General features: G+C 35.3%; 1 protein-coding gene across 1 annotated transcript; it reads right to left on the reverse strand.

Annotated features, from left to right (window-relative positions):
* Positions 1-15371: 15371 nt before the first annotated feature.
* Positions 15372-58050, reverse strand: LOC145694236 (uncharacterized). Its single transcript, XM_081770341.1, has 3 exons — positions 58009-58050; positions 25114-25299; positions 15372-15975 (listed from the first exon to the last, which is right to left on the reverse strand). Exons 1-3 carry the CDS (start codon positions 58024-58026, stop codon positions 15604-15606), a joined length of 576 nt encoding a protein of 191 aa, XP_081626467.1. The 5' UTR covers positions 58027-58050; the 3' UTR covers positions 15372-15603.
* Between the last annotated feature and the right edge of the window lie 14039 nt (positions 58051-72089).

The raw sequence follows: 72089 nt of genomic DNA on the forward strand, positions 1-72089 counted from the left end.
TTCATGTATTGCGTGGAATACGATATTAATAACATTTGGTTGACTTTATCAATAGTTCATCTTAAATTTTCAACCAATTCTGAAACAAGATGAGATTGGCACACGTTCTCTATCTTTACTTATTTCCCAACTCACCTTCATCTTTATCATTACATAGATTTTCTATTTATCCTTTGCATTACTCTTCCCTATGGCTGCATCTGGATAACTGAAAACACGTTAAAACTGTATTTCTCTGTTTACATCTATCCAACATTAAAAATTTTCAATTGTATTTAGTTCGAATTATCCAAAACATAGGTTCAAAAGTTCGATTTATCCATGATTTTTTTAGTGTTCTTTTCAATACAGTTTTCAAGGGGAATGGACTTCTGTTCGAATTATCCAATATTTCGAATTATCCAAGTTCGAATTAACGAGGCTCCACTGTATAAGTAGAAGTGTAATGTAATGAAATAACAGGCAGAATACACAACGACGTACTGTATTTGTAACATAGTACTTTACACATATTAGGACTACAAACTACTAGGTCATACGAGCCAACAATAAAGGTACCGAAAGAAGATGTTCAAAGTGCTGTCCTCCCATGTCCATGCAACGTGCAAATCGCGAGTTTCGGATGCATTCCATCACTCCTGGTGTGGTGCGTAACGGTTCACACACATCTTCAATGCAGTTTTGGAACTCAGGAAGTTCTTTTATCTAACCGTAAGTGTGGAGTTCCTTTCCCTCTACATTAAATGCTGTCTATTTCCACTCCTGTGCACTTCCGGTGAATGGTTATATAAACTTTTTTTCTTGTTTTGGTGCCACAAATCTGTGATTTCGTTTTTTACCATTACCCTGTATATTGAGAAAAAATTAAAAGTTGCCCCTTCTCCCGTTAAAAGTAGGATTTCCGAAGACGCTGTGGTGGCATTAAGTCTCATACATATATCTAATCTTAAGGGATTTTAAGATAATCATCTTATTATAGCTAATAATTGTAATCCCATTCTTTTTCCTTCCCATAAATTGGATATATAAAGTGCTGATACACGTTCTTAATTATTTTAAACTAAAACTCTACATAGCAAATTTCCAAAACTCCATTCTTGGTGGTACCTTACGTCACAAATCCTATATATTGTCAAAATGTTAGCTTTCTAGTTTACGTGGGTTGCCCTGTCAGTTTCGAGCTGGCCAGTAAATACGGCATTTTTCCAGTAAGGTAATGGCCATCTCTTATTCAAATAGTTAGAGTTGAGGACACACATGCGACTAACATTTGCATACTGAACATGACAAAAAAAGTTAGAACTTAACGGAACTTCAGAAGTATTGGTGCTACTCATAATTACTGTATTTCATATCGGGATTGCGGTGGCTCAGTGGTAGAACGTTCACCTCTAGTGGGTGCGGTCCCTGATTCAATCTCAGATTGCACAAACTGAGCTTTGTGGTGGACAAATATCGTGTGTGTGAACTTTCTCGGAGTTTCCCTACTTTTTTCATTCCATCGTTTTATTCGTTTTCTTTGCTGTCTCCTTTAGCCTACATGGCATAACTGTGAGACGTAAAATTGTAAAATTTTATTTCAATTTACATTTCATGCTTTCTGTAATTAGTAAGGATCTGTTATGTGTTAACCTCCCAGAGACAGAATATTATCGCTTAAACTACTTCAGATAATTAAATCCCTTTCCTAATCCGGAGGTCACCGTCCGTCTCTGACATCGGGCAATAAATTTGCTAAATTTCATTCGTGTAGTCATGGCTAAGGAGTTAAGTTGTAATTGTCATTGCACAGAATACTAATACAAATTTTAACTTATTTTTATTTAATTTCAATAAGGTCCACTTCAGAGACGTAGAACATGAGATGAAATATTAAAGGTTCACGTCCCATGGTTAGACTAAAGGAGACGGTGATTATGAATAATGAATGAAATGGTGGAATGAAGAAAGTGGGAGGAAACGGGAGAACCCCGAGAAAACCCACACACGCAGTGTTTGTCCACCACAAAACTCACTTGGCGCCAGCTGGAATGGAACCAAGGACACCAGGCACAAGAGGTGAACGCTCTACCACTGAGTCCCCGCGGCCCCTACTGAGATGTAGAGTACAAAGTTTCAAGTGGGGCAGCTTGGCCATTGCACGACCTCCTATAGCTCAAATTCAACTACTTTTCTCTTAATTATTAAAATATAGAGCTGTTAAACATTTTTTTACGAAAATGTTAAAATTCTCATGGCATTATGCAATTATAAGATTAATGCAACTTTTGAAACTGATTCATTGACAGAGGAAACCCTGGTTATATTGCCTGTGGGAGCTCATGTGATTCAGATCCCACGTTAAGCTGTAGGTCCACATGTCATATAGACTTGCCGCTGAAAGGGATGTTAAACTCAAATCAAAAATTCTAGAACTCATTAATGGAAAAGTATATACCTGAAGAACAATATCAGCCACAACTCATGCGATCTCTTATTTCACCAATTCTTACATTCAGAAATCTTAATGTTTGAATCCAGTCTCATAATAAAACCATGTAAAGTGAATCAATAATATGAAAGGCCAGGCCACCTCCATACTTCAGCTTCGTTTGTCTGTAAAATATGTATGTTTAATCACAGACACTTCTTGGGTATAGGGATGTCGGACAAATAAGAACCATCGTTAAAAATTTAATGACACGTTCATTAGTAATAAGAAGTGGCAATCAATTAAGAAGAAGAACCTTCAATTTAGAAAGTTCTAGGACAGGAACAATTTTCATTATTAACAACAGCAGAGGAAGTGTTCTTTAGATGACGACAAGCATTGCTTTCCATGAAAATTGGCACAGAAAATCACCTGAAAATGGATATTTACACGCGAAAATCCCTGTCTCAATATGAATTCTCTTGTAATTAGTTTGCGGAGCCACCTTAATTCCTGTTTCACTGATATTCGCAGATTGCTTAGGTATGCTAACTTTATAGCTTAATGCTTTCGGTGGAACAGGAAGGAATCGTTTCTATTATTAGTATTTTTGCACTCTAAGTGTGAATAAGAGACAGTCAAAAAAAAAAAAAAAAAAAAAAAAAAGACCCAAAATGAAGACGGCATTTCAGTAGGAGGTAGAATAATTACGTATATTCGGTTTGCAGATAATATGACGCTTATTACAGAATCTGAAGGGAAAATCAGTAAGATGTTAGGAAACTTGAGGAGTTGCTGTGAAGAATACGGGATGAAAATAAATGTTAAAGAGACATAACCCACGGTCGGTGTCAAATATAGAAATAGGAGGGGAAAATGGAACTTGTGACTAGTTTCCGATACCTCCGTAGTATTATTAGTCATGGTATGAAGTGCGAAACTCCTCTTCCTTTAGGAGGAAGAAAATACTATTTTGTAAGACCTTGAATTAAGAGTTGAAAGGAAGACTTATAAAATGCTTATAGAGTATTGTGCTGTGTAGGTAAAAAACATGGACATTATGCAAAAGTGATGTAAAAGGACTTGTAGTTTTAGAAATGTGGGTATGAAGAAGAATGAAAAGAATTAGGTAGGTCGAGAACAAAACGAATGAGAGGGTGTTAGAATTGGTGAGAGAAAAAAGAACAATTTTAGATATTGTTAAGAGGAGAAAGAGAAAATAGTTGAGACATTGACAAGAAAGAACTGTATCATGAGGAACGTGGTAGAGGCTATGGTGGCAGGAAAGAGAGGGAGAAGGCGAAGGAGGCTACAGTTAATGGACGATATCAAAACAGAGAAACAATACGTGAAGACGGAGTTAGAGGAAGACCGCGGAGCATGAAAGGTTCCCAGATGCTGCAAGTGAGCTGCCAATAATAGCTGAATACCTATGTTTTTGTTGTTGTTGATGATGATGATGATGTCATATGAATATTGCATCTTCTGTCTATATCATACGATAATAGTTCTACACATCCTTCCAATTTGGAATGGTCTTCCCGTTTGTCTAGTTGCTAACTTGCCCCCCTTTCATACGTGACACCCTTAGTTCGATTCTTGGTGGGAGAATCCTGAAATGTGAACGGTTTCCGATGGTTCGGATCCCACCTTAAACTGTAGGTCCCCGTTTCTTCAATTAATAGCCTCGGTGCTGAAAAGACTCAAAACTACAACCAGTCAATTGTAGAGATAAAAAATCTGTTCGAAATAACATTTGTTCATGGAACAATAATTTTCTTAGAATGGACAACTTCGGAATGTGTAACATACTATTATATTTGGTCATGTAACATATTTTTAACGAGTCCTCGTTTTGCATGCATTCCACATGCATACGTACTACGTGGAAAGAGGAATAAAGATGGAATGAATGATGGTGATAAAGTGCAGCATTCAACCTATGTGGTTTGAGAACAAGGACACCTATTCTACGCAAGGAAGATCAACGCAAAAAGTTCACACCCTCTTAATGAGACAGAGACAGTTATATTAAGGTCATGATATAGTACACTTTACCTTTTTTTTAAGCTCTCTAGCAAGGTAGACAAGTTTTCAATTGGAACATCCACTGCTCATCCTAACAAGTTAGTTTATTTATATAGACATAGAAAGAAAACATATACTGTATGAAACACTTGAGTTTTACCATTAAGTACTTTTGTTGACATCCTTGACTTAGTTTTTAATGAAGTATTCTAAAGGTAAATTTTTGCAGATGCAAGTTTCTAATTGTATGTAAAATTAATCATTATGCCAGGGTAATCGTAACCTAGCTGGCCCCGTGAATAACAATCTGTAACTTTGGTAATAAAAATTGTTATTTTTTTCTTTCTTTCTTTCTTTAACGTCTCTTTGTTAACGCATTTCGTTAAAGGACACGAATAATAATCCGAAGCTTTCAATCGGAACTTCTACTGTTTCGTTCTTCTTTCTGAGTATAATCAGTGCCTTGCCGTGGAAAATCAGCGTCCAAGGCGAGAGTATACGACGAGGCCCCCGTACATATGAGTGAGGTCGGCAGACAAGCCGCGAAGCGCCATTATGGTTGGCGCAAAGTGTAAGAAAATTTTTAAAAAGAAGCGGTGCTTTTCCTTGATTTTGATTACATTTTATTACTTCTTTCCTGCCATTTTGTACATGTGCACATGCACATCCTCCCGAATTTTGCGCCCCTTACTCCGTCGCCCGAGACTGTCGCCCCGCTCGCCTTCCCCACTGCACGACACTGAATATAATGTCAAAAGTATAAAAAGCAAGATAGAATTCGTACAACAAATATAAGTCACAAATTCTGATATCTTACATAAAATATTTAGTAATAACAATTCTACTAATAGTAATTATTAATAATGAAATTATTTTTACATTGTGAAATTGTAGTGACTTTCAAATTATAGGAATCAAATATTCTAATCGTTCTTTATGCAGCAAACCGTCATCATCATGAAGGAGTGGAGCGAAGATGGCAGCTACATTTATCATTCATTTCATCACCCTTCATTTTTGAAATTCTTTACTTGCCCTCTCCATTACCAATATAGCTGCAGGACTTGCAAGTTTCTGGTGAGTGTCTTAGAAGATGATGATCATTGGGCTTCTTCCTCTGTTTGAAGTGGACATGCACCATCCCGTCGTAGTTTGCTCGAGACAGGTGTTTTCCTTGTTTTTAGTGGTAGAGCGTTCACCTCTGGTGCTTGCAGCCCCGGGTTCGATCCCAGCCCCCGCCAAGTAAACTTTGTGGTGGACAAACACCGTATGCATGAGTTTTCTCAGGGTTCTCCCGTTTCCTCCCACTTTCTTCATTCCACCATTTCATTCATTAATCATCATCACCGTCTCCTTTAGCATAATCGGCATAACCGTGGGACGTAAAACTCAAAGATTTCATTTCATTTTTTCCACCATAGTGCTGTATCCAGGGTCGGATCCAGGATTTTCTGAGGGGGTACACCAATAAGTAACAGTACATTATTATTATTATTATTATTATTATTATTATTATTATTATTATTATTATTATTATTATTATTATTATTATTATTATTATTATTATTATTATTAAAATACCATGGTATTTTTTTCTGTGATTACTGATCTCCTTCCTCACAAAGATGAAAGCTCGATCACTGGTTTTCTCCTATGTTAATTCAATATGCTTATTTTTTATTCTAATTTTAAAATAGAAAACAATTGCAATGAAATATAGGACTCAATTTTTTAAAAATATGCTTTCTTTTTCCAAAACATTATCTAACCTTTCACTAATAACTAAGATCACTAAATAACGCACGAACAAACAAATGTCTTGTACTCTTAACTTTACTGTTTTAACCAAAACCGTTGCATATTATTGCAATCACACAGCTTGCGAAGCACAATGATCATCTTCAACCGGTCAAAACACAGCTGTTGAACAAAGTGTTGTTCTTCATTCACGTGCGAATGAGTGTTCTACGAACGTTCACTTGACGCGTACCGTACAAGTGCTTCCAGTTCTCGGTGTTAGTATGACTCTCAATTGAAGCGTAACATAGCAGCTAACCGTGGAAATGTGTACGAGCCCAAATACTGTCTGCTACTCAGTAATGGATGTAGAATAATATATTACAATTACAGTAATTTTTTCCATGGTAGGAATTCATAGTAATGTGAAATACAAAAATATACATTTTTTCCTATGTCTTGCAATTTGGTTGCTATTGAATTAATAATTTTGTTTCGATTTCCTAGCGGTACACCAGCGGCCCATTCGCGGGACACCAGTGTGCCGCGGCACACCGGTTGGGAAACGCTGACTTAAACTATTGATTTTGCAAAACTTCCTTTTGTTTTTAAGCTTAAACGGAAACACGACATTAGAAAAATTCTGAAAGTGTTCCTATTTTGACTGCTATCTTCTCACTTTAGGTAGTGTATATTTGCAATGAAGAAGGAGTGCACGTGCACCTTTTCACCCCTCCTAAATCTGACCTTGGCTGTAACAACCACATAAAATTTTCAATTTAATAAATATGTACGAGGGTAATTCAAAAAAAACTCCGTTTGCGTACGTGCAAAAAAATGGCCGGGAAGAATGACATCAATGCTGTGGCGCTATGTGCAGTAGTTCCGTAGACTGAGCGGTGGAAGGGTAGGGTTATGTTGCAGTTTACTCATTCCGCCATAAGAATTGAAAATTAATGCTCCGATACAAAAATCCACCAAAAGTGAACTTCGTGCGGTAATACGATTTCTGAGTTAAAAAATAATTTCAGCACTTGTGATTCATTGCGAACTGTGTGGTGTTTACGGACCAAACGTGATGAGTAAATGTATCGTATGTGAATGGCGTTGCATATTTAAAAATGGACGAACTGGCGTGCACGTACTCGAAAACCCTGTGAAGCAGTACTACTGGGATGTTTTTGATCATCCTCCTTATATCCCAGATTTGGTGCCGATGACAACCACCTTTTCAAGCATATGAAAGAGTGGCTTGGACCGCATCCCTTCGATAATGATAATACTCTTCACAATGCTGTTAGAGGGGTGGTTTCGTTCCCAGATGGGAGATTTTTTTTCTGAAGAAATTTCAAACTTTGTAATACGTTATGACATATGCCTCAATTTGAATGGTAAATATGTTGAAAAGTAATACTATATTGTGCATTTTTAGTGTATAATAAAAGTTCTGTATCCGTGAGTGTATCTCATTGATAAACAAACGGCAGCCTTTTTCTAATTTCCCGTTTTGTAAATTGAAAATCCGACGATATTTCCGTAAAAGAAAAAAAAAAGCACTCAATGAATACGTAAACAGGGGCGGATCTAGGATGGACTTCTGGGGGGACGGTGGGTTGTAATACTGCTACTTAGAGCTACTTTTAAGAGCTCCAAACTCTGGGATGGGTTTTATATATATATATATATATATATATATATATATATATATATATATATATATATATATATATATATATATATAAATAAGAAAGCATCCTCTTCTGGGGGGAAGGGCGATTGCCCCCTGGATCCGCCACTGTACGTAAATCATCTTTATGTTCATCTGTGTCGAACTTTTCCCGAAAGAAGTCCTAAACATCACAACATGAGTAGGTGTCTCTACGCGTAAGGATGTAGCGAAAAATATGAGTGTTGGAACTCCAGTATGTCGCAACCTTGTTATTAAAAGATATCAATAAAAGTACTAGTAGTGTGTCTAAGTGTAGTAGCAAGATTAAGAATTTATTCCATTTTGTAATTAAGAAATTAATGAAGTACGCTGACGTATAGGTTTAAGATATTCAAAAAGTAAGGAATTATACATTATAAGTGGGACCAACGAAAAGGAAATCGATAATCTATTTAAATTATTCAGAGTATAGATATTCAAGTCCAAGTACCAAAATTGTGAGAAAAAGGGACATACAGTTTGTACGCTACACTTAAATACATGAAAAAGTGAACACAGATTTTTATGTTATAATCGTTATTTACATTATCTGGACTTTAATCTTTTAAGTACTGAAAGGATTTTCAGGTAGAGATTTTGCGTGTGAAATTTCCAAAATGACCCAAAGTGAACTTTAAATCCTTTGTGCACTGAGCGCTCCATACATTGTTAACATTTCGACGTCATCTTAATGACCCTACCTCTCTGAGGAAACCAAAACCTCCAGGAGTAAACAAACCACATTATTCAGTTTAACTGAAATCGGACATTATAACTGAATCGGATGGTGGAGGAAGAACTGTTGGATAATAAATGGATTTAAGTGGTTCACGAGAAAGAGTTTTAGCTTAAGCTTTCCATCTTTCCATCCATGACTTTATACAGTGGAATATTAGCGGCTTCCATAGTCATCTTTAAGAATTGAATTAACTCAGGAGCATTTGTCTTTTTACAGGAAACTCATTTGCAACCAACAAAGTTATCTATTTTATCACGTTATATGTTTTACAGGTGTGATAAGCACACTGATTATTGCACTGCTGGTGGTTTAACCATCGCTAAATTCCGCGAGTTTTGTTCTCGGTAAACTCCCAATTACAAGCAGATACAGTGCGAATTTTCTTCCCTCGACCGATCATTACCTTTTCGTTATAATTCCTTGTGCTGAAATCTTTTTTGGCAGCCGATCCAACACAGATTTACGATCAACTAGATCCACCAGTGTTGATTTTTAGAGGTCTGAATGCATGCCATTGTCTATGGTGATCCATCTGATTTGGTAATCATGACTACCAGGAAAAGGAACTCCTAGATGGGAGAAGGATGCTGATCTTAATTAACATCAATCTTACACATATCTCTACTAGATCCATCTCTACCCGTGCACTAGTGCACATATCTGTACTCGTGCATTGACCACTCCCTTTGTAGTGTTTCCTCCGCTGCTTCCTTTGCATAGAGGGTACTTCCAGATCTCTATGATAGGGTTCATTTTCTAGTGATCACATAGACTTTATTTGTAACTGACTAATGTCATCTTCAAGACTATAAGTTGAAACGTGCTGGTTGGTCAATCTCACAGAGATAGACAAAACATTAGGCCGTCACCTTTCTTAGTTCTCTGACTCTACACACTATTAATCACTTTCTCACTCGAATCAAGAAGAAACATTTAAAATTTTGAACACAAATACTGAACGTTATAATGTTACTTTCACGGCACTCACATTCAACTCTACCTTAAATGAGTCTGTCCCACAGATTGATCTATATTTTAAGATATATTGTATAATGTGTCGATCTCTTCATAGCTTGTAATATTGTAACTGTTCAATTGCGCCTTTTCGGAGAAGATGTTTCCACCTTAACGGTGTGATGCTCTTGTCCTTTCAATCTTGAAGCAAGGGAAAGGTACAAGAGCCGCGAGCTACTTACTCATTGTTCTAATGAACTGATTCTGCAAGGATTTTGAACCCATTCTGAACAAATATCTTCTTTGGTGTTTAGAATCAAACTCTCTGTTGAGGAAGTTTAAATGTGACATTTCTTCTTTCTAATTCACTAGGAACAGTTTTACTAACGTCGAAATGTAAATTCAGGAAGCCTTCTTCTATTGTCAGCGCCTTGTTACTATATTTTTTGATTTGAAAAAGGCGTGATACAGCTTGGAGTTACGGAAATTTAAAACAGTTGTTTCTTCTGGGATCTACGTGGCTACACGAAGAAATCGTTTCAAAAATTCCTGAGTGAACGTTACTTCAAGCTACTAATGTCAATATTCTTTTTCCACAAGACAGTGTTTAGAGCGTTTACATTGTATGCTGTCACTGTAAACAATATTCTGACACAGATCCAGGTATTTGTCTTTGTTCTGCCATATGTAGATTATCTTGTTATTTATTGTCGTTTCAGATAGCCTGGTGGTGTTACTCGACATTTTGAATTTATTTTAAATCGACTTATTTACTGCTTGATCCAGACATAATTTCGATATTGCTGCCAAAGAATCAGTGCTTACACTTCTGCTGCCAACGAATTTGCCTTGTTGATTGACACTTGTACCTCCGTGAGATTCCTTTCTCATTTGTTGACATAGTCCGAATTTGTTTAACTTTGCTCGCAGCTTAAGATGGGCACGACATATTCGTAGTCATGACTACTCGTTTCTCTTTTCTCTGAATTTGTTTCGAGTGCTTTCGTACTGCTCTTGGTGTGCTAATCGTATTGGTCTGTTACGTTTATATTGTAGTCTAATCAGGGGCGGATCCAAGACTGACTTCTGGGGGTAGGGCGATGGGTTGTCATACTGCTACTTTTAAGTCTCCAAACTTTGGGATGGGTTTTATTCATATATATAAAATAAGAAAGTTTCCTCTTCTGGATCCGCCCCCTGAGTCTAATTCGGTCCAAGTTGGGCTTTATCTGCTCGTTCTTCTTCACTGAAATAAATTTACACTATTTATTATCTGGGCATGCAGCTATTTACTGGTGTTTTCCGTCTAGTCTTGATGTTAGCCTTTATGCAGAAGCAAACACCGTTACCCTGTCGTCTTGAGAGATCTCTCAGGAATTGTACGTCCCAAATTTGTTGTACTTCTGATCACTCACGACCCATATCCAGCGCGTCCAGAAATTCCCGGAAGAGTTTAGAACATTCCTATTGCAGTATCCTGAGTTAAATGTTTTATACGTATGATGATGCCGAGAAATGTCAGCGACATATATTTTGTTATGCTTGGGCACTCAGGAAGGTTTGATGCCTCTTCCAGAAAAAAAGGATTTTTTTGTTGGATAAAGAAGAAACTAAGTTATCTAAAAACAGAGAATTGGTGTGATTCCTTTCTCAGTGGTTCAAAATACATTGCTCTTTTACATAATTAGACAAAAAGCGAGAAAACAATGTATCATTGCAGATAAGTACAAAAAATATATAAAAGAAATTTTTATATAAGCTATATAAACAGATAAGCTATTGTATTTAGACACTAAAAGTACGTACAGAAATTGTAATGAGAAGCGACACACCAAGTGTTCAGCACTTTGCTGATATTCGTGTCTTTATTGTTGTAAAACTCTTGATCAATTGACTCAGATCTCACTTGGATGATGCTTCCGATTCTATAGATAATATAGCAAGCAGGTCGGTCTGTTCTCATTCGTTGACGATCTGAGATTGACGTTTTGTTATTATTTTCAGATTGCAAAAGCTTTCCTCAGTACTCGTGACGCTCACAGGTATAGTCAAAAATATGCAGGTAACGGTGTTTAACACCTGGTGAATACCGTTCACTGTAGGCCCTGGTTGCCATCTTTGGTTTTCCTTATAGCGTATTCCAGAACGAAGTTAAATAATAATGGCGACAACGCATCTCCTTGTTTCAGGCCATTTTCGACGTGAAAGCTCGACAATTTCAAGATGGTTTTTAGAAATTATACATTTTAGCATGTCACAAGAACCTTTCTTGCTTAACTTGAGAACTAATTTCTTCAAACACAGGAGCTCTTCTACAATTTCCGTAGATATTTCACTACTGTAGTATTTACAAAATTGAATCCCGCCTCCCAATGACCTTCCTGAAATTCTGCGAAACATCATGATTGTCTATCGCATATTTGTCTATCGCATGATTGTCATGGAGGGAAGAACCTATCCTTTCTGGGTATTCAGGCCTGACAACATAAATATCGCCACCATGTTCGGCATACAGCCGACATCGATCACACAATCCTGTTGCTAAAGCTGATGGCATCGCATTGAAATATCTTGCAGTAGAACACTCTACTAAACACGTTCTGTAGGGTGTAGGCTAATAATAACAGTTTGCGAGTCAGTGCGGGTAAGAACATGAAGCAGCAAAAGCTGAAGTGTATGATCGAGGACAAAATTATCTCCTGTTATTTCAGCAATGAATACTGAACAAAGCAATGAACATTAAATTCCGAACTGTCCTAATCCATGACAAAGACATCTGAAAGAAATTTTGCTGTATCTCTGTCTCTATTATAGATTACTGATAGAGAATTTAGTGCTAATGATGCCAGATTATCATTATATATACAGCGTGAGGCAGCTAAAAGTACCACCTGAAATAGTGAAGAAATTAGAAACACTAGCGATGTAAGGTTTGCGAGAAACAATAATAGCAGTAGGGGCTCGTAAAACGGAGGTATGGGGTGGTTCGAAAAAGAGCGACAAATGGGGCATCTGGAGCAAAGTTATATTTTGTTACATAGAACGATATACGTTAACATGCATAATATAAAAGAGCACACGCAGGGAAACACAACGCCATTGGTCCCATGTGTGTACTGCATATAGAAACGCAGAGATAGCCATGTAAATAGGTGTAAACAAAATAACAAGTGGCCCACTTGACCGTCAGTACCGCTACGTTCTGTGCAACGATCTTTGCGTGGGCGCATCGATGCCTGTATTGCAGCTGACGGCCACCATTTTGAACATACACTTTGACAGGTTTTCGCTTATTACACAGTGGTTCTGCCACATACTGTTTTGGCCATTGTCATTATGCTGTAATATTGTCACCTAAATGGTGCTGACGATGTGTCTATTTTTTCTTCCTTGTTATCACGCCCTTTCTTCATATTGTCTAATTTGCTCTGACAGCTCATATATACATGCCGTGGTACTGACGGTCAAGTGGGCCACTTGTTATTTTGTATACACCTATTTACATGGTCATCTCTTCGTTCCTATGTGGAGTACACAAATGGGACCAACGGGGCGTTGTGTTTCTCTGCGTGTGCTCTTTTATATTATGCATGTTAATGTATATTGTTCCATTTAATAGAATATAACTTTGCTCCAGATACCCCATTTGTCGCTCTTTTTGGAACCACCCTATATCTCCATTTTACGAGCCTCTACTGCTATAATTGTTTCTCGCAAATCTTACATCGCTAGTGTTTCTAATCCCTTCGTTATTTCAGCTGGTACTTTTAGCTGCCTCACGCTGTATATATATATATATATATATATATATATATTATATATATATATATATATATATATATATATATATATATATATATATATATATATAGTGTATTCAAAAATCCGATATCCGAACTCATCTTCCATTTTTTTTTAATCTATACACTACTAGATACAAAGAATGTTAGAGGAAACATGCTAGAGGAAAATGTTTAGAAAAAAAGTAACTCTAAGTGTTTCCTAAAATTAAATACTACTTCCATCCTTTTTTCTAGAACAAAATTGCATCCGCCATTTACCTGAGATGGTAAGTACTTCAAAGAGGATCTTCCGTCTTAACCGGTAGCTACTACCTAGATGTCAAAGGTATCTGTCTTTTTATAAGTGTTCGAAATTCTTGGCATACTTGCTTTTATTCGGTTCTGGTATTCATCAAAGTTCCTGTGTCAATCAATTTATTTACGAACGTTAGTTGTGTTCTGCACATGAATGGGATTGCTACCTGCACTGTGTGTGAGTGGCGATAGATTAAAATGATAGACATTAATTTCTGCTCTTTTTGGTTTTTACTTGGATGACATAGCTTGGACCAAGGAAATATCCACAGAAATATTTCTGAGATACAAAAAGTTTTAATGGTACAAATGAATCACTTCTACTACATGTAATTACATTAATTCAACTCATTTGTAATAACCAAAATTATTTTAACTAATTTTCAAGTATCTCATCCTGGTTTCATATAATTGCTTGACTTTTCGCATATTACTTACCAGAATTGAAAGAGTTCTAACGTATTGCTTGCGTCAATCTTCCGGAAATCAGCGTTGTAGTAATATATCATACGATGTATTTCTTATCGTCGTTTTTGAGTTTAAAGCAGAAAACCGAGTGGATAAACGAGACATAAATATGATTCTGTAAACAGCAAAACATAATTCTGCTGCCATTTTGCTGCTGTATATACGTAATTTTTATAGTATAATGTACTGATAATTATTTATAGAATGTGATGTAGTTATACCATTAAACTACTCGTACAAACAGAATTGTGATGGTGATAGAATCCAGATGGTTCATTAAAAAGAGATGTTATTCAATGAATTTGTAATATTGATTGATTAAATATCGACTAAAAACAAGAAATTCGTATTATTATGCAGTTCAAAATCTTATGTTATCTCGAATTCTGTCGAGTAATTTGAAACTTAAAATATATAAAACGATAGTCATGATTATTGTGCTGCTTGGCTGCGAAAATGGTCGCTTACTCTGAGGTAGACTGAAAGTATTTGAGAACAAAATGTGCTGAGACGAATATTCGGACCGAAGTGGAACGGGAATGGGGAATGGCAGAATCTTCATAACGAGGAACTGTATAATTTATACGATTTACCAAACATTGTTAGTCTCATCAAATCTAGGAGGCTCAGGGAGGCAGATCGTGCAGCCAGAATGGAAAAAATATAGAATCCGTTTCAAAGTTTTAACTGAAAATTCAATTGGAAAATGACCATTAGGGAGACTTAGACGCAGATGTGAGGATAATATTAAGATGGTTTCGCAAAAATAGGAATAAAAAGTAGAAACTGGATCCAGTTAGCTAAGGATAGAAGTCAGTGGAGAGCTTTTGTGAACGCAAAATTGAACCTTCGGGTCCCATAAACCATAGAGTTAGTTATTTAGATTAAGTTTCCTGTATATCCTGATGCAGCACAGAAGTTATATAGAGCATGGCCTAATCTTTATGAACGATCTGATTCAGTGCATTTACAAGGTTTCTTTCTTTATTTTTTTATAAGGTGCAGAGAACAATACGGAATATCTCACTTGTTACCCTACGCATTATCGCATCTCTAAGAGATTTTTGTGGGGAGATAACGCCAAATCTGCAATGGATTATAGATTTTTACCGAGATTAGATATTAGGGAATGTTTGTTTGTATGCAAAATTATGGAACATTCTTTATTAAAAGAATAAAAAATAAACTAAGACAACGGGTATTAATTTAAACATTTAAACCTATTTTCAGATATATTTATTTGATCTTATTTTATTAGTATTAAAACTTATGCTATAAATGCATTACATATAGTTTATATTTTAAAATAAATATAACTTATAAATATTAAATATTACATAGTATTTTGTGGGAACATATAATCACAGATAAATTAGTCATACCCGTTATATCTATAGACAACATTTCACCACTCCCTTGAAGCTAACGAAGTGTCGAAAAATTATCATTTTTCTCTATATAACTATTTTTTTCCATATCCTGGTGGGCCATAAGAAGTAGACAAACCTCCACCACCAGAACCTCCATGTCCTCCGCCGCCTGAACCTCCAAATCCTCCATGTCCACCTCCAAAACCACCTCCTGAACCTCCAAAACCTCCATGTCCACCACCTCCTCCTCCACCGCCAGCTGGGAATCTTGCTTCTCCTTCATAGTGGACATTGGCGTTGTAGCCACTATAGTCAGCCGTGTAGCTCACGATTTGTGTTCTTCCATCAGGAAGTAGGACACGGTATTCTCCTTTCACAGTGTTTCCGTCGCTGCTCTCTTTTTGCTTGTAATCATTGCCAGAATAAGCATCTCTCACAGCGTATTGGAAACTGTAAGGCCGTGGCTGAAAGACAATTTTTGCTTTTTTAATACTAAGTTTTTTCTATAGTTAGATGTAATGTTTGTTCTATAAATTCATTGTAATTACGTAAAACAACAGTCATCTCCTTGAATATTAGTTTGATACATATTTTACTCACAATAGGACAATTATGATGTAAATGATAACTATTTGCGTGAATAAACATATAAAAATTAAAATGTGGAATGATTAAAAGAATGTCAATTATGTTAAAGTATTTGTAATTATTATTTCTTATTTTTTAGTTAGGGGTACTAATTAACGATTCACTATTAGAAATGGCAAAATGTTACTACGAATCGGATTTACAAAAGAAACCCTGAATTCATTGTAGGATTGTCATAAATACAGCATACCAGCTTCTTCATTTTTATTTATTTATTTATTATTTTGTCGAGACATGTGAAATTGTTCAACGACATTCTATTGTTTTTCACATATAAGAACTGATCTGTTTTGATTTTGATTTTAGCGTTCCTTTCAGCGGGAGGTTATATGAGATGTTGACCTACATCTTAACGTGGAATTCGAACCATATGAGTTCCCTCTGGGAATCGAACCTTAGTCTCCTACAGCGAAAGCTCGTACGCCAACCGCTTGCCCACGAGAGAGCCCGCATACATATAAGAATTATTCATCTTCATGTTACCAAAGAAAGTTTTGCTCATTTAGTCAATTAAAACTTATATTAATGGTGAATGGAAAAGCTCTCTTTCTGGTTACTGTACAATGTGTTGAAGCACATAAAATAATAATAGTTGCTTTCAAAATCAATCGAGGTTATATTTTAGGTACCAATAGTTCAACTTAATTTGTATCTAATGTGGCAAACTTCAGGTAAATCGATTTGTTTTATTACTAGACTTTGACATCAAAATTACTGAATGCATATAGTACCCCTACTTCACTAGTGCTATCTCAATTTGATACCCAATTATTACAAAATATTATGTTTATATACAAATATCATATTAGTTTTGGTGAGGAATACGGAGCTGCTATTGCCGCTAAATATCACTAAATTGCACTACAATTTATATTCACAAGTAAGTCCTCCCTCTCCGGATTTAAACTTGTAAATACTTCATTATGCAAATTCAATTATTTAATCTAGAAAATTGCACCAACAGTAGAAGAAGCTAGTACTAATATTTAAAAACAATAGGTATAATTTCATACCATAACTGAGTAAATCGGTAGAACTTTTAGCACAATAGTGTACAAAACTAGAATATAAAACAGTGTTTAATGATGTCCAAACTTGACTAACAATATTTCTGTATTATAGAGGATATGGGAATTAATTGAGCTTCCAATCATACATATACCATAAAAAACCCTGAACCTCTGAAACTTTGAAACTTATGTTTTTAGTGTTCTTTAAATCTGATTGTCAGTTTGTTTCATTTTTAAGTACCAAACTGAAGTTTGCAACTGTTAGTATGTTATTATCGTTAACTAACTTTTTAAGTTTACTTACACCCTCCCAGAATACCCGATAAAACTTGTATTCAATATTTTAAAATTGTCCTTCAACGCTTTCCTGTTAGATTAATTCAAATCTATTTTCCTCATACATATTGTATTGTTCTCATAATATATTTGCAACCTTGAGAAAATTTATAAAAGTGCTATTGTTCAACAAGAATCTTGTAGTCCTTAAGTGATTTTTTATTGCATCTCTGTACTTTTAATGCCGTGATAATTTACTCTTCTATTTAATGGGTTGTACGATAAGAATAAATTGCTAGCAAGTTGTGTAAATAGCTAAACATGAGTTTGTTCTCTGTTACATTTGTCACACATTAAAAAACTATTCTTTTCAATTCTGAATGTCAGATAAAATATTCCAAAATATCTTTAAAGTAGGTATTCAAAGAATTATTTATAAATTATACGCAGAATGACATTGCAGATTTTGCTTGTGTATTTATAATACGAGGCAAGTTTATCTTGACACGTTAAGTGCATTTTCAACTTAGCGACATACCAAAGTTGTTTCTTATTAAAGCAAAAGTCACTAGATTTAAAGAAATAACTTCTCGGTCTCAGATAAATCTTTTTTTCACATTAAGTTCCATTAATTCCAGGAATACAATACGTTTAACACGGGAAATGGATTTAACATAAGTAAATTTCCCTGAAACATTGTGCAGCTGCTAGCAGAAATAATAAAATATATTTTCTATGAATATCCGGATATTTTGTTTTAAGTTTAGCGCTTATTTTCAGCACCGTGGCTGTATGAAACGTGAACTTCCAATTTTATGTGGGATCCAACCTATCGAAATGCATTCATTGCTCTTTCTCCACCGGGAATGGGGAGGAGGAGGAACGATTGAATGTTCTTTTGTTAATAGTTTTGGAACAATAGAATATAATTACTAGATAAAATATAATAGTCTACGGGACTAGATAGAATATAATTGCATTTGTGGTAAAGTACAGCTTTCTCTGTAAGTAATGTAAAACTGTTCTTAAAAAGATACTCATACGTTCGATGTGGAATTATTAACAAAATATGTTATAAAGATGGGATCTAGTATTGCTGTAGATTGTTAGGATCAATTTCTACTTATATAATTTTTCACGATTTCAATTCTATGCGACGCATAGATCCAACTGTTGTGAAAACTTAACAGTATTTAATAATGTTGCTATATTTAAAAATGAGTTACATTTCATTATGCAATAAATGATCTGAAAGTTCCCTGTCAATTATTACGCTTAATTCATTAAATTTCTTTTCTGTTACTGTTCAGTGTAAATATAAAAATACATTAAAGTCTTTTTAAATATACAGCCATATTCTAAAATCTCCAATTCGTATATCTTTAAGAAATTTTATATGGTATACTTAGTCATAACTGCAGCAAAAATATAAAACAGAAATGTGGATAAAACAAACTATCTACCTACATATTTGTGTAATACAAGAGCGACTCCCCCTCCAAGAAACGATGTTACGGATTTGGTGCAAACGGTTGACATACAGAAAATAATTAGGTAATATCATCCAACCGGGAATCTTAGCTGTCCGACAAATAACCAACATAATTGCATTTCATCTTCTTTTAACATTATTAGGTAATACAGGACCTTCCCTATCATTATCTATACTTTCATTACTAATAATCTGCCAAATTACGCTATTGATGCTAGAATCTGCTGTTGCAGTAATTCAATTCCACATATTTGCAGTTCTAGTTACCCTATATTCAAGAGAAGTCACTTATGTCAGCACCACAAAATCACCCTTACCACCTAGTTGACCAAAGTCCTTGGCCTCTTACTGGAACATAAGATGCTTTAATTACAGCCACAAGCCTCACTAAATGATTTCATCAATATGATCCGTCCCTGTTTTCTTCGTATACTAATTATATTACTAACCATAATTCAATGATGATGAGATGCAACCCGACAGGGTACTTATCAAGGACTTCCCACCATTCAAATAACATTAGGCCTTCGATGAGGCAAAATTCTATTTATTATTTCCGAAGTATTCTTCTTTATTTCATTTTTCTGAGCTTTCTTTCATTTTTTATATGGCAACAGGCTTTCATGAACTTCACGTCATCATTGACTCCACATTTTTAGTTACTTGTCTATTACGTCATCTTCTATCACATTTCTCTCCGACGCACCATTTCGGGTTCGAAGCTGCCGCCTGATGCTGACACTTTGTAGACGTAGTACAACTATTCCTTTACATTTCTATTTATTGATGAGGAGGTTAGCTTATTTAATATATAAAGTATATTTGAATTCCAATTAGAAAGATCATTCAAATGAAACAGGCAATTAATACGATTCTAGCAACCGCTCTATTAACTATTATTATTTGTTTTGTCGTCATAGACATTTCATTTCTACTATCAATGATCGAGAAAAAAAGTTCATTTTTCATCCATGGTTTTAATCCTAAGTCATCCACCCGAATTTCCTTCTCCCTAAGAGCATTTCTCATTACAGTCATCTTCCTCATTTTTGATGTTAAAATTGCCCTTCTTCTGCCCATAACAGTTACCCTTAATAACACTAATACATTATCTTGATCATTAGTAAGACTAACATTTTTATTAATTCTTCTTCTAGACCTTTATCACGAATGAAATCAAGGATCCCTAACATGATCAGACTAGCCATGAACGGAATAATAGTTAAATATAATATTTGGGTTGCTTCCAAAAGGTGTTGTTATCAACTTATTTGAGATAGTTAATAGAAGTGCATACTATTATTATTGTGATTGTTGAAAGACTAATTTTTGGGATTTGAGTGGCTGTAAGTTACTGAGATTTACGTTTTCTCCATATCTGCGGACACTGCACTCAAATTGGTAATAGACAAGAAATATTGAGAGTTGAGGAATGAACTCTTACTGATGTTGGCACAAGTGATATTCTGAGTATAATTAAGTATCAGACACTATTTGTGCTGCACCTTAATGGATTATTTTTCTTGATGGCGAAGTCAAATTTTAAATGTCGTAATTTCTATTTTGCACAACATTTAATTTTCGAGTTCGGAACCACAATAAGTAACGTTAAATGTACACGTTCATTATTCTGACCTAATATAATACTTATTAGTTTACTGTGTAGTTCATAACGAAAACATATTCGTTTATGTAACGAACGCGCTTTCAATTTACTCCATGATGCTATTAACATATAAATTCACAAAGTTAAAACGGGAAGTAATACTAGCCATACAATTATAGGCCCTAAATAAAATCAAGTACTAATGCAATTTCATTCTTTACTTGTAGGTACTTGAACGTCAGAGAAATACTTCCCCATATTTGTTGTTTACAAATTTTTCCTTTGTCGTCTTTAGAGATTGCGTGTTACTTGTGTCGTTTGTATCAAAACATGCTGAGTTAATTTTGATTTCTCTTCCTAAAATCATGTCTCAAAAATTATATGCATATAATTGTAGATTGTATTTGGGTCACGAAGAAGAAACCGGAGATGCAATCGAGTGATACAGCAGTTTTAGGGTCAACAAAAACATGATTTCGTGTGTTGAATCGGCAATTAAAATCCACTTCCTCTGTTAACATTTGCTAATGTTTACCGTGTGTGGTAACTGGACTGATTCAGAAACAAATTTGTAGATTAATTAGTTGATGCAAATGTGCAGGAAACGTGTCTTAAATTTAGGAAAATTGCTGCAAAGGACATAGAAATTGTAGCAAGTTGATAACATGCAAGAACACGAATCCTGTACGTTAATATTAATAAATAATTATATGTCATTCACTATAGTCCTTGATAGAACATTTTATAATTGAAATTATTATTTTATACAAGAAGTTGTTTCACTTCTTGTTTTCTTTTTTGAAAATATCACGATATGATGTACAAAAATAGAGGAAATATTTCAAGTACATTACTCTAATTATATAATTGATTAATTATCAAACAAGATATTGTATCACCTTTCAACTTATCTCTCTGTGGGTTATCGCCTGTCCTGATACTATCGAGACAATTGCGATTAGGAAGAAAATGTTCCGCGTCCCAGTGTTACTCTGTAGAGCTTTAAAATGTCCCGATTTTCATTATTTCACCAGATTCTCGCTAATCCGGCCATTCCTGGTACATATTGGTGCCGGATTAGTGGAAGTACCGGATTATTGAGTGTCTGACATTTATTTGATTTATTTATTTATCTTGTTTTTTTCTATTTTGAAAACATAGGGTATATAGTGTACTGTACTTTATTAAATCGAAGGATATTATTTTAAAACATTGAGGATATACTTTATTAAATCCAAATATACATTAATTTTTTTAAAAGAAAACTTAGTCCTTGAGTAGTATCACTCACTATGAAACATGTCCCTAATTTTTAACTGTAGCAATGGTGATACGCGAAGGTGGCATGCTTTATCACGCAACCGAACTGTAAACAATGCTACAATTTCGAATACGTACAGTATATAGAGCATTGTTTAACAAAGCATTGTTGCGCATGCGCACCATAATTCATTGTGCACATGTTTTTGTTTGGATGTGCGCCGGATTACTGAGAGGCCAGACTACTGAGGGCCGGATTAGCGAGAGTCTAGTGTATTACATTAAAAAATAGGAGTTAACGGGTTCTACTTTTTTTTTTAACTTTGCACGTCTTTAGGCACATAGGCATATGCGTAGGCCAACACGTAAGACTGAGCTAGACAATCCATCATACAATTTAATTCGGTCATATGTCGTTGCCTATAGTCCTAATCTTATTATACAGTATATTATGATATAGGATCAGTATCATTTAAATTGTCCTTTTCTTATCTATCAATTAAATAAATTTGATTCGATCTTGACTAGAAAGAGTTTCATTACTAGCTGAAATACTCGGTCTTTCACGATTGATAGAAAATGCCTCCTTCCCCCTTGGGATACGTATTTCGATGAAAATTTAACTATGAAAGTTTTGGCATAAATTTTGAACTCCCCTATCCCCTTAGGAAACGCCCGTTAATTAATATGCCATGATAAAAATATTGAGGCAGAAACTACGTTCCAAGATTTATTTCGAATGGGTAACCCATTTTCCGTGGTGCGATCACAAACATAAGTATATGGCGAAAACAAAATATAGAAATATAAGCCCCTCCTCCTTTATAATTAGAATTTTGGAAAATGATGGATCATGTTTCCACTTATTAGTAATGAGTAGTTTTATACAGACTTTCATCTTCCTACCTTGAAAGAGTCATTAGTTACTATATTTTTTACATTAATTTAGAATCCCATACTCCTTTAGTATACAACGGGGTTACTATCGCTGAGTGGAAGAGCGCTTACCTATAGTGCGTGAAGTCCATGGTTCGATCCCCGGTATAGTAGGTTTGTGGGGAACAACATCGTGTTCGTGGGTTTTCTCGCGGTACTCCTGTTTCCTTCCACATCATCATTCCACCGATTCTTCCATTAACATTCACTCTCCAAAATTATTCGTCTTCCTTAGCCTAAAACTCATAATCGTGGGACGTTAGATTGAAATCAAATCAAAGTCAAGTCCTTTAGGGAACATCGTTTAACCAAAGTGATGGTTGATGTAGGTACTAAATAAGTTCCAAAATTCATTTCAAAGTTTTCAGCCATTTTCCCGTTATGCCATCACAAACATACAATATTGTTTTCAGTGCAGAGGGTGAAAAAACATAATAGAAATCACCTCTCTCTCTTCTGAAACCGGGAATTTTAAAACTCACTGGGACACCTATCCGCTTATAAGCAGTATATGTGCGGAGTTTCATCTCTTTAACTTCAAGTATTTATGTGCTCGACAAAACATTTGAATCCACTTTACCTTCCCTACATATTTTTTCACCCTTTCTTATTCATTGCTCAATTTTTTTTTTAATCCAATTCTGAACGGGACGTTAAACTCAAAATCAACATAACTCAGCTCATGCTTCTCGATATATTAATATGGCCTGAATTTTCAGTAAATCACTTCTATTCTTCCATATAATCCAGGAACGGAATTTTCGAAAACGCTGAAATACGTACCGTATTTCCCTTATTTTTAATTAAGAGTTTTTGTTTCGAATTTCTAATCTCTAACTTAAATAAATCCCCACTTATTACTTTTGTGAATAAGTAAAGGAAAATCTCAATATTCTAAATAAATTCCCTCTTGCTCCCTTGGGTGCGGAATTTTCGAAAACTTTTAGATACGTGTTTCCTTATTTTAAATTAAAATTCTATATCCAAAATTTCAGGTCTCTAGTTTAAGCAAATCCTCATACTCAGCACTACGTGATTAAACAAAGGGAAATTTGAGTATTCCAAAAATGTCCCTCTTTCCCGTCTTCATTTGGAGTTGAATTTTTGAAAATTGTGAAACACATATCCTCTTATTTTTAATGAAGAGTTCATACTCTCTAATGCTAGAAGTTTGTGAGATACTCTACTCTTGGGAGAAATTTTGAATTCCTCTTTATCCCTCTTAGGATGCCTTTCCAAAAATCCTTCCTTAGCCTTTACTTTCGTGATAAAAAGAGTGTTATCTCCAAATTTCACGTTAATATTTATAATAATATGACCTGGGGGACAATGAGTCACTCACTGCTACTATGTTATATAATAATATTGACGATATGTTTTACTGACACTGTTATAGGGATGAAGGTAAAGCTTAAATATTACAATATTTAATGTCATAAAGACACACGTACTTTACCAATGTCGTATTGGAAATCATATTCTTTTCGCAGAAATGAATTATTTGACACAGGAATGTTTTATATCTCAGTTTAATAGTCTTCCATTAAATGTTTAGGACAACACTGAACAATTTGTCGTGGTTATAACAATTTAAGAAAAATAAACTGGCCGTTGCAAAAAGAATAGGAAATGAATTACTTTCTTCTGAGTTGTTGGATTTTACTGTAATGTAATCAACCATCATAAATTCTTATTAATTACTTATGTCTCAATCATGATGTATGTACTAGTTGCTTTTATTCGGCAATGAGTATCATAAGTTGATCTTAAATACTGATTCAAGAAATGCCATGCTTAAAAATTTGGAAAAAGGTTGATTGATTGATTGATTTTGAGTTTTACGTCCCGTTCAGCAGCGAGGCTATATGAGACGTAGACCTACTGAGTAACGTGGAATCCGAACCACATGAGCTCCCGCCGGGAATCGAACCCGGGTCTCCCACGCCAAAGGCGCGTACGCTAACCGCTTAGCCACGGAGGAGCTCTAATTTGGAAAAAGGATATAGAAATATTTTAAAATGAAATGAAATGAAACCTTTAAGTTTTACGTTCTACCGTTATGCCAGTTAGGCTAAAGGAGACAGTGATGATGAGAGATGAGTGAAATGGTGGAATGAAGAAAGTGGAAGGAAACGGGAGAACCCCGAAAAACCCACGAGCACGGCGCTTGTCCACCACAAAGTCCACACTGCGCGAGCTGGTATCGAACCTGGCCCCGGAGGTGAACGCTCTGCCACTGAGCAACCGCATCCCCAGAAATATTTTAAAGTAAAATAGTAACAGAAACAGATGATTTCTCAATCACTGTAAATTTCAGTTGTTAAAACTCTTGGTATTATTAAAACCAATGGTATAATAAATTTAACTAAATTACCTGACCTCCTCCTCCACCTCCTGAGCCACCATGTCCACCAAACCCTCCTCCTCCTCCTCCACCGCCTCCTGTATAGCCACCAGATCCTGCATATCCACCTCCACCTCCTCCACCAAAGCTTCCAAATCCTCCTCCACCAAGCGTCCGTTTCGTGACTAGAGAGATCAACATTGAAACAAAGAGTACCTGAAAGGAAAAAAACACTTACAATTATTTTCAGTTCTGAAAGAGAGAGAGAGAGGCATACTCTCTTTGTAATAATCAAGTTTATAATACTCTAAAGATAGAGTAATATGAAGTACATCAAACTAAGGTTTGAAGTTCTGTAAAGTTTCATACAATACACTTTAGTACTGTATATGATACGAACATCTTTAGTATATGATCTAAATTGATATATTTTTACGTTGACTCCAGTACCGGAACTGATCTGAGTAAGGATACAGTACAACACACTAAAATGTAAGAATAATACGTAAATAAATGCATAATCCTAATCCTAATTATACATAAAACTACATGAACTCACTCACTTACATAAAATAACGGGTACTTCCAGCTGACATGGAAAGTTAAAATTTCGGGACTAAATCAGAGAAAAATTGCGAAAAGTGAATAGGCCTATTTTTAATTTTTAAAGGGTTTGTAGCGGGGATGAAGAAGAAAGAGTGAAGAAATTCTCATGCTATTTAAATGGGCATTTTCTTGGGATACTTTTTTTTTTTTTTTTTTTTTTTAAGATAGTTGAAATAGGAAAAGAAACTTGAAGCTCTTGAGAATTGAGGGTTTAAGAGGTGCGAAGCCGTAGGCTGAGCAAACGCGGAGGTCCGGGAGCAAAGCGTCCAGCTGGCCAGATGCAGAAAATATTAAGAGCAAATGCACGAAATTCACTCTTGATGCGAGGCCGTAGTTCGAGCAAACGCGGTTGTCTGGGGGAAAAGCCACCAGCTATTTCAATTAATGAAACTTCTGCTGAAAAACGAGGGAGTAAGAAATAGACAGTAATGAATATTGTTTGATAGCCTAAATTGATATTTTTCTTAGAAAAATGTTCAATACCTAATTTAGTAATGCTTATGGAGGAAACGTGTCTCAAACTTTAAATCTGCTTTTTAATAAGTTATTTGACTGGTCTTGGAAGCTATTTTTAAATTAATTTATTGAATAAGATAATTATTTTTCAATTTTTAAATGTTTGTAATATTTGAAAATTGTAACGAAGAGAAATTTCAAACATAAGCCTATAATGACGCTCTCTAGGTTGAAAAAATAGAATAACAAATGTAAATGTAATGTTAAAAGGATTGTAAATTCTCAAAAAGTCTAGAACGTAACAGAATTCATCACGAAGTTCTGGGATCCTTCGCACTGGAGGTTTGTGCTTTACCACTAAGCTATTTCTCCTCCTTCGAGTATTGACACACATTTAATATAATTAGGGATGGGCACGAGACGAGTCGAGACAGAATTTTCCTGACAAAATTCGAGTAGAGACACCGCTCTTCCAATAGAGAAATATACATTTTTCGAGTCTAGACATTACTTCTACAGGACAGTTTCGAGACGAGACAGCCACAAATCTTGTCTCGTGCTCATCCCAAACTATAATTTAATCAGTGTTTGTTAAAATAACGTCGGTCACTTATAGAACAACTTGAATAATTTCTCTTTCTGAAAACTTATGTGGATAGGTCCATCATTTAGTATTGAAACAATGCGTTTGTTTTTTGTTTATTTAATTCATGCATAATAATATCGGACACGTGTTAACACTGAAATTATGTCAGCGCTTTCTTTAATTTACGTGGCTGACGTTTCGAAGTTTAGTTTTCATTGCTGATGCTTTTAACAAATACTAGTCCAATTAGACGTTTAGTTTGCACTTAAAAACCGACTCCAAATGGCTGAAAAAAAAAAAAAAAAAAAACATCGATCAGCATGTGCTAGCATGTAGTTCTTAGCAGTTGTATCTAATGTTACGTTATTTCAAAGGGGATATTTGGGAATTAAGTTGACTAACCCTCAGGACTCGCAACTAGTACTGGAATCTGTCACCTGGGATTGCAAATAAAATCAAGAATTAGAAAATGATGTAAGAGAGACAACCGTAGTGAAAGATAACTAGGAAGATGAAGTTAAAAAAAAAGTAAAGGAGGAATATTCAAGTACGTTATCTTGACAATCGATTATGTCTCCTGTAATGTACAAAGTCTCTCGACGGGTGATCTGGTTCTGCAACGTGTCTTGAGCTACGGCTCAACGAATACACAATCGATTGGTTTTGATGTTCCTTTAGAATGAAACGCTCAATTGTAAGATAATTTGATCTGACTACAACTACAGCCTATAGCAGCAGCAATATGATGTAGACGGCCGGGATGATTTAGACAACTTCATTCTTTTTTACACCCAGATCTCTGCTCAAAGTACTTGGTGGCTGTCATCCTAGGCATTGCAGCGTGATTTTGGTTCTTTTGTTTCCCCAATGGTCGCTCTTTTCAAACGCATTTTCACCTCACGAGAAGTCAATTCCTTCTCGACTCATCTTGCCTTGAGGTTTTGCTCTTCTCGCAAGTTTAATGTTCTGCTGACTATAAGGAAGTTTGGTATTGTGCATGATGAAGCAATGACACATACACATGTCTTAGGAACTGGTAGTAAAGAGTTTGGCTGAGTTTATTACCATTAATTACAAGAGCTATTAGGAAATGACTTTACAGTTTTCATATTTTACATTGTCTTGACGCTAGCTGTCGACTGGGTATTTTTGAAGCTGTGGAACCTTGGAATAAAGGGGACCCAACTCCTTCATCCTTCACAATATCATCATATCATCCTTAATTGAATCTGTAGAATGAGAAAACTAGTGCAACAAAACTTGCATTACTTTTCAGTCTATTGTAAACTTCATTTTGTACTTAACAAGGAATTTCGTTGTACAGTGTGAAATTATTATAGACTTCCAAACTATGAGATCAATATTCAAATTGAACTAATACATCTATAGCTACTGAATGTAGAAACAGGATCAAAGATAAAACCTGTTCCTGGAACTCTGGATCAATATCAAAAAGTCATTACTCACTATCTTCTACTGCTTTTAGACTATGGACATTAATATTGGAATCAGAAGTGCTAAAGATGTATATCGGTTTTGGTTTCAATAAAGAACTAAAATCAGAGGCGAAACATATTCTTGCGGAAGTGAACTCATACAAGAAAATCTCCTTGTCGCTACGCATTTAAGTATTACTTGTTATGCTGTCAGTGTTGAAACCAAAAATCGTAGTTCACCACTTTTAATTTGAATATATAGATAAAAGTGAAAACAAAACTCATTATTGGGACGTTGAATCTGTATTAAGAGAAACAGCTTTTCTATATATATATATATATATATATATATATATATATATATATATATATATATATATATATATATATATATCTTGCTGTTTTTACTCTATGAAGATAAGTACTGAAACCGGAAGTACTAGCACGTTTCAACCATTTCCGGTTTTGGTACACTATTGCGGATGATGTGAAATGTGTTGAGACGCTAAATCGATTACCAAAAAAAAAAAAAAAAAAAAAACTTTCTAACTAACTATTGCCGTTTTTGTTATAGGAAGACCAACATTGAAATCGGAAACAGTTCAATTCTACCACTTCCGGTTTGAATAGACGGTTTAACGGAGTAGATGGAATCTATTCTTGAGAGAATGAATACAAATTACAAAAACAACGCTTCTCCATATCATTTCCAGTTTTTGCTCTATGGAAATCAGTATTCAAACCGGAAGTATTAGAAAGTTTGAATCACTTTCCGCTCGTGTAGAAAATTACAGGTGGTAATGGTACATTCTTTTGAGACGTTGAATCGATTGCAAGAAACAGCTTATTGGTCTCTTTTATGATTTTTGCTCTATGGAAATCAGCATTGAAGCCAAAAAATAATAGTGAATTTGAACCATTTTCAGTTTTAATAGAGTATTGTGAATAATAATGACATCTTGAGACCCTAAATCGTTCACAAATAAATAAATAAATAATAACGCTTTTCATTATGTGTTACCCTTTTCATTATATGGTAATAAACGATGAAACTGGAAGTTTGTAATTTGAACCCCTTCCAGTTTGAATAAAAGATTAACGGAAGAGATGTTACCTATTTTTGAATGCTGAATTGATAGGAAAAATTGCTTCTCCATATCTCTTAGCGTTTTCGCTCCGATATCTGTCAGACGGACGAACAGATGGACGGACGAATGTAGCCGTTCTATAAGATTTCCGATACTTATATATAGCATAATTCTAAGTTTTAATAATTACATAAACTCAACACTAAATTTCTGTTTAAAGCAAGACATAATTTTTAGTTCATTTTTTCAATATATTTTCTACATGTATTATTTGGTAGATTAGATTTCATAAACAAAGTATCCGCCTGAGCTATCACGTTTGTTTTAGATCTCCATTGGGAGTTCAAGATTTTTCACCTTTGATCCACCAGCATCGTGACAGTAAGTTGAAATTACCTGAACAAAGAAGCATCTTACAGTAGGTTAAGAATGCGTTGAGAATCAATGCACAATCTCATAAGCCAAGCCTTTGATAAGCTGCAGCCACTCAGACTATTATTATTACGTAAGGACTGGGAAAGCTATACAATAAACATTATTATCGGTGTTATAAATCTATTGGCTTAGAAATTTGTGAATCTACTAAAAGTGACGTAGCAAAGGATTCAAACAAAAATTGGAACGTTATTTGACAAAACAGTTCAAATTTTAGGCCTTCAAATATCTATAATTTAAGCCTGAATATAGTTATTTGGAATAAAACAGAACTGTATTGCAGGTACTGTAAACAAAACTATTACAGATATGTACTCCCATGCGCAAAAAATATTGCGCGTATACTGTAACTCACGATTTTTCGCAATTATTCCATTTTCCTTATGTTTATGGGTAAAATTCAGTTATTAGTATGTGGAGATAATAGAAAGCAATCCATCTAAGGAGATATTTCCAAAAAATATAATAAAATAATAAAAATATAAGCAAAAAACAAAATTATGTTCGGTTTTGTGTATACTGGCAATAATGTTTTCGAGGGATTTTTTGCAGTAGCACAGCACGATTGCAGAGGGAATAACTTTAGTTGAATCAAGGAACTGGAAACTGGACTAATATATTGCATTTATTGGCTTAAATCTAGGGTGTAAATTGTCTACCAAATATAAATTAGCTTCTGTAACCAAGATGTTATACGGAAGTATAGAAACAAAGAGAAAAACTGTTGTCTTAAGTTTGGAAGTGATATGCTCTATAGCCATGAGCATTTATTTGTTAAGAAAAAGACAGGCAACCAAAGGTAGTCTGTGTGGTCAAGTGGGTTGGAGTTCACCGTGAGTTCTCATGGTGTGTGGAGGTGTTTTTGAGCGCTCCGTGAAAGCATATACTGCGTTTCCTTTGTTTTTTCTTTATTTTTTTTGTCCTGTGCTTAGGACTGTAAAGTGGTGTTAATTACTGGAAATTGTGTCAAGTAGTGCTAAGCTATGAATACCATTCGACAACATACGTTAAAATTTGAGTTTGACAAGAATTTCAGACAATTACGACCGTCACCGGCTGAAATACACATATGGTTAAGTGAAAATTTTTCCGATCTGATGAACAAAGTGATTGCAATTCAATTACACAACGAAGATTTCTGTGTATATGTTAAACTGGATACGGCTCTGAATTTTGAACAAGCTTTACGTACTTTGCCAGACTCTGTTCCCTTCCGGCATTCGACTGGTATTTCCTCTGTGGTGAATATATTGGATGCTACTACTAACTATACTAAAGTCCGTATTTTTGAATTACCGTGTGAACTTAGTGATGATGTAGTACGTGATACCTTGCGTGAATATGGTGAAATTAAACAAATAGTACATGAAAAGTGGGGCACTCACTTAAAATACCCTGTGTTGAATGGTGTTCGCGCAGTTTATATAGAATTGGGGAAACATATACCCTCTAAACTCCACTTCATGGGTTATAAGGCTTCAATTGTGTATCCTGGACAGCTTCATACTTGTTTCCGCTGTTTGAGTACGGATCATCTAGTTTCCCAATGCAAGGTACCACCTCGTCAGTTACCTCGTCCTCAGTCCAAACAGGGCGACCTTCGTATGACAGCTTTATCCACTGGTAATCTCCCGAAAACCCCGCATTACTCGTTAAACTCACTGCCTCCTTCTTTACGGCCCAGTGTTTCCACGAGTGTTCGTGATGTGTCTCGAGCTCCCCCTCCTTTGGTGCATGATTCTACAGAATTTCCTACTTTATGTAAGGATGTCATAACAGAACCTGAAACAAGTACTACGGCTTTACAAGATTGTGTTGACCCGATTCAGTGCCCCTCGACCAACTCAGTGCTACAAACTGCCCCGCCCAATCTGGCAACGTCGCAGGATGATGTCCCATTGTCTACCTCTCATGTTCAGCTTACTAAGAAATCAGCCACAACTCTTGAAAATGCATCTGAATCTACTTTGCCCTTTACTAGTGCTCATGGAAATCAACTACGGCGATCGTTACGTAAAAAACGAAAAGTGCTCTCAAATAAAACAGACAGTGTTAGCCAAGCAATCCAAGATAGTGTGAGTGACCCAGAAACACATAGCGGCGGTGGTGACCTTGAGTCTGACATGGTTTGTAACAACTTCTCTGCCACACGCGAGTCTCGTGAACAGAGTGGTGAAACAGAGACTACTGCTTCGTAAGTTCTTGTGTATAGCTTCTCGTCAACACCGTTCACGTGCCTTCTGGTTCTTATGCCATATATTTTATTTCCTGCTTTCTCTGCAGTACAGTTCTCACGTGATGTTTACCGGATTGTTTCTATTTATGTTTTTATTTTTCTTTCTTTTCAAACTTCAGGAAGAGTGGTGGAGATTGTGTTTCAGTTGGATGCAATATTTCTCCCCTCCCCCCTCTGTAGTGAGGTGTATTTTTGCACAACTTATCCAGTTTTTGGTGTTATTTTTTCAGATTGCTTTCTTATTTTATGTATTTATTAACTTGATGGCAGGTTCTCCGTCTCCTACTAGACCTAACGTGCGCCGTCTATGTACAATTAATATTGCTGGCATTCACCATCCAGCGAAACAAAATAGTTTAAAAACTTTTGTTATGCAAAGTGGTTACGACATCATTCTTCTGCAAGAGGTCCGCTTTGAATGTTTTGACTTTCTGCCAATGTACAATGCAATTGTAAATATCGGACCCAACAATCGGGGTACTGCTATCTTAATCAAAAAGGGTATTGTCGTAGAACGCATTAAGCGACTTCCCTCTGGCCGTGGTATCAGTTTATTTTGTGATGGATTTAATATTGTGAACGTTTATGGTATTTCTGGAACAGTTAACAGGCGTTCTCGTGATCATTTTTATAACGAGGAAATTGTGCAAATTTTACCAGATAATTGTGATCCTATTATTCTGGCTGGTGACTTTAATGTACTGGAACGAAAAATAGACACCACTGGCATCTTCCATCCGAGTGTCACTTTTAACCGCCTTATCCAACAGTTGCGGCTCAGGGATGTGTGGTGGAATCATTGGACGGTGCCTAAATTTACTTTTAAGAATAGTCATATGATGTCCAGATTAGATAGGTGGTACATAACGTCTTCTCATTGTTCAAATATAATTGAAACGGACATATGTCCAGTTTCATTTAGCGACCATGCAGCAGTTTATTGCGTTCTTAAAATTCCGACAGGTGTCTCGCATACGCATGGTAGAAGTTACTGGAAATTAAATGCTCAACTTCTCCATCCAGCTACCATTAGGAATGATTTTCGTCAACGCTGGCAATTTTGGGTACGTCAACGACGTTACTTTTCAACTATTTCTGAATGGTGGTCTTCTTACGTTAAACCCCACATAAAACGTTTTTTCCAATGGTACGGAAGAGAAATTAAGCGCGAGACTCATCAGACATTAGAATATTACTACGCTGTATTAAACGATCTCTGGTCTCAACCCAGCAGCCCTCAAAATCTCAGTCATATTCATAGGGTTAAAGCGCAAATTACACGCATACAACTTCGGGCTCTTGAACGATATCAGACGGCTTCCACATCTGCTTCATTTTGTAAATCTGAACGCATTTCCTTTTACCACTATATTCAATCGCAGAAGCGACGTCAACAGAATTACATTGAAGCTATTACGATGGATGGTGCTGGCGAAGTTACGGATCTTAATGATCTTAAGACTCATGTGTATGAACATTTTTCTTCCTTATATCGAACTGGTTTCATCAATGCTACGGCACTAGAGACATATTTCTCGGAGACAATGCCCCAACTGTCTCCCGACGTACACCAACAATTAATGGCGGACATTACTCCGACGGAAGTCCGAGAAGCATTGAGCACATGTAAAGACCGCAAGAGTCCCGGTCCAGATGGACTAATTTATGAATTCTATGTCTCCTATTGGGATATTGTTGGAGCGGAGTTATGCCACCTTTTTAATGAGCTCTTAAGGAATCACAATTTCATTGATAATTAAGGTGTCATTGTTCTCATACCTAAAACGAACTGTCCGGTGACCATACAGAACTACCGTCCTATAACGTTACTCAATACTGACATGAAACTTTTCTCTAAAGTTTTAGCACGACGCTTGAAACTTGTTTGTCACGGGATTATTAGTGATTTCCAGGCAGCAATTCATCCCACCAAGAATGTGTTTTCTGCTCTTAGCAAGATTCGTGACATCTCTGAATATTTTAAATTTAAGCGCATACCTGCATGTTTATTATCTGTGGACTTCCAAAATGCTTTTGACTTTTTATCCCATGACTATCTCTACACTGTTCTACGAGCCTACAAGTTTCCTGATTCATTTATTGACTTGATTCGTGCACTGTACTCTTCAGCCACTTCCCGTGTGCAAATAAATGGCCATCTTACAGCTCCCTTTTCCATAAGTCGTGGAGTAAGACAAGGATGTGCTTTATCTGTATATTTATTTAGTTTGGCGCTTGAACCTCTGTTCTACCATCTTATGTCGATCCCCTCATCAGTGAATCATGATTTTCAAAATATCAATGTTCAAGCTTTCGCTGATGATGTGACACTACTTTTCACTACGAATGAACAGTTTGCGCATATTGAACAGTGTCTACAGACTTTCGTGCAGGTGAGTGGTGAAAAAATCAATGTGAATAAATCGACGTTATTGTTATATAATGCTTCCATGGTCACGTCACCCTTTTCTATTGACCACCAGTATCTGATAAATGACCACGTCAAAATACTTGGTATTACCTTTACAGTTCGAACTGACGTGATGACAGACATAATTTGGGGCCCTATTCTTCAGAACTTACGCCTACTTAGTGCAGACAATAAAGGTCGGAGCTTGAATTTGATCCAACGCACCTGGTTTGTTAATACTTACATTCTTTCTAAAGTGTGGTATGCAGCTCAGATCTTTCCTCTGCCTGAGTGTTACGCAAGGAGGATTGACTCTCTCATAGGATGGTTACTGTGGAGTGGATTTTATTTTTGACTCCCACGAAATGTTACCTATTGCTCATATTTTACAGGCGGATTACAAGTTACTAATGTGAGACAAAAATGCAAAGCTCTTTATATGCGTAATGGATTGAAGTTATTTCTTGATTCTGACTCACACACATCGCAATGGATATCGTGCTGGACGGTTTCATTAACTGAAAATAATCCGCCATACATTCGCTTTTTTCCTCATTGCCCTGCATATGTGCGGGAACTCATTTCCGCATGGGCATATGTTCCACCGTTACCCGAGGCTTGCACCATGTCCACTAAAATGTTGTATGGTACTTTACTCACCAGTGTTATGTGTCATGCTGTACCCCGAATTTGTCATAAGTTTCCCACCTATGACTGGCATGTGATCTGGCGAAATGTGCACACCAAAATGTTATCTTCGGACATTCGTAGTGTTTGGTTATCTTTTATTCATGACTTACACCCTACCAATGAACGACTTCATACTATTCATCGTTCTGAATCTCCTAATTGTGTGCACTGCGGTCGACTGGATACTCTTTTACATCGTGTGTCTGAGTGCACTGATACGACTCGCATCTGGAACTCTTTATGTGGATTACTTGCAGTGATCTGTCGTAAACCAGCCAACTATTTTGACCGCCGTATACTTGCCTTTCCGGACTACATGTGGTACCCCAATACAAAACTCAATGCCGTTAATTGGCTTATCGGGCATACTATCTATTATACTATGTCCTATACGCCGAAGTGTACAGTGGAGGAATATTATTCATACTTAAAATATGCTCATCAAACTTTTCCTAGGATCAATCTGCATGAAACAACTGTGTTTGCTAATTTCCTCAAAGTGATCTTGTAAGTTTCCATAGTATACTGGTCTCATGTAAGGTAACATCAGTGTTAGCAATGTACTAGTTATTACAGTTCAATAAATATATGAAAAAAAAAAAAAAAGTTGGTTAAAGCGCCTGTCTAGTAAACAGGAGATCGAGGGTTCGAATCCCTCCGGTGCCTCACGTAACTTTTTCACTAGTGATTTATAGTTTTCAATAAATTTAACATATCGTATCGAGTATCGACCTATCGAACTTTTTGTTTCTTTAAAACAAAAAAAAAAAAAAGTGGGTAGAGTGGCGGACTAGTAATTCTTATATTGTTTTGACACCAGATCGAATCCCATGCGATCCCATACAATTTTTTCTTTAAAAAAAAAACATTGTAGAAAGTGTATAATTTTTATGTTAATAAGAACCGACACAATATAATAATGAAATAACTTTTTGTTTTTTCTGATGACGTATTTATTTAGAATTAGTGTATGCTGTTGTATAGCTTCTTTTATCATCCTCTTTTCTTGAAAAAAAAAATGTCTCCAATAAAGTATGAAAAATATATATAGACAGAAACAGACATCTTAGTATCAAACGTGATTAATCGTGATGAATTAAACAAGTTTCCCGTTGTTAAAAAAGAAAACTATAGAAAATTATTGAATTTGGTCTTTAGGTTTTTAGCATGCTATATATATTCTTTATAAGACTACACTTTATAAGGGAAGATGTGCGATCATACCCACAAATTTAGCTAGTGAGTGAAAGATGTTTTCGGCACAAATATTTTACAGGTTTAGGTGCATGAAACACCAATACGCCATGGTCTCGTCCTTCGTTTATTCCACATTATTATCCGACATATCATAGCAGGTAAAAAGCAGCATCAATTGGCAAGAAGAACTGCAAGTTGTGGTCTGTTTTCGATGCTCCGGACTCGATCGCCTAGCACGCCCGTCTATACCATGACTCATACGTCTATCATTCAGTGCAGGCACGTATCCAGCTTTTCTTTTCGGAGGCACGAATTCTCGTAAGCATGTAATTCTAATGTTTCAAAAATATCAATAATAATAATAATAATAATAATAATAATAATAATAATAATAATAATAATAATAATAATAATAATAATAATAATAATAATAATAATAATGCAACAGTTCTGTATTTCTCTTAAACGTTTATTACTTTTCATTTATGAACCGGTCAAACTGCATTGTAACACAAACGAAATCAAAACATATTTTCTAGAGACATGTAAGGAAAACTGTCTGCTACGTATATCACATAAAAAAATAGCAAATGGCTATGAGTGTATCGTCCTAATACAGTAATGTTATAAACAAAACGGAAACGAAATTATAATCCCATTTAAAAGTGAGCTTTAATTCCACCTGGTTTCAATGGCATTACGGTATATTCTTACAAGTAACACTCCGATTTTGATAAAATTTGGCAGGTAGATACTACACATAAAATAAACGAATACATGTTTCTTTTTTTCTGCGGAAAAACGATTTTAGGGGGCAAAAGCCCCCACCCAAAATTTTGAAAATTGACGCCCGAAAGGCAAAAACAAGTGGACCAAAGTGAACGAAATTGTGCACAGATATGGCAGACGTAATATGAAGGAATACGTGTTTTGTATTTTCCTGGAAAAAACGGTTAGGTGGGGCACAGACTCCTCCAAACCTTTGATCATGAAATATCAAAAGTGCTAGTAACAATATGTCAGATGTGTGTAAAGGACGAAAAATTCCAACGACACTTTGTGTATATACGGCTCGCAAAAACTAAACGAATACCTGTTTTTTTTATTTTCTGGCGAAAAAATGGCTTTTGGGGGTAAAAGCCCCCATCCAAAATTTTGAATGTTGATGCTCGAAAGGCAAGAAGAAGTGAATTTAAATGATAGAAATTGTGCCCAAATATTGTAGACGTAAAATGAGGGAATACGTGTTTTGTATTTTCCTGGAAAAAAGAAAAGAAAAACGTTTGGGTGAGACACAGACCCCTCCAAAACTTTGATCGTGAAATATCAAAAGTGCTAATAACAGTATGTCAGAAGTGCTTAAAGGACATGAAGAATTGGAACGACACATTGTGTAGGGACAATACACAAAAAACAAACGAATACGGTTTTTTTCTGCGAAAAAATGGTTTTAGGGGGAAGAATTCCCCACCCAAAATTTTGAAATTTGAGGCCAAAAAGGCAACAAGAAGTGCACCGAATTGGATGAAATCGTGCACACATATTCTAGACGTAAATTGAGGTAATTGTGTTTCGTATTTTCCTGAAAAAAAAAAAACGGTTGAGTGGGGCACGGATCTTCTTAGCTGGTTATTACGAAATATCAAAAGTGCAAATAAGTATACGTCAGAAGTTCCTAAAGAGTATGGAGAATTGCAACGAAACTTCGTATAGGGACAATTTGCAAAACAATAAATGAAATGTGTTTTAATTTGTACGGAAAAACAGTGTTGGAGCCTAGAGCCACTCCGAAAAAAAAAAATATTACCGTAAAAGTGCAGGAAGGAGTAGACCGAAGCAAATGAAATTGTGTGTAGATATTGTATAGACTGTATGTAAAATAAGGACTTTCGTGTTTTTAAGATGTCCTTATCAATTTTGGCACATCAACAGCAAACAGGAAATTAATCGGCACGTGTTTTTGTTTATGCGGAAAATCATTGTAAGGGTTAAAGTTGCCTCGTGAAATACTATAAAATACGCTATACTGTTTGTGATTGTTGTTGATCTGCCAAATTTGAATAAATCTGATGGAGACACTTGTGAAACAGGAGAGGCTTTATTTATCATATCCAATATCTATAGACAATTTCATTGGCTTCGGTCCACTCCTTCCGACACTCAACACCACGGTCCACTCAACAGTATTTTTCTTTTCAGGAAAATACGAAACACGTATTCCCTCATCTTACCTCTACAACATTTGTGAACAATTTCATTCAGTTCGGTCGATTTCTTCTTCCCTTTCGGGCGTCAAATTTCAAAATTCTGGGTAGGACCTTTTGCCCCCTAAGACCGTTTTTTTTCACAGGAAATAAAAAAAGCCTTATTTGTTTATTTTTTGCTTATTGTCCTAACACAAAGTTTTGTTCCAATTCTTCATGTAAATTTGGGCATTTCTGACATACTGTTATTAGCACTTTTGTTATTTCATGATCAAAGGTTTGGAGGAGTCTGTGCCCCACCTAACCGTTTTTTCCAGGAAAATACGAAACCCGTATTCCCTCATTTTTCGTCTAAAATATCTATGCACAATTTCATTCACTTCGGTTCACTTTTTCTTACCTTTCAGGTGTCAACTTTCAAAATTTTGGGTGGGGGCTTTTTCCCCTAGAACCGTTTTTCCGCAGAAAATAATCAAAAACCGTATTCGTTTATTTTTTGCGTATTGTTCATACACAAAGTGTCGTTGCAATTCTTCATGTCCTTTACACACATCTTACATGTTACTAGCACTTTTGATATTTCATGATCAAAGGTTTGGAGGTGTCTGTGCCCCACCTAACCGTTTTTTCCAGGAAAATACAAAATACGTATTCCCTAATTTTACGTCTGCAATATCTGTGCACAATTTCGTTCACTTTGGTCCACTTGTTTTTGCCTTTCGGGCGTCAACTTTCAAAATTTTGGGTGAGGGCTTTTGCCCCTTAAAACCGTTTTTCCACAAAAAATAAAAAAGCACTTATTTGTTTACTTTATGTTTAGTATCTACCTGCCAAATTTTATCAAAATCGGAGTGTTACACTGGGGAAGTGTTACTTGTTAGAATTATAACAACAACGCATTGCCCACAGTTTGAACACTGACTCAAAGTAATCTGATATAAAAGAACCTCAAAAGGAAAAAAGTAGGTTTATTAAAAAGTGTTTGAGGTTTGGAAAGGGACAGCTTCCAGGACCTCACGCTGGATACGTCACTGAGTCAATGCAGTATATTTGTTTCTTACAAAACATGATTATTAGATGAGTAATATGTAAAATTATATCATAGTTTGACTTTTAATAGGTCTTTCCTTAACACACCCATATTATCCGGCATTCTGCCTGTCTGTTTTATGTCGGATAAACGAAACTCTACTGTATTTCCAAAGATAGCATATACACAGGGGCTAGCGGTCTGCACGGGCCGGAATTTTTAGAACGGACCCTGCCCGTCCCCTTTAATTTATAATCTATAGGCATTAGCGGATTAAGGGCGGAGCCAATGAAGCCCAGGCTTCGGGACCCCAAGCTCAGGGGGCACTTTAAAATCCCTCTGTTTAACAGTAAAATATAGTAATCAACTTATATTATAGGCTCCAGACCGATGCTAATTTTTTTCCGCTCGTTACGCTCGCGGTATCGCTAGATTTAAGTCTTTCCATCAGCAGCATTTAACTGTTAATAATGAATGCAATTATTTAATTGTTAATAATGGATTTAACTAAACTAATTATTGTAAACTTGGAGCACATTCAAATATTACAGCATAGTTCTCGGTAGCTCCATAAACCTATGAGGCTGTGGAAGGCAGCAAAGAAAATTTATGCACTGGAACTATTCTTAACATAGGGCCCCCTTAAAATAGTCGGCTCTAGGTCCCCAAAAGCCTTAATCCGCCCATGTCTATAAGCAATATTTCACGAAAAGCATGTATTTTTTAACAAATGTGTTTGTCATCAAGTTTTCATAAAGTAGTCCCTTTCTCCTTTAAGCAATTTCAGAGGCCACGGTGTTTCAGTGGTAGAGCGTTCTCCTCTTGTGCATGGAGTCCTTGGTTCGATCTATGCTCGCGCCAAGTGAACCTTGTGCTGGACACTGTGTGCGTGAGTTTTCTCGGGGTTCTCCCGTTTTATCCCACTTTCTTCATTCGACCATTTCATTCATTTCTTATCATCACTGTCTCCTTTAGCCTAGTGTGCGTGGGTTTTCTCGGGGTTCTCCCGTTTCCTCCCACTTTCTTCATTCCGCCATTTCATTCATTACTCATCTTCACCGTCTCCTTTAGCCTAACCGGCATAACCGTGGGACGTAAAACCCAAAGATTTTTTCCCTTTAGCCTAGCCGGCATAACGTGGGACGTAAAACTTAAAGGTTTCATTTCAAATCATTTCAATCAAAAAACAGTTGTAGGAAGTATGTAATTTCGAATAAAACAAACTACTATATACAATTCTGAGTATATTATTCTTTTATGAAATTCTCGCGAACCTTATTTCTAAATCGAAGGGTAAGAAGACTAAATTCACTCTCTTATTGTTATAGATCCATTTCAATTGAAGCAGTTGGAATAGTTGGAAAAAATTAAAAAGCCATACCCTATATTCCAGTGTGGCACAATTGGTATAACGCGGCACACTGGTGTGTCTAGCAAAGTGAACAGTGTGACGCAAACTGTTTCCTATTATTTGCAAGAATATTTGTCGAGTTTCTGTTATTTATTATTATTATTATTATTATTATTATTATTATTATTATTATTATTATTATTATTATTATTATTATTATTATTATTATTATTATTATTATCAACGATTCTTCCATGGACAGCTCTCTGTATACGGTTAAGCAACCACAAGTATCACATTGATGGATAATGCAAAAGTCTATTTGCTTGTATATTCTATCGGGAATAACTGCATCCGTCTAGAAAGCTAGGACTAACAACAAAGGGATCCGATGTTCTGACCGCACACCGCCCCAAATCGTGAGTTCTCTTCTACGCCTTAGCACAATAAGGGCTGTTGCGTTAAGGGAGAGAGAGAAACAACAATTCCATTGCAGTTATATGCTTATTAAATGTTAACTTATGTTTATAAATTATGTAAATGATCGTATCGTTTTCTGTTTATTATTATTATTATTATTATTATTATTATTATTATTATTATTATTATTATTATTATACATTTCTTAATAGGTTGATTGCCACGTGTATGGAATTCCATACACACGGCTCTCCTGTGCAGCAGAACGTGATGATTTTCCATACGCAAACAATGTAGATATTCCAAGTTTGTTGTGTTCGTTTTATAGGTGTGTATGTAATTAGATACATATGGCGTAGAAATCAAAATTTAATATCCATGCCACGTATATGCAAAACCATACACAAAGAAATTTATGAACAAAGACATTGAGTTTCAGTTTATCGTCTCGTTCAGCAACGAAGCTATATGAGACTACAGCCTACTGATTAACGTGGACTCTAAACCACGTGAGCTCTCGCCGGAAATCGAAGCCGTGTCTTCCACGCCAAAGGCGCATACGCTAACCGCATATCCACTAAGGAGCTCATGAACAGAGACATTTATGGGCTAAAACAAAGGCGAAAACAAAGATGTGTGATGTGATTTTGAGTTTATCGTCCCTTTCAGCAGCGAGGCTATATGAGACGTGGACCTACTGATTAAAGTGGAATCTGAACCACCTGAGCTCCCGCCGGCCGAAAACAAAGAATGTTCATTTCAATGCAAACCTATGTAGGCCTACGGACTTCAATATTCGCCCTCAAACGAAAGTGAAGACTATCCATGATTCGCAGTATTAAACTCTCTCTCACCTCTGTATTCTCCTAACATGTCTCCCAGCGATTACAACATTTTTTGGCGTCTCAATCACTTCTTATGTTAGTAGGATAGCTTTACCTAGAGGCCACTGATTAACCTGGCATTGTATTTTTCACTTTTTTACCTTCGGAATTGACAATCATCGTTTGGACATTTCAGTCGCACCTACCTATTATTAACAATGTTTCTACGATAATTTCGTAACATTGTATTATTTCTTTGTTGATTAGCTTGGTTAGGCTTATTTAAACACTTTTTTTCTTTGCACCGACGTGTAACATCTCTTGGACGAAAATACACTAGCTCTCACTGGAAATCTAATCCAGAACCAATGCACTTGAACCATTTGACCACAAGGCACATTTAAAAAGAGGTTTCGATTTTGTTCGGAAAATTGTGATTAGGTGTAACATTATAAATACATTTAAAGGGTACGGAGCAAACGCACTGTACTTTCTCGCTTGAATTTCTTACACTGACTCGTGTTAGGCTGCAACTATTATTGAAACATTTATTTGGGAAACTGCGAATAAAATAATATTTTGGAAAACTTTGCTAGAAGAAACTTCAGGCCCAAAAGTAAAGTACCCATTGGTCATATTTTGGTTAGAAATAACTTGATCCATATATTAGAATTATTAAGGATATAATTGTATGCGAAATATAAGCAAAAGCGTCTGACTAATTTCTGAGAAAATCATGATAAAAGTCACCCCAAGAATAAATTATCCTTTGTGGATCTTTTCAGGACAAACAAGCTATGCTATATTGTTAGTGTTTTCATAAAACATTTATTTATGAAATACGAACACAATCGCCTGAGTCGTTCTTGAGAAAATCGCAGGGTAAAACTTACTGTCAAAAGTATTATACCACTTCTAGATTTTCCGGATGAGGGAATTATACCATATAGCTAGGTTATTTATGTAACATATATTTATAAAATATGAACAACAAACATCTCCTGAGTTGTTTTTAGGAAGGTCATCGGGAAAAGCTTAATCCCAAAGGTAAACTCTTCTATCTGTAATTTTGACAGTATATCGAATAATTTTTAAGCAAATCGTCGGGAAAAATTTCACTGTCAAAGTAAACTCTCTCTTTTGGATTTTTCTTTTCGGAACAAGCGAGTTATGCATATTGTAAGAGTGTTACAGACAATATTTTTACTGAAATTAGAAATTTGTCTCAGTTATTACTGAGAAAATTGTAAAAAAAAAAAAAAAAATTCAACCCTTGAGAAAACCACTTCTTCTGTATGTTAACGGAATAAACGATTTATGCTGTATCTTAGTTTATTAATGAAACATTTCTTTACGAAATATGAACAAAATTGCCTGAGGCATTAATGGGAAAACCATCGGGGGAAAGCTCACCCTAAGAGTAAACTACTCCTTCGAACGAGTTGTCATATTGTTAGGTTATTAATAATACGTTTATTTATGAAATGTGGTTGAGAAAATTGTGGAAAAAGAACGCATACCATACAGTAAATTACACCATATATATTTTCTCAGAAAAAAATATTCATATACGGTGGATATTTGTTAATAAAATATATATTTATAAAAAGTAAATAAAATCGTCACAGCTTTTTTTTCTTGAGAAAATTGAATTATTTTAAATTTTAATCCTTCAGTAAATTACCCTTACTTTTAAGTGTCGAAGGATATAAAATTCGAAAGATAGTATGTTATTAAAACGTTATGTCTAGAATTCGGTCCAGATACGTTGAACAGTATGGCCTCTATTTGAGTGCATGTAAAAGCGTGACGAACCGAGAGACGAATAGATGGACAGACATCGAAAAATAATTTTTTCGATATGTAGGAGCATTGTAGCTTGAATTCAATGAAATCTGGTATTCGGTTTTTATAACTATCACCACACTTTCTTCTTTCGTCGCTCGACTGTGAAAACGAATAGGCCTATACCGACACGTAAGGTGATAATTTGTAATCCCAAAAATTTAATTTGTTATGTTTAATGTGTTGTCACGCTAGAAAAAAAAAAAGCTTATGCATGTTACATCATTTTATTATCAGTTTTTCACGCTACTGTATAATTTGGTATGATTATAATTAATATCCATGGCATCTTTTGGAAGCATTCGTGTTCCTCACAAATAGAGGTGTTAATTTAGTTTTGTTTAAAGAAAGCATCCTTTATTTCCTTACACAGACTTATGATTGCATTTGTTGCACTTGTGGATATGAAACAAAAGGAGAGAGAGAGAGAGTCAATACTCTAAAAAGAAACACACACACTGAAACACTAGAACAGTAATTTAACATCAGCTTTTTTTTTCTTCATGACAACGAGCTATCGCTGTGACTGTGTTCGCCACGCTGTGTGTAAGGCAGTAGGTCGCGCATGTTTTGTTTTTTTTACTGTTCCTGACTCACAGACACTCGCAGTGAGTTGAAGTTACTTCTGCTGACGGAGAGGGAATGATTAAGCATATCATACCATAAACTGAAAACAATCGCTATTAGTAATAATACACTAATTCTAAATAAATACGTCATCAGAAAAAACAAAAAGTTATTTCATTATTATATTGTGTCGGTTCTTATTAACATAAAAATTATACACTTTCTACAATGTTATTTAAAGAAAAAATTGGATGGGATCGCATGGGATTCGATCTGGTGTCAAAACAATATAAGAATTACTAGTCCGCCACTCTACCCACTTGACCACACAGACTACCTTTGGTTGCCTGTCTTTTTCTTAACAAATAAATGCTCATGGCTATAGAGCATATCACTTCCAAACTTAAGACAACAGTTTTTCTCTTTGTTTCTATACTTCCGTATAACATCTTGGTTACAGAAGCTAATTTATATTTGGTAGACAATTTACACCCTAGATTTAAGCCAATAAATGCAATATATTAGTCCAGTTTCCAGTTCCTTGATTCAACTAAAGTTATTCTCTCTGCAATCGTGCTGTGCTACTGCAAAAAATCCCTCGAAAACATTATTGCCAGTATACACAAAACCGAACATAATTTTGTTTTTTGCTTATATTTTTATTATTTTATTATATTTTTTGGAAATATCTCCTTAGATGGATTGCTTTCTATTATCTCCACATACTAATAACTGAATTTTACCCATAAACATAAGGAAAATGGAATAATTGCGAAAAATCGTGAGTTACAGTATACGCGCAATATTTTTTGCGCATGGGAGTACATGTATGTAATGTGATTCAAAAAATGTCATATATCCTACGTAAAAATTATTCTATTTTATGGAAAATGTAAAGTGTATATTTTTTTAGGACTTCTCAATCATATCCGGCGCTTCTAGTTGAAATCAATCAAGGACTGAGTGGCTCAGTAGTAGAGCGTTCACCTCTAGTCATTTTTCGACAGCACACATATTAGTTCCCAAGTAAAGTCTTGACCCGTCTACGGTAGATCCCATAGTTTTAACGCTATGGACCTTTAAATTTCATTTTTTCATGTTTTCGGCAGCCTATAACTCCGAAAGGAACCATTTGTGCACCGAGGTTGGTCTATACTTTTTGTCTTATCTTGGTGTCAGGAATCACCTCCCAAACGTTGTCGGTGTTGTTTTGAAACACGCTGTATTATATATATATATATATATATATATATATATACATATTCCATAATGAATTTCATAAAGTGTCTCCTATGTTTATGAAACATAATGTGTTTTTAAGACTTAACACTTATTCTATTCTTATTGTTTGGAGTTAAGCCAATTTGGGACGAAAGAACTAAATTCACCCTGTCTTCATAGAAACGTTCTTAGATGTATTTTCAAGGAATTATCAGATTGTTATACGGTATGATGTATGTGTTCTCTTTGGATATTCCGAATAAAGCCTATACTTGTAGTTAACTAGTCATGAACAAAGAGATGAATGCATATCTTACTTAAAGGAAATATTATAGGGCAGCTTTGATAAACAAAGTCTGATATTCAAGAAGCATGGAGTTATCTTTTTTAAAAATATATTTTTTAAGCATAAGCATTCTCCTATAAATGTATTTGAAATTTGTCAAGAATAAAGTGATCAAAAGCTCAAACTCAGACCTCGTTTCTATACTGCAGAACACCCTTAGACCTATTATGAGCACAGATAAGGCAATTAAAATGGAATAATTAATTACAATCTCCAATATAATTTGCCAACCAATAATAATTGGTAAATCAGTTTCTTATTTTAATTTAACAAGCTATTGTGAGGCTAAACTACAGTAACAAAACCTGTTCTTGAGCAACTTACGAGCAACTCGTAGGTTTTTATTCAAGTATTCCTATCGAACACTTTTTAAATTGCGCTCATTTAATACCTTCGAAGCAAACATAATTTCTTTTTTAAAAAAAGAAAAAGAAAAATGCCGTTTGATTGCTATACCCAAAATCGTGAAGAAGAGATGCTTCGAGCAAGTAAAAGTAAAGAAGTAAAATTTTCCTTTTTCTTTTGAATAATGCCGTAATAACAGATCTTGTTTGAATACCTAGTTGTATGTACATATCAGCAGCGTGGCCAAGACCAATGTAGGGGGAGATTCAGAGCCGTAGCTATAGGGGGGCGAGCAGGGCCGTTGCCCCAGGCGTTGATAGCAAGAGGGCATGAGCAAGAAGAAAGAAAAAGTGTTGGAATTGAGTAAACGACGTAGCGCCCGGACAAGTGTTAGCGCCCTATTAAATTAATAATATTGTTTGTTTGCAAAATATACGTTTTTAAAAATTTTCTTGCAATCTCCGCTCGAAACCCAAACGTTTCAATAAGAGTTACAAGGTTTTACTTGTTACGTAAAGGAAGTTATTATATATGATTCGTTAATGACGATGCGATATGCATGGTGCCGAGTAATTACTTATAGTGTCTGCAGGAGCGTTTTGATAATCAGAAACGATCAAAGTCTGAAGTTCGTGTTCGGTGTTTTGATGGTGAATTCGCTAAGTTAATCACGCTCTTGTACCCAATCGGATTAATCACGATGCGAAAGTGAGAATGAAAGTATGCATATGACAGGGGTGAAGAGACACATGCATGCTGGTGTTTGCTAGGGAATATTAAAAATGAAGGTAAACAAGGGGAATAATAACATTTTCGAACTTGAAGGTGTTGAGAATAGGGGCTTAAGGGGTCAGAACTTAATCCAACGAATTTCATCTTTTTCAAAGACTGATCACTATCAGCGATTTTTAAAATTTCATTCACATGAAATGCTTCCAATTTGAAGGAATTTATTAGGATCATTTGTCCATCAACTACTCGTGTCGCCAGGATGATTTTTCTTATGCATACGAATCTAGTTATGCGATAATTTTAACTATCTATTGTACATACATGCAAAACATATAGCTACATTCATTATATATATATTATATATATATATATACAGAGAGAGAGAGAGAGTTAGATAGATGTAGATATAAGGAAAAGGTTGGCAAGGCGAGTTTAGGGACGCCGAATTCTACTTCAGCCAGGGCACCAAAATCTCTTGCTAAGGCTCTGGGGAGATTTAACATTTCTTTTGCATCTACTAATATTTAGTTTATTTGCATACGTACTGTATAGCATTACACACTAGACTTTGGGGAGAAGAGTCCTTTCAATCTCTCTGGTTGACAGTTATACACGCTTCAATCGATATTTCTGTCGTTAAATTTCCTTTGTCAGTTATTTTGAACAAATCGAATAATTTTGCATGTTGTTCCTAGATTTCTAGCTCATTCAATTAAATCAGATCTCAAATTTACAGAAGACGTTGAAATTTACCTATTTATTCCGACGTTAGAAAATCATATAGGCGCATGACTTTCGAACATGCTTATTGGATCGCTACTAACTTATCTAAAATTACATTTACCGTTAGTTATAACTACACTAATATAAAGTGCTTAATTCCTTTATAAAATTAACTCTCTAAATTTCTGAACTGGATACTGATGCTCTTGGAGGAAGGAAGTTCATGAAATAGGAATACTTAAAATTTTTTAAAAATAGAGTAAAAATAAGTTAACATGTATGAATTTTTCATAGGAACTAACTAGTTATTGATAGCATTATTAATTCTCCTCATTCAGTTTTTCATTCACATGTTACGTGTACGTTGGCTTTCCTGTGATACTTCCTTTCATCCAACATTTTCATTCCACCAACACTTTACGCGTATTCATTTTCATTAATTATGTAATCCTTTAGTCTAGAGAACATAATAGAACGTAAATTTTGAATACTTCATTTCATTATCGAAACATTTTTTTGTTTTAAAATGACACCATGTGTGATTATAAGCATATTCAGAATGTGTATACACGAAATACAAATATATATATATATATATAAAGCCGATTAAACAGAAGTGATCCTTTATCATATCAAATATTGCACTTACAAAGAATACACAATGGATTAGAAAAAAGCAATCATGAAAGAATCAGGACACCAAAAGAGAGAAGAATTTAAAATGAATAATAACAATAAAATTATTATTATAATCACATGGATAGCATACTTAAATTTCACCCAGAAGTCTAGAATACCACTCACATCCAATTATATACAGTGCTTGTCTGTTTCCATCCGAACAACTTGCAGACAGCTACATCTGTCAAACCGGCTTTCACTGAGGCATTACATACGCACACATATATCAATCACTTAGCTGTTGTCTAGAAGAGTATAGGTGTTCTGGCGAGCTAAATGCCGCCGAAAGAAATCGTTTTGGAAAAGGATGCTTCATGGTTGTTTCTCATGTAAATTTTACTATTTCTTGCTTAGCTGAACAGGTGGGAACGATAGGTTTGTCGTCGGACGGGCCACTGTTAGTGTGATAATTAAACATTATGCGTAGCACTCTCCACCACATTAGTTAAGTTTTCCTTCTTTTTTCCTTATTATTACTGTTACTAATATGCTTATTTTTTTATTATTGAGGGCCGCGGTGGCTCAGTGGTAGAGCGTTCACCTCTGGTGCTTGGGGTCCCGGGTTCGATCCCAGCCCCCGCCAAGTGAACTTTGTGGTGGACAAACACCGTGTGCGTGGGTTTTCTCGGTGTTCTTCCGTTTCCTCCCGCTTTCTTCATTCCACCATTTCATTCATTACTCATCATCACCGTCTCCTTTAGCCTAACCGGCATAACCGTGGGACGTAAAACTCAAAGATTTCATTTTTCATTTCATTTTTTTATTATTGAACCAGAAACTGAGTAAATTGTATGGCTAGGTTTTGTCCCACGACCTTTGTCCAGGCGAGTCGTCGCGCAAGATTTTAGACGATGAGGGTTTGGCCACTCGAGATTATGGATAGGCGAGATTTTGACCTATAAGAATTTGAGCAGCGAGGTTTCGATCACGTGAGCTCTTGAGCGGCGGGAAATTAGGCAGTGAGGTTTCGCCCGCGAGATTTTGTTTCTATTCCAGTCGGACAAGCAGGTACTAATCTGAGTAAGACTAGGCAATAATATATTTAATAAAACAGGTGATTAGGCTTGCAATATGTGCACTGCAAATGTATAAAATAATCCTCTTTACAGGAAGTTTCTCAGTGTTCGAGTATATTGTTTGTCAAGTAGAAATTCACTAACACTTATCTGTTTCCTATTAAATAAACGGTATTATAAAGCGGTTAGCGCACGCGTTTTGGAATGGAAGCTTCGAGTCCCGCCGGGAGGTCATGTGTTTCGGATCCCACGTCTTTAGGTATATGTCTCATGTAGCCTGGCTGCTGAACGGGACACTAAACTGATAGTCAATCAATCAATAAACTGTGCTGTATCGTTTGTTGTTGTTGTTGTTTTCTTAATTTAGCTAGAATTCATTGTAGTCAAAGCTAACACATATATCAAAATATATCACATGGTGAAAATTTGACGTCCCTTGTGTTCTGTATGCACCATCAGAAATCATACATGGAGGTCCAAACAGTTTGATTTAAAAAAGAAAAAAAGAAAAATCACACAAGAATGTGACGAAGAAAGTACGAATGTTTCTTTTACAGTTCATATTTTACATGTTTATATGACTTTTCATTGCAGACGGGATAATGTCGTCACATGAGAACCAGAGGAACTTAACTCCATTTTCGCAGGTTTACAACCGAGAGGATAAAAATATTATTTTCTTAGAAACGTGAGTTTTTAATAAGATGGTAATTGAGCTACATTACAACAGATGATTGACAAGGAGAACAGATAGTGTTACGTTCCATTTACACCAAGTGGGGCTTTCAAAATTATGCCCAAACATGAAGAAAACGAAAACAGCATTTATGGTGCTACGTTCCTCGCGTTCTCATGCGACGATATGACCGAGACAAGTAAGAAGTAAGCAAGAAATATCCAGACAAAGATTCACTAACAGCATGATCATGTAAATAATGCTATACAGTAGAATATACCTAGGTTCATGGTGGACATTTAACTTCAAACACTTGTAACTATTAAACTAATAGATTTTAAAAAATGGCTTCCGTTTCACAGTGTGAAGCAACAGTAGACTCCCAAACTATGGGAATCAACTCTTAAACTTGAAGTAGAACATCTATAACTACTAGCAGTAATAGAATAATAGGATCAAAAATAGAACCTGTTCCACGGACGCTAAATTCATATTAAAAAGACATTACTCGCTATCCCTTACTTTTTTTTCTATGGCAATAAAGATACAAATCGAAATCGTTAACTTTAACCACTTCTGGTTTGAAGAGATGGATAACGGAAGAGGTAAATCCTACTCTTCGGAATCCGGATCTCTTGCAGGAAATTGCATCTCGATATCTTTTATCAATTTGGTTCAACGGAAATTAGTATTGAAACCGGAAGTCCTAGTGAATTTAAACCACTTCCGGTTTTGGTAAAGTGCTGGAAGTTGTGATGGTGTGTTGTTTTCTTGACATCCTGAATCGATTGCACAAACCCGCTTGTCGCTATCTATTGTCAGTTTTGTTCTATGACAATAAATGTTGAAACTGGAAATGGTTAATATGAGCCACTTCCAGATTCAATAGAGACTAAAGGGAAGAGATAGAACGTACTCATGGGAAGCTGAATCGACTGCAGGAAACTGCATCTCGTTATCTCTTATGGAAATCAATATTGAAACCGGAAGTAATAGTAAATCTCAACCACTTTCGGTTTTAGTACAGTGTTACAGGTTGTGATGGTATGCTTTCTTGACACCTTGAAATATTTGCAGAAAACCACTGGTTACTATCTAATACCAATTGCTCTAGGGCGAAAAATGTTAAAACCGGAAATAGTTTATTTTAATCATTTCCGGTTTGAGTAAATGGTTAATTAAAAAGATTAAATCTATTCTTGGGGCGCTGAATCGGTTGTAAAAAATTGAATCTCGATATATCTTACCGCTTTTGTTCTGTGGAAATCAGTATTGAAACCGGAAGTAATAGTAAATTTGAACCATTTCCTGTCTTAGGAGTGTGTTATGGATAGTCATGATATATTGCGTTGAGACGTTGAATTGTTTATCAAAAGCGCTTCTTGCTATTTGTTTCCGTTTTCGTTGTATGCAATAAATATTGAAACCGGAAATGACTGGTTTGATACACTTCCGGTTCGAATACAGAGTTAACGGAGGAAATTAAACCTACATTAGAGACGCTGAATCGATTGCAAAAAGAAATCTCGATATTTCGATTTCTCTTACCGTTTTTGCTCTGATACTTGTCCACAGACGAAAGGACAAAGCCGTTCTTTAAGAGTTCCAACACTTATTCACAGCGTAGTTTGGAAATCTAAAAATGCTGAAATGTTGCTCCATTCATATATCAGCAGGGAAAATTCTCCAATTTGACATATTCTCCAATACTACCAGATTTACAACGTTGCCAACTCAATGTAACGTTATTTATAAAAATCAAAAGCTTGGATTTGGAGGTTACAACAATAATACCGCTAATGGGATTAACCGTGCAATGCATATTGAAAGTCCCTTAGTGTCGAATGCTATGTTCATGATACGACATATTTCCAATGAATAGGTATTGCCCCACGCAGAGTAGTCACTAACACTCTCGCCTTTGGTGCGAGCGGTCTCGAGTTCGATTTCCGGTAGGGACACTCGGTTGGAAAGATGAAACAGCTTTTCTTAGGCCAGTCCTCCTGAGTGAAGTTTTCCATATTCACATCAACCAAATGCAGGGATGGTACTTCACAATAGTCTCAGACCCCTTTCTTCCTCTCCAATTCCCCTAGCAGTGTGATTACTGAGGGATGTCATCACTCACGTGTGTAACGGGCTAACATGGCCTTTGATAGCGAACGCCCAGAAATCCAATTCCTAATCGTAATTCTAATCGAATGAATAGGAACCAAGTTACAAGAAACTAAAAATTTGACTTTTCTCTTAAGGTTTTATTTTGAAAAACTGCTCAGATAAGGATTACACCCAATTGCGTAGATGGTTTTCGTAAGATGTGTAAATTACAATGCTGTTTACAACAATCTAAAACTGTTTGGAGGTATGAAAAACATAGGTAGAGATTGGTATAGGCTTAAAATTACATATTTGTGGCATATTTTTTAATGAATGTTGCTTCCCCCCCCTCCACACTTCTATGACATTACAACAACCGTTTCTGGTAGTTAAATTGCAACATATTCTCGTAATTGCATAATTTTGAGCAGTATTGCAAATCTTACCAATTTTTACCTTATCTTCGGAACTGTTGAAAATATCAAATTGCTCTAATAACAATATAACCTAATCTTTATGTCTATTAAAAACTGTTTATATGGTCAGATATGATACTTATTAGTCATTATCATCATTATGATCACAGGCATTCTGTCATTATTGACAGGTTACTTGCCATGCTCAACGGTCTTCAGCTAACCTCTTCGTCTTCAAGTACAACTTGTTTGTTTTGATATCACCAATTAATTGTAGTCTCCTTCGCCCTCTCCCTCTCTTTCCTGCCACTATACCCTCTAGCACGTCCCTCATGATACAATCTCTTCTTAGCCAATGTCTCAACCAGTTTCTCTTCTTCTTCTTAATAATATCTAAAATTTTTCTTTTCTTCCAAAACAATTCTAACACTCTCTCATTCGTTTCCCGCTCGACCCAGCTAATTCTTTCCATTCTTCTCCCCACCCACATTTCGAAAGCTTCCAATTGTTTTTAATCAATTTTGTGTAATGCTCATATTTCTGTTCTATACCCCTAGATAGTACAATAATCCACACGAAGCATTTTATGAGTCATTTTTCCAAACTCTTTATTCAAGGTCCCACAAAATACATATATTATTTTCTTCCTCCTAAAGGCTCCTTTCGTCATTCCTATCCTTGCTTTTATTTCACGTGCTTATTTCATATCATCACTAAGTAGTGTTTAAAATTAAAAATGTTTTGGAAGATATAAACCCTCAATCCAATATATTTTTTTTTCTTTTCATTTGAAATACGTGATACTATGATCATAATATTCGAGAGAAAGTTATTTTAGTCATGCATTGCCTTGCTCGTTTCAGTTGCGTATCGCTGTTGTAGAAGGTTCCAGAATTGGTTTCTACAATATAATTATGATACTGTGGCACCATTAGTTTGTACAGGGTGTCTACTAAAATTCCAAAATGAAATTTCGTGACTTTTTCGTGACGTTTTCTTTACCAAAGCATAAAATTTCCTAACATTTTTAAGAGCGAATTTGCGTGTGAATTAGGCCGAATTTTCATCCATGCGATAGAAACTCACTTTGCTTGCGATTTGGTAGCGTCTAAAGCCGACCATAGACATTTTTGGTGGTGAATTTTGACGTTTTATAGAACAAAATTTGCCAATCTGTACTTACATTTGTACAGTTTAAAACAATTGTGACCCAAAAGCTAAATTTCGTGACTTTTTCGTGACTTCCATGACCATTTTCTGATTTCGTGACTTTTTCGTGACATTCGTGAGTTTCGTAACCGATAGACATCCTGTTGTAGTACTGAAGGGGGCACGGTGACTTAGTGGTAGAGCCGAGGCCCTGGTTCAATCGCCGCCCAAGTAAGTTTGTAGTGGCTCGCGTCGCATCAGTAAGTTTTCTCGGGGGTACTCTCTACATTCTTATTTCACAAATCTTTCCATTATTATTCACTTGTCTAAATCATTAATCTCCCTTAGCCTAAGGGACATAATCATGGAACGTTAAACTGAATTTTTTTTCAACACTTAATAAAAAGGTGATATTGTAATTTCGTTAAGATACAGTATAGGTTTGAAATATGTAATAAGCAGACATAGTGCCATATGAAAAATATAACATTATATTAGGTTGACAACACTGTTCATTTAGTGATATCACGTAAGCAATGTCTCTCTGTCAATATTTGCATGGTACAAAGTTTAAGCGGTTTTTACCTACTAGTTCAGACGTTGTGGTCCTCAATGCACATATAACATAAATATCTCGATGCTGCCTATGACGCCAATTTACACTGAAATCATTAATAGTGAATAATAACGATAGCAACAGTGGGACAAAGAAGGAAAACCTACAGCATCAGGTGCACATCCAGAACATTTTGTTGGAAGGAGTCCAAAGACTTTTTTCTTCTGGGGTTGTTTCAATCCGTATATTTAGTATTAATCTTGTGTTATCCTGCATTCGAAAGGATTATAAGTAATTTTTAATAACTGCCATCTACAGAAAATCTGATAGAACTAGATAAGGAAAAGAAGAGTACAGATAAGCAGTAAAATCAAATATTTACGTTACGTCAATCATTTCTCTGCTAAAGAAATATAATTATGTTAAGAAAGTGTACAATGTTAGTTGAACTACGAAAATATTTTTTTGGGGGGGGGGGACGGAGTGCGTACCCTGCAGATTTTCTCCCGTCGGTGCCCCCAGACATATAGTATATTTGAAGCTTTCATTCTGACATTCGCCTAACGAAATCAAGGAAGCCCTGATCAAGTTTACGGCTACTGGAATGGAATTTGTGATTTCCTGATTGGGAGTCAACAATCTTAACCACCAATCTATGCTCGAGAAAAAGTAATACATCACATAACAATGCAGGTCGTAGAAGTATACGCTGACCCTCTATGTGTTTCTGAGTTTTAGTTTGTTTCCACGATATGTGCATCCTATGTTCTTAAATAAAACTGACTCTCAATTCTTCTACCATAGTTATACTTGCAATGCATTTAAATATGAGTGAAAATTAAAAAAATAAACATTAATATGATTATAAAAATACTTCGAAAATAACATTAGAAATACAGTAAAACATCCCTTAACGGACACCTCTCGATAGATGACATCTCCGTAACACTGACAGATTTTTTGGTCCTGGCAAAAAATGTACTTATTATTATGAAACGTACAATCTTTTATACAGTCACAGACAGTTTTCTTTTAGCGAAAACATTTTAGGAACTTCTTCTTAGCAGACAGGAATTATTCTCAGCTCTTATTTAGCACAGAAAATATTTACCGCAATTTGAAAATCAATCTTTAATTTATTCTGACTAATCCACGAGTTAGTAGTAAGTTTCAGTGAGAAACTAGTGTCAGCAAAAGCACTCCAATTTCTAATCCCGGTAGGGACATTCCGTCCGGAAGGAGTAAAGCCTTTTCAGGTCAGTCATCCTGAGGAGATTTTTTCTGTGTTTCCCTGATTCAAGCCAAGCAAATGCCGGGATGGTACTTAACATACAGAGCTGTAAGCTGTTTCCTTCCTTACCAATTCCTTTCTTAAGTTTACTTCCCGAATAGTATGATCGCCAATGGTATTCATACTCTCAGAGGTAACGGATTTAAAATTCCATAGATGCCGATGGCCAGAAAAATACTTCCCAATTCTTAGTGTTCGCTGAATTACATTGCAGACAACGACTGCAAACTTTTCCCCTAGAAATCCATAAATTGTCACACGATGGTTAGCTCTGTGTACATTTTCAGTATCTAATAATAATTTGTATATTTTCATTTCATTATTTTAACTTTCAATACAATTAGTAATTGAATTAAGAGACTATTACAGGGATACGACTTGAACTTGAGAAGAAAATTCATAGAAGCATTATATTTTCAAGTGCACGCCCATATAAACAAATCCTCGAGCAAAAGTTGTTTCTTTACAGAGAAGGATTTCACCATCATTTCGCCAGTACTTTGGAGACTGAGTATAGTATTTTGGGAATAGCTTATATACTTATAACTCATGTATTTACTATGTATTGCGTATAAGAACCAAATGAGTTGTGAGTAATCTGAATGTATGTAACCTGTCTTTAACAGACACTTCACATTTGTGGCAAATTATCATGCCCCATCGGTGTACGTTATTGAGAGGTTTTACTGTATATGGACATAATACAAATATACGGTATATTGCTGGACAAACACAGATTGATTGACTGTCTAAGTTTCAAGTGACATGGAAAAATATGTGTGTATTGTATGCGTGAATTCTTCAAACTTTTTTTTTTTCTTTCTCCTTTAAGATTTCTTGCAAGAGAAAGAGAAGAAGTGTTTGATCAAGAAAATTCCCTTAAATATAGCTGTCATTACTTTAAATTTCACGAATTGTGTTGTATTGGGAGAATATATTATCACAATATGAATACTAAACTTTGGTGAGTATTCCCCTTTATGGTACCACGTGAGGCAAGTTGAAAAGTTTTAACAATGAGTTTTGTGAACCTTATGATGAGACAAACTTTCGAATGTTTTTCCGTTAGTGTCGAGTTTTTCATAACCATTGAAATTTCTAAGAATATTTCTCTTTTTTAAGGTAATTAAGAAAAAACATACAAGTTACAACACGAAAGGAAGTATTGGCTCTCAAATACATGATATTTCAGAAGTGTTATTATGTACAGTTGGAAATGATTTTACACATGAAAAAAGTCGGTTACTTGTTTTAAATACGAGTCTCAAAATATGTGAAAATAGAGTGGGAGACAAGTGAATTGAGGATATATATGGTTACAGTAACCAATCACGACTTGTAAGTGCTTACATTTTCTCTTATGCGAGTTTGTGGAAATTATTGGAGGTTTATTATGAAAAATTCTTTTTACGTTGACACCCACTTTACGAATGCATACTATCAACAAGTATAACTTTTCTGTAAAATTTCTTAAGATACTTTCAGTAAAACTATCAGACCTAGTATACACTATGTTGCGTATTCACACACGGAGAAAAATGCATAATCCAGAGGACATGTAAATGCTCTTTTTACTAGGTTACACGCGTCACCACATTAAGTAATGTTGTTTCATCTGTAGTACGATCTACACCACCGTCCAGGGAAAATTTTGTATTGTGGGACCACAATTTCAAATCTAGAATTAACGCCATAACCATTCCGACGGTGATAACTTACGTGTATAATGTTGTTCCTACCTTCCTACGACTGTCCCCTTCTTATTCTTTCTAAATCTGTGACTCCCTACCTTACGAGGGTAATAAGACGTCATATCATTCTGTAAGAAGGAAAGAGAGGAAAGATGTTTTTAACATGAAATCCAGGCCGCCGAACTCCACACTTCGCATTGTGTTCCCACCTGCTGTACTTTTATACATGAAATTACATTACTTAAGGAGCGCACCCGCGTAAATACGAGATATCCACACGTAAATCCTAGCCCTTTTTTTTCTCTCAGTTCAGAATCCAATTTCATACTCTGCCGAAGTTCATAACAACAAGGAAGGGATGCTTTTTGCTTTGAAAGGAAGTAATACAAATTCTGAAACATGCTGTTCTACGAAACAGCTACACAAAATTCTTCTTTCTATTAGTAACGTATCAGCATTTTGGGTAATCGTTTGGAAATATTTTCGAAAAGTATTATTCTTAGAGAAGTCTATTTATAACTACGGAAAATACATTCGACTAATGGTGAACTATAACTAAACCACCAGACTCAAAATATGGAAATATACAAGCTGAATAGCTTACCTTTACAGTGTATGCCATGCTGTAGAAGCACTCTTCGCTTGATAGGTACTGAGCAAAATGCTGAATTAATGCTGGCAACACCATCCCTTTTATACCGTAGAGTTAAGTTGTAGTGAAATATGTATTGTGTGAATTATTTTACGAAAACAACAAAAATTGTAACCAATCGCACAAAGAGATTCCATGATCAGCTTAAAAAGAGGGAGGAGGAAGCGCGAGACGGTTATTTAGAATAATAATAATAATGAAAAGAAAGGAAAGTGAAACTTCGTAATTTGTCTTCTTTTCTGGAAATCAGATCGGGTTAAAAAAGAGAGGGTGGGAAGGTTGGAAGATGCACCAGATAAACGTTCAAACTCAGCACCATTTAACTGGAAATATGTATCAGCAAATCAAAACTGGAAGTACGGAGATGGTAGTGAAAGAATGGGAGACAAACATTCAATATCTTTTGTTTAAAAAAGCATTATGAAATTAAGATTGTGATAAATACAAAGAATCTGTTTCATAATAAACAAAAAGGAAAAAGGAGAGAAGAAATACCTCAATTGGAGATATTACCATGATCCATGTCGAAAGAAACATGATTCGTCTCCTCATTCTCTTCATTTTATTTGTTCCACTTTATCTACGCCTCGTCGTTTCTGGTCTACTATAAGTTATGGAAATTGGGTGGAGTCTGACATTTAATCATGTTTATTTTTATTCTAAATAATAGTATATATGCTTCAATACATTAACATAATAGTATATGTACTTATAAGTATATATATTTGCAATAGAAAATTTGTCGGGAATATTATTTCGAAATATGCATACATGAAATATACATTATACTTCTAAGTACCACTATAAAATAAACGGCGGGAACGATGACTGAGCGGTAGAGGACTTATCTCTGGTGCGCGGGCCTCTGGTTCGATCCCCGGCCAGGTAAGTTCGTGGTGGACAACATCATGCTCGTGGATTCTCTCGGAACACTCCCGTTTCCTTCCACTTTCTCATTCCACCAATTCTTCGAATATTATTCACTTGCTTTAATCAACATCTCCCTTGCCCTGACAGGCATAAACGCAGGATGTTAAAATCAAAGATTTATTTTCATTTCACTTTTACTTTAAAATAAAAGCATTTCATAAAGAAAATCTGTAAGTTGTAGATTTTCTTTTATTCACAAACTAAATTGAAAGAAAAAAAAACAAGAGAAACGTCAGATTGGCAGCATTGGTAGAATATTACAAACAGTGTAATATTCTTTCTCGAATGTGTAAACTCTAAGAGTTCTTGAATTCTATCAGTAACACATGTTTGGATATTTTACACTTTCACATATTTAAATGCTAATAAAATATTTAGAAATAGAAGCTTATATATTGTCGTACCTACGCAAATTCGAAGGCTATATATTGAGACAGCGACAGTTGTAATAATAGCAGTTTTTCGTAAACAATGGTTTACCATCGTTCTCTTATCATGGGGACCAATAATTATATCGGAGTTTGCTTTACCTTTAAAAAAATATCTGCAAAACTATAAGTTAAATGGAATATAAAGGTTACATCACACGTCATAAATTATTATTTCACCATAGATTAAAATAAATTCAGAAAAATACCTTAGCCGGACAGCGGTAAATTGTACAAATATACGGGGTCCTTATGTTTACTACGGAAATTTGAATAGATCATACGTTATCTATATGTTACACACATATATTGCCTTCTTTCGCTCAGATGTTACTTCATACCGCTGCAGGATGTCTGACATATAATTATGTATATTACATACGTATACGTAGGTATATGTTGCATACGTCAGGTATATGTTATAAACGTCCATCTGTATGTGAGATCCTGACAGACTATATACTGTATAGTTCTTTCGTTCATACAGAAAGTACGTATAGATGGAACACTTATCCGGAAAGCATAAAACATCCATTATCATTATCAGTTATCAGCTGCAAGATGTTAAGTATAGTAGTACCTATAGTCTAAAACTCGTGAAAAACTAAGAATTTATCCTTGTAACTTGTGTTTTTACGTACGCCACATACTTTCTTTTTATCTGTGCACATTTGTACTCTATGCTCTCTACGCATTCTTTAAAAGCAGATTAATCATTGCCATTTATACACCATTACTTCTACATGTCATTCGTCTATAAAAATGGAAGTGTTTTGTCCTCTTTGCTTAATTAAAAAAGAAAATCCGATTATCCACTTCTCTTTTTAAAAGTCAAATTCTAATACCAGTAAGCATCCGAATTTCGTAATTTATAATGAAAGTTTTGTACTTGTTCCATTCGTTTTTTGTTTATTGATCTGAGTACGAAGTTTTTAAAAGAGAAGATTATCCTGGGTCTATTGTACAAAACTATACAACTATTTTTGTAATCATAGTGATAAATTTCTAATCTTCTGTATTAAATTGATGTTGATATTAGCCTACAACTTCTAAGGACTTCTCCCTAAGACCTCCGAATTTGCTCGGTCTAGGGCCTTACACCTCATATGCCTCCGTTCCTCGTACTGCAGGAATATTTATGGCATTATTCTTTAAGAAAAAATTAAACCATTTTCCCCTTTAAAATACGCATGATAATCAAAGTGAAATGTTAAGAACCCATGTCAACCTTAGAGTAACTGTGTTCAAAAAGTCATATTATTCCACCCTCCCATTTCCAGTGCTCAAGAGTGACAACTAACACCTCATATTTACGTTTACGGGATTATTTTTTGCGAAAAGTTTATAATCCTTTCTCCCTTAGAAAACGTATTTCAATCAAAGTGAAATGATAAGCACCCATATTCATTCAAGTGCTCATTTCATTGATTTCAAATGAGTTAACGCTACTCTTTCTTCTGATTATGAGACTGGCAAAATCAAAGTCACTTTTATATATTAAGATAAAAAAGAGAAATTGCTCCTGTTTTCTCGCTAAAAGCGGAATTTCTTAAATAAGAAACTTAAAATAAAAATTAAATGTTGCCATGAAATGTTACTAATCTGCGTGAAATAATTCTTCTTTTTACTCATTTTACGGATATGAGCTAAAAGCACATGAGGTTAGTGCTTTCTTGATGTTGGTACTAATAGAAGCCAGAAATTTTACTAGAAAGTTAATACAAGTATCCTTATGTATAACATGTATTAATGGAAGTGTCAAATCAGAAGCAAGAAGCAAGACTTTGTTGACATTTGGGAGGAAACGACAACGAAACCCTAAATACGAGCATCAGGAATTCGAGTCGAATGTAGATACTGTACAAGTGTACATCTTTTATTATGGAAGTTCTTAAATGCTATTCTAAGAGAGAAATCTTTACGTGTGATTCAAATTGAACGAATTACTGGGGAGCATGAAGACAGAACAAACAAAAAAATATGCCGGTGTTAAAAAGAGGGCGAGCAACATTTGTATATACAAATACAAATTTAATTATATCATTACCTTGTTAAAGGAAATTGCATACAATTTTGAATTCTAAACTTGGTGATTCTAAGAAAACTGAAGTTGTTCAGATTTTCTTCAACATAATTCCTATGAGGTAGTCACATACGTAGGAATTTATTTTGGGAGGATCCGAATTCAATATGAGGATAAATTATATTAAAATTTGTAAATTCGCCCCTAAAATTAGCCTAAATTTACACAAAGAAGAATTATTTCACACGATTAGTAACATTTCATGGTAACATTTAATTTTTATTTTAAATTTACACAATAGTCAGAATTTCCAAGTGCACCTCCCAGGACTCTCCCACTCCTGTGATTCAGTCTGTAAGTGGATTTCTCAGGAACGTTCTGCAATAGACGCTGACGCTGGTGTTGACGCTGAATACTTGGAAATAAATTTGAACTAAATTCGAGTATTATTGTACATGCTATTATTATTATTATTATTTTGTTGTAAGCTGAATATATTATCATGAACACGTTTCATTCTAACATGAACGCACTCTAATACCATTCTGTAACTGACTCAATAATATTTTAACCAGTTTACGCTATGGTACAGTAACTACACTACGGCACTTGGAGTGTAAGATTACAAAATTCAAAGTATGGGTACTTTTTAAAAACTACTTTTTATGTAAACTATACATTTCTTATAGCCAAACGCCCTACACCAAAAGTAAGCAAAAAGAAAATCAACATATGTCGCTAGACTAGTAATGTGATATATAACTCGTAGGCTATAATATGCAGAAACCAACACATATTCATTCAAGGATGTAGCCAGCAAGTTGTTATATTTGGGAGGGGGGGGCAAGACTCAACGTGTTACTAACGAGAAAAGAAGAATGTTAGATTTTAACTCTAAATAACTTGAAAAATAGTTATTGGAAAACTGTTAAGAAAACAAACATTAAAAAAATACAAGTATTTCTACAAGTTACATTTCAATATCGTGAATAGGCATTTGACCAATCAAAGATAACGGTTTGTTAAATTTTCCAGTTTTGGCCAATCACAAACAAGCATTTGTTTGCATCTTTCAGATGGATAATTCTTTTACCATTGAGAAGTATTTTTTCACGATACTAAAATACTACATATTATAACACTTAAATTCCACACAACTGAAGACATATATACAACATCTTACGGTGCTTATAGTGGTAATTGTTATTTAGGCTACGGACAGAGATCAGTAAATTAACCATAGAGTAGAAGAATGGTTGTCCTTAAGTGTTTATACAATATGTAACCCAATCAATTAGGTCCTATTGTTCCAATTTATATATTTATGTTACTACAATTCTTAATATTTCAACTTTATACGAGGAAATGTTGACTGAATTATCTTAATGTCAAAACTCACTTTTTTATTATTATTAAGAATTTTCCATGTCATGAGAGGGAATCATGTTTCGCAAGGGCAGTTACATGTCTTTAACTATGTTACTATTCAGTTAGTTGCACGCTCGCAACCAGAAGGATAAGATCTCCTCGCTGAAGTTGTAGACAGCCAACCGATATCGTGTAGATATACTTGTATTAAAATAGTGGTGATATATAATTACTAATTTAATTTCAAAGAAGTTGAAATGATATAAGAAAATCAAGAGGTCCTGAAAATAACAGAATCCCTTAGATTTAAATATCTCCTTTTGCGAAGAAAGTGAATTAGCCAGAACAGGAATTCCTGTTCTGCCTAAATATAAGATTAGATAGCAAATGTGTTACAAAGTGCTAGAGGGTCATTAGGCAGAACAAGAAGACACCATATTATCATTATAATGGTATTTTTGCATTGTACTCAATAAAAATTTTCTTCGTGTTCAAATTTAATAAAGAAACGGAACTTCCCTAATTTAGTGAGATCAGCCAGCCAGCCAAAATTATAAACTATGTTTGTGCACTTCAAAACAGAGAACGTTTTCACCACTATTCTAAAAGTATAAAAATAGAGATTCTCCTAACAATATCATCTTACAAGCTACATTCGCGAAGTGTCTCCTCGAGATTCGTGTAAAATTGATTCAAATGCAAAGTTCGCGGCGGCCCAATGTGTTGTGTACCTTCCAAACGGTATAAGTTACAGTAAAATTCACTACACCAGTGAATTTACGAGAAAATTGAACATAAATTTGATACGCGTATATCACTTGCACCTATTGCAATTTAGAAAACCGTAAGTTGAATCCAGTATGGATAATCCATTATGACGGCCGGGATGAGTAACATGTGACAGATAAAGAGTATCTGATCCAATTTGTTTGGCGTATGCCCACAGTCATGTCCAGTTACATCTAAAGAAACTAAAAGCAATTTTGTGTCCGAGCGTTATAGTAGTGTATGATTGAATTCCGGATATATGAAGACCCATAAATATGCAAATTACAGGTATGAGCCACTAAAACTAGTACACTACACATTGGGTCGAGGAGAACTTTGCATTTGATTCAATTTTACATGAATCGCGATGAGACACTTCGCAAATATACCTTGTTAGTCTTGAATCTTCTTACACGATGTGGTAGCTAGGCTTCTCTTTTCTCTGATGAGTTACGACAAAGTTTCAATTTTAGTGGCTTTAACATAATCAGTCAGAATGGATACAATTTTGAGAACGTAACTTGAATGGGGTTATCTCCTGCAGCTACACCTAGTGACAAGCTCAAGTTTTTGACTTCTACAGTGTGATTGAATAAGTAATCATTAGTTTTCTATTATTTGAATAAAATGGAATTCAGTGAAATCTTTGAGTTTAACGTCCCACGATTATGCCCTTTAGGCAAAGGGAGACGATGATGAAAGTAAGTGAATGATGATGAAAGAATTGGTGGAATGAGAAAGTATGAGTATCCGAAGAAAACCCCACCAAAACGATGTTGTCCACCATAAATTTACTTGGCTCGGAATCGAACCAGGGATCCTGTACACCAGAGGTAAGCACTCTACCTCTGAGCTACTCTTTTTAATTTGTTTTGGTTAGATTAACGTACACTACACTACACTATTTAATTTAACTCAATGTCAATTAGATATACCTAGATATTTATGTTTACCTTTATGATATACTTACGTGATGAATATATATATATATTGCATGTGATGCATTGCTGCTCATAACTTTGTCCTGTATAGTCAATTAATCATTTCAATATGCATATCAATGACCAAAACTGGCAAACAATGAACCATAAAAGATAAAAATATATTTCATAATATAGGCACAAGGTTTTTGAGGAATATCTGGCTATTTATTTTTCGATCTTCAGTTGTATCTCTGTCTGTATATATATGCAAATGGGCACAGAGTAATTTTCTTCACTATGAGAAGAAATGAAATAAAAGAAGCTAGATGATGCACAATGCACAAGATACATCTCTTCAACACTGATTTGCAAATATGACACAGCCGAGAATTCAAATCCTTTAAAGCAGTGGTCAAAGTGAGACGGTATGCAGTGGTATACCATACCGCCTCTGGTTTTTCAGGAATGAGGACATACCGTCTCTGGTTTTTCAGTGATCAAGACAATATTTAAATAGCCGGTATGTTGAGTCAAAATCATAATAAAACGTACCGCCTCTGCTTTTTTTCCACTTCGAACACTGCTTTAAAGTGATTCAAATCCCGCTGTTCCCCGGAGAACACTTCGTCTTTGACAATACCCCATATGAAGAAATTGCATGGTGTGAGGTCATATGAACGGAATTATTAAATTTGACGTACCATGACGACCAATTCATTAATCGAAGTGTTAACCCAAGAAATCCGACACAACAATACTAAAGTGAAGCAGTGTTCCATCGTGTTGCTACATAACCTTAATGTTTTCGTAATGAGTGTTATTTTCAAGTACTAGAATGACAACCTCCTGCAACTTCTAAAGGTATGTGTCATCAGTAACAGTTTTTTCAAAACACAATGGTCCTATGCTTCAAAAATCAATTCCAAACAGTGACGTTTAACTCTTCTGTCACAGTTTTGTTTAATTGGCATCAGTCTAATAAACACAATTGTGTCTGTTTACGTGACGATCCATTTTGAATGAGGCCTCAACTGACCACAAAATACGTTTCCAGAAGTTTCTGTTAGCTTCGTTCTGACAGAACTCATTGCCCTGGTCCTGATTGCAGCAACGAGTGCAGAAGCTTTGGAAGGTAAAGTTTCTTCATTAAAGCCTTTAACATGCCCCTTAAAGAATTACGTGTCATTTCCAGGTCACAAACTGGCCTTCTAGTAGGCTTCTTTATGGTAGATACACAACTCTGACCAGGAAGTTCAGTGTTTTTTCAAATCTTACACTTCGTGGTCGTCCACTTTGCACTAGGACATACACAGAAACTGGAGCTTAGAATTGTTGGTATAAGTTTCTCGTGGCTTGATGTGATGGTGATTCCACACCTTGAAATATCTTGAAGTCTGCTTTCAACACATTTGTATTTTTGTTGTGTTTCCACCAAGCTTGTAGCACAAAAACACATTGTTCTTTTGTTAATTTTCAATTCATCTCAACATTTGTACTACTCAGGACAATTTTACTCAGAAACATCTCTTAAACAAAACACGTATGATAACAAGGCTACCAGCTTCAGCCACACCAAGAAACACAGTAATTCTAGTTCTGGTCCCTCCCCCCAAAAAAGGTCCCAACTACCTTGCTAATTTCTTTTCTTTCCTTACTTGTTTTGCGGAAAGCGACTCTTTGTCCACCCTGTAATATATACGGTATAAAAAATATACTACTAAAAATGTCTCCGCCCCCTCAGAAGTCGGTCCTGGATCCGCCCCTGGAGTTAAGTAGAGTAAATGACGAGAAGCAACGCCTTTGACGTTGTCCCTACCATAAAATAAGGAACCGAATAAATAAATAAATAAATAAATAAATAAATAAATAACGGCCGACAACGCCTAATGAAATACCGTAAGTAACAAGAAACACAATTCGGCATTGACTCCTGTCGAAAGTAAATAATTGAGTTATATAACTACGAAGAATGTCTTTGGTGTTGGCCCTATCCCATTTCTTTGCCAGGTGATATCCACGTTCTTGACTAACCTTGGCCTTCAATGTCATCGGGGATATTACCGATCACCTTAGCGACTCTGAAGACTATGGACTCGACACTAATCTCGGTTATTTTGGATGTTTCATTTTTCACTCCCTCTCAGCCCTGCCCATTCCCAATAGGGGCTGGACTTGGATTTAGAGGAATCGGGAAAGTCGATATTCATCTCAGTGATCCCGAAAACTATTAGACGCTAATATCAGTCGGTTTCAATTATTTTTTCATTTCATCCTTTCTCACTCCTAGGGATGTGTTATACCCATGGTGCATTTCTTCAGATTTCAACTCATATCTATATGTCAACTTGATTTTAGAAATGAGGTTGCATACCGAATTCCATCTTTCTAACATCAGGAATTCGTGATGTACTCTATTCTTTACATATTTAAATCACCTCTTCTACTTTTAAGCCCCCTCCTCTCCCATTAGGATTATGAACAAAAAATTTCTATGTACCCTAAGGCCTGCTCCAAACTATTCTCTCTTCAATAAAATTATTTTAAAGTATTCCAAGTTAACCATGTGGGTTTTCAAACCGGACGAAGAAACAAACATTAATTTTCATATACCTTGGTACGTAGTAGCTGAAAACCCGACCTTTGCACGGAAAATATAATGTTTATGCACAATATTTGAAAAATAAAGAAATGAGTAGAGCAGAGCAAAAAAACAAGGAGCAACGCCTTTGGCATGTCTTTATCAGGAAATAAGAAACCGAGCAGAATAAATAACAAAAACAATGCCCTTGTTTAAAATAAAGAACTGAGTAAAATAAATGACTGCGAGCAACGAATTTGGCCGACGATTTACGTTCTTGGGTAATCTTTGGCTTAAATATCATTGAGACTGTCACCAATCGGCTTAGCGCCTACGAAAAATTATGGATTCCACTCTAATTTCGGCCACTTTGGACATTTCATTACTCACTATAAGAGCCGTAGCCAGAGATTTCTGCACTCAGGGCGATGTAGAATTCGGCGCTCCCTACACCCACCTTACGAAACTTTTTTTCTTCACTCACCTACACATAAGACAAGCAACTTCTGTTGTTATTTTACACTGATTTTTCATCAAGCTTCTTGGAGAGACCATTGTAACAGCCAAAAGCGATAATTATGTATTATTTTACAAATAAGAGCTGTTTTCAAAAAGTTTATTTTGGACGTTTTGTTAAACTTGACAAAACTACCTTTGGTTTATACAAATCTACTTGGAAAACACTTATAGAAATTTACAACTATTTACAACATTTCGTACTATTGATAAGAAATTAAATTTTAATACATTACACTCATGTGCTTTTAAAATGTTCAAAATCTGCGACGGTATTAATTCCCAGTAATAATTGTAAACTTTTGTAATTTTATTCTGTATGTGACCACAGAAATAGCATTTTAATATCGATTATTTTACGGTAAAAGTATTTTGTGCCATGTAACGGAAATTCAGAAGGTCCTTTGTTTTACGAATTTCTCAAAGAATTCTTTCTCACCGTTGTGATTAATGCGATAGTGTAGAAAAGCGTGATTATCTAAACAAAGTCATCACCATCGGAACGTTGAACACGTATTTCAGACTTTGACCGTTTCTAATTTTGCAAACGCTTCTACGTAGACTATAAGTCATCACTTGGCACTTTGTATATCACATCGATCTTTAAAAATCATATATAATTAATTTCTAAGGTAATAACTAAAAAGTCGCTGTGACTGTTATTGAGACATTTGGGTTGCGAGCGTAGCGAACAAGAAAATTCATAAGAAACCTATTTCTTTACAAACAGACAACAATATTGATTTAATAGAGTTTCAACATATCACGGTTTCAAGCAATTCCAGCGAAATCCAGAATAACGTTACCTTTTGTTGTCTTCAAAAATGTGGCTCTGCAGTGGCTAAACAGTCAGTGATTGGTGTTTGTGCTTATTGAGACATTTTCTCCAGATCACAACATCTACAACATATTACAGTTTGAGTCATTTTCTTCGAAATCCAGAACATCACTATCTTCGGCTGCTTTCAAAAAAGTTGCCTCGTACTGGTCAAACGATCAGTGATTGGTGGTTATGCCCATTAAGACTTTTTCTCAAGATCACAATATTTACAACATTGCACAGTTTTAGTCATTTTCACTGAAATCCAGGATGTCGTTGTTTTCGGCTCTTTCAAAAAAGTGGCCCTGTAGTGGCCAAACGGTCAATGATTTGTGGCTGTGTCCATTGAGACTTTTTCTCGGGAACACAATATATACAACATATCACGGTTTCAACAATTCCACCGAAATAAAATTTCCTTTGGATTGTGCGCTGTCCTTTGTCATTTCGAAAAGGGTGTCATTGCCCCCTACAACCCTTTTTTCGCAAAACGACAAAACACGTATTTCCTACTTTGAAGTCATCGTTGCACCGGGAGAGTTTCGCTTCTTTAATGTGGTCTTTTTTTTTTTTTTTTTTTTTTGAAAAGGGCCCTTTGCCCTCAGCATATTTCCCGAAAGAAACAAAAAATGCGTGTCAATTCTATTTTAGGTCTAGATACATATGAACAAAATCGGATGAAGAGAAACCCTTGTGAAGATATCTCTTTTACTCTTTCACATTTTAGACGACGGGTTTTTGCCTCAAAGTGTGCAATTAGAAAAGAATTTGAAATCATGACAAATAATTAACCCTGCTTCTGATGATAACGCTCTGGTTCAAATATTTGTAGTTTATCTAATTTGTAGATACTTTTATGTCCGTGAACCTGGCACTACCCACATCGGCACTAGTTTTAAAACATATGCCAAAAATTAGTGCCCAATTAGTGCTGACGACCTGTAATATTAAAAAAAATTGTGCCGTTACACAGACTTTAAAAAACAAAAAAATTCTGGGTGGGACTAGGTTCACGCTAGCCCCACCCACTCAACCGATTAAGATGAAACCTATACCCAAAGTTAGTGTTAAATTAGTGCTGTGGACACCACATAAAAAGAAAATTAGTGCTATTATCACAAGGCCAAATATATTCGAAAATGTTCAACGGCGGCATCATCAAAGAAAACAAAAGATCCCTCATTTATATGATAAGATATATAGCACTAATCTTCTTTCTATGCAGTATCGACAGCACTAATTTTTGACATAGTTCACAAAATTAGTGTTCCATTATTAAAAGTGGGTGGGGCTGTCTTCATGAGAACCTGGCCCCACCCACATCGGCACTAATTTTAAAACATATGACAAAAGTTAGTACCTAATTAGTGCTGACGACCTATAATGTTAAAAAAATTAGTACTGTTACACAAACGTCAAAAAACCAAGAATATGTGGGTGGGGCTAGCGTGAACCTAGCCCCACCCACTCAACCGATTGAGATGAAACCTATACATAAAGCTAGTGTTAAATTATTGCTGTCGATACCGCATAAAAAGAAAATTAGTGCCATTATCAGTAGGCAAAATATATTAGAAAATCTAATATGGCGGCATCATCAAAGAAAACAATCGATCCTCATTTTTATCATACTATACATAGCACTAATTTTATTTCTATGCGTTATCGTCAGCACTAATTTAGCACTAATTTTTGGCATAGTTTTCAAAATTAGTGTGTTACACAAACGTCAAAAAACCAAGAATATGTGAGTGGGGTAGCGTGAACCTAGCCCCACCCACTCAACCGATTGAGATGAAACCTATGCACAATGTTAGTGTTAAATTAGTACTGTCGATACCGCATAAAAAGAAAATTAGTGTCATTATCAGTAGGCCAAATATATTCGAAAATATGGCGGCAACATCAAAGAAAACAATCGATCTTCATTTTTATCATACTATACATAGCACTAATTTTCTTTCTATGCGGTATCGTCAGCACTAAAGTAGCACTAATTTTTGGCATAGTTTACAAAATCAGTGCTATTACACAAACTGCTAAAACCGCACTAATTTTTCCTTTATTGCTTATGTGGAGGTGCTGACAAGGGACATCACCCAATTGTCCGGCTCCTATTTCAATGAAATTTTTCTAGCTGATAGAGGACATATATGTATTATTTGTTATGACAGAAATTTTTGCCATGGTGCATGTTTTCTATTTTTTATAATTTTTAAGAGTTGTGATGTGGTTATTAGAGATTACTGGAGAAGTCCCTTACTAACCTTTGTAAACGGAGCGTTAATGAAAGAACAACTATGTAGATACATATAAGGCATAGGGGGAAGTTGTATGGTAGGTATAACCTTGACGGCAGCCATCTTGAAATCCGCCATTTTGAATTAAGGTCAAGTTTTTTTAAGTGGGAATAGGGTAATATGATGCATAATTTCGAGATAGAATTTAATTAGAAAGACAATGGTGAAGCTAGTTTCTAGATACACTTATTTGGGGAAAAGTTACAGGCATTTAATTGTTCACTTACACTACGTGCGGAAGTCCTTTACCTCCGCTTCTAACCCGCGTATTAATGATAATAAGTGGAGAAAAGCTTCGGTAATACATATTATACCTAGAGGGAAGTTATACAGGAAGGATATTCTTGACGACAGCCATCTTGAAATCCGCCATTTTGAATTAATGTGAAGTGTGAAAAATGAAAGCCATAGCATGTGACACTTCATTTTAATAGCAAATTTTCTCAAAAACCCAATGGTATGCTTATTTTTGTTCTATAATTAACCAGTGTGAGTTCTAATGAGCATCAAACATATATTATTCGATCTTTCAAATTGGCAACACTCCTAATTTTCACCGCATGTTTTAAGATATCAACTGGCACTTTGCAGTTGTTGACATGGCTCATATTTTCTAAATTTATTACATTTTTTTAAAAAATATTTGCGATTTGTCAGTTCATGAATAGTGTTGGGATAAGCATCCAGAAGTCTTTCTGAATTTTGAAGATTTGCCATGCAATTATGTATTTCCTATAGGGCCTACCTGCACTTCAAAAAAACATGAATCATCGCACAACGAAACAACTCCAACTTTGCATTCAGATAATACTGAAGACATAGCTTATGTAGTAGATGAGACGAAAAATCAAATGAAAATTCACTTCAAAAAGAGAAACGAAATATGATTATTGTGTAAATCAAGGGTCTTTTGTTTTGTTTTATATTTATTTCTTTATTGTATATTTATTTATTTATTTTCTATGGACATTTTTTAGCTAGTCAGACAAAAAGGTCATTCGTTTTCTAGCGATTGTTGTCGATGATTCATGATTGTAAAATTTATAATCAGTATTGATCGGGCAGTCAATAAGTTACATCTCTTTATAAGCAAGTTACCTGTTTTCATATTATGTTCATGGCACAAACAATGTTGTGGGAACAGTCATATAATGCCTCTTTGATATTTTCTAGCGTTGCTGCTGTTTCTTTATTATATTGCAAGTCTTCAAAATTCAGAATGATTGCTGGATGCTTATCCCAACACTATTCATGAACTGACAAATCGCAAATCTTTAAAAAAATGTAATAAATTTAGAAAATATGAGTCATGTCAACAACTGCAAAGTGCCAGTTGATATCTTAAAACATGAGGTGAAAATTAGGAGTGTTGCCAATTT

The sequence above is a fragment of the Thermobia domestica genome, chromosome 9, assembly GCF_964235325.1.
Source record: "Thermobia domestica chromosome 9, izTheDome1.hap1.1, whole genome shotgun sequence".
Taxonomy (NCBI): domain Eukaryota; kingdom Metazoa; phylum Arthropoda; class Insecta; order Zygentoma; family Lepismatidae; genus Thermobia; species Thermobia domestica.

Excerpts from the sequence above, each read along its gene's own strand:
- LOC145694236 (XM_081770341.1), bottom strand. Across the intron at positions 15,976-25,113 it reads GAGGTGGAGGAGGAGGTCAG|CCACGGCCTTACAGTTTCCA; the intron begins GTAATTTAGTTA and ends ATTGTCTTTCAG.